Below are 71,124 nucleotides of genomic sequence, written 5' to 3'. Positions count from 1 at the left end.
GGCTTTTCCCAAAGTGGTCTATATCCTCCAGGTGACCTTCTAGTGTTCAGAGAGCTGGTAGCCCAGAGGCCTCTGTTCTCACACTCAGTCCAGGGGCTTAGGAACTGCATCCTCACAGCTCTTGGATTACATGTCCAAGAGAAGCAGGCCTAAGCTGAGGTTACAGGGATGGGAGAGCGGACGGCTCTCCAGTAAGTTCACATCACCACTTCCAGTTCCTCCGTGCACATCTCGGCAGTGTCTGCATTGCTCGCCCTTGTCGGGGGAAGGAAGATTGATTTCCGATGACGGGCATGGAACAGGTTCTTTGTTTGTGGGCCTGGCTTGCTCTGACTTTTCCCCCCTCTCCTTCAATAGGGCAAATTCACCACGGCAAGTGATGTGTGGGCCTTTGGGGTGACTCTGTGGGAGACTTTCACCTTTTGCCAGGAGCAGCCCTATTCCCAGCTGTCGGACGAGCAGGTTATTGAGAATACTGGAGAGTTCTTCCGAGACCAAGGGAGGCAGGTACGGACTGTGGGGAATACGGTCTTGGGTGCTCTCTCTCAAGGGAAGGAGAAAGGACGGTCCTGACTATGTCGGAAGGCCCCAGCTCAAGGATGGCAACCAAATTCTCCATCTTAGGTTCAGTCTATTTGTAAATCTAGATCATCCAGGAAGTCTACTTGGTGGTAAAAAGAGGAGTGAGGGGAGTCAATGATGTTTGCTTAAAAAAATTAGAATAAGATATGATGGGGGGTTTGGGCTGGTGAACAATGTTTCTGGACTTGGACATCCACAAAAGGACTGGTGTGCCCTGGTCCTTCTCTGGGGACGTGCCTCTGGGCCTGCAAATTGATCCTCTTGGGGGCATTGGACAGCTGAGCCCTCAAACTCATGCAGAGTCCTGACTCCCTGAGATACCAAGCTTTCTTTGGTTGGCTAAGTTTTTAATGCTCTTGTACAGCATTTATTTGGTTTATGCTTCCATATTGATTTAGAGGTTGTGGAGGAGGCTGATTACTGGCCTAACCCTTATAGCTTGCTCAGTCTGCTTTCTTATAGAATCCAGGACCACATACCAAGGGATGACTCTACCCACAGTAGACTGGGTCATCCCTAATCAATCACTAATCAAGAAAATGCCCTATAGGCTTGCATACAGACAGATCTTATGGAGATCTTATCTTAATTGAGGTCCCCTAGATTTCATAATTAAGGTCCTTAGCTTGTGTCAGGTTGACGGAAAACTATCCAGCACAGGAGATAACTGCTCTCTTATTGTGATAAAGCAAAGATTTGCTCTTGTCTTTATGAAATATGCAGTGGACTAAGAAGAAAGCTTTTCTTTCCTAGATTAATGCATTTAAACCACACAGGTCAAGTTAAAAGTTGTGTGCTCAATTAGGAAATGGATCCCACTCATTGAAATAATAGTCTTAGCTCGAGTAATTCCTAGAATCATAGGCAAAAGTGGGGTCATTGTGAGCCTCTTGGTTTTCTTCAAATGATTATCAACAGAAATCCCGCAGAGTCAGTTTTTAAACAAGACCGTCACCCATGCCACAAGAGGAAGGCCAAGTCCTTTCCTGCATTCTGTTAGTTTTATATTAGTGTTCACCATATTAAAAATGTTCACTAAGCCATCAAATGGTATTTCAACTCTGTTATGCAGCTTTATAAGAACATGGCAATTTTAACCAATTGAAAATGATAGCAATTCTCATTTTTATAATAACTTTTAGAACTTTACTTTTCTTATTTAGTTTTAGGCAGTGTATGTAAAAAGGACCACTAATTTTTACCTACAGGGTACTAGCACTGTACCACACACACATCTGACCATCTCCCCGGGATCCGGGGCTAGAGTCAGGGATTTGACTGGATTCAGGCCAAAAGCAAATATGACAGTCACGTGCTGGGTCACGTCTCAGTTACAACTCTAAGTTTTGAGGAGGATATTTCTGAATTTGGCATGTCAAATGTAAATAGCTGGTTAAATACAAATTTGTTAGATTTGGTAAAATTTGATTACTATTGTGTTTATAGTTGAAATTCCAGTACTTGCGTTCTAGAATTTGATCTGAGCGGATTTAGACAGTGTTGTCTTTATCAGTCTTCTTCAAGGTTTCCTTAGTCCCTGAGCTACACAAATGTGATACGGTCATTTCCTTAGTTCATCCAACCTCCTGGGCACAGGAGATACCCGGAAGGAGGAGGACAGTGTGGCTGATAGGAATTCTAAATTTCAAATGCTTAAATGTCCACAGCAAAAACTCCAACCCTTAAAAGTGGGGGGAAAAAAGAAATTAAAAAAAAGTGCATCTGGTATTTGTGTTCAATTTATAATCACAAGGTGCGAAGAAATTCCAGATGGCATTTTCTTGACTGCTCACAGTATGAACAGAACTTAGTTACTAAAATTAAATTGCTTTAAATTTTACTTTGGTGTTACAAGAGGTCACAAAAGGATATGTGTGATATGAGGTCTTATGAAATGTAACTGGAACTTCTCAAGTGAAATTGTTATTGCTGTTGTTGCCTTTGAGGTTGAGTCTTGCACATTTCCAGGGTGATTTTGAACTCAGATCCTCCTGTCTGAGCCTCCCAAGTACTAGGACTCTGGGCCTGTCTCTACCACACTAGAACTTAAAGTGACTATAATACTTTTTTTTCTAAAGTTCTCAGAAAGAGCCCAGCAATTTTATGTTTATCAGTAATATCTGAGAATGCCAATTATCAGTAATGGTTACTTCCTAATGCCTGGTATTTCGTAGCCATTGCTTTGTAATTCTGACTTCAACTTTGTTGTATCTGATTTAATAGTCATCTAATTTGCTATTTTAGCAGAAGTCAAATATTTTTGCCTATTGGTCTTTTTTACTGTCAGTGAAGAGTTGATGGGCATACATGATTATAAGACTCCGAGTAAAGCCCAGCTCCTATGATACAGAATACAGGCTGGTGTTGTATGAGATAAGACAGGGCAATGGGAACTAACTAGGTACAGAGATTGGGTTCAGCAAAGGCAATGATACTTTGATGGTTCAGGGATCATGGAAAGGTTAAGTATGGTTTAGTAATCTGTCAATATAGCATGGTATTAAAAAGTACAGTTAAGGAGCTGATAGTAAAAAATTATAAAATGCAGAAGGTGGATTGGGAGCCAGCAGAGTAGAATCTTGCTTGTGGAGATGGTAACTGGCAACTTCAGAGTAGCATCCTAGGCTGGAATTAGGGCATCGCGAATACGCCTGTTAGTGCAATCTAATCTCATCTAAATGAGAACACTACAGAGGAGGGGAAACACAGAGAGCAATGGTGGGCATTGCTAGGGTACAGCCTGCCTCCCAACTTCTACATCTGGCTGAAATATTGTTCTGATCAAAATTGCAATAAAACCTCAAATTCTTTATGGAGCTGAAGCTACAAATGTACTTTATTTCTGTCATATTGGCTCAGCCAAGAGTTGCCCTCATTGATGGCAGAGCAGAGTCCCTTTTGCATTGGTGTAACCTTTGGCAGGAAGGCAGGGCCCACAGGATGGCCCATCACGAAATACTGCTTGAGAGGGCTAGAGCAGAAGAAGGTGATAAGATAGAGCTCTTGTGCTGGGAGAATAAACACAGCACCCATGTCTGTCTCTAAGTTCCATAAAGTGCCGAGGGTACACATCAAGTTATGCTATAGCCCATTCTCCTCCTGCCTCCTAATACGTAATGTTCTCTCTTTTCAAATTTGTGTTCCCAAAGATCTATCTCCCTCAACCAGCCGTTTGCCCCGACTCTGTGTATAAGCTGATGCTCAGTTGCTGGAGAAGAGAAACCAAGCACCGACCCTCCTTCCAAGAAATACACCTTCTGCTTCTTCAACAAGGAGCTGAGTGATGCCATCGGTACCTGGCAGTGTTCCTGTGGCCCAGATCCTCCCCACAAGACCTACCGCTCACCCACATCTAAGCCACTCCAGCTGGACAGTCAATGGACCCGAGAGACAGAGAATTAGTCACTCTGCCCTCTCTGTTCCTCACCTCCTCCACTGCACTTCCCTGTTCCCTACCATTGACTCATATATACTTTTTTTTACATGAAATAACTAAAAAAGAAAAAAAATATAGAGCAGATATTAGTAAAAGAAGTGTTACTTGATATACCAAAGGGTTAGATAATGAAGACTAGAAACTCAAGATAATTTATAAAAGTTATGCTTATGTTTATAAGTGTGCAGATCCTACAATATTTTTCCATGTCACTTTCTGTAAAAATACCTTTAGAAAGAAAAAACTTGAAGAATATGAATGTCTTGGGAACCATGAGATTAGGCTTAAGGAAAATACTTAGTAGTCATGAAGAATTGCAGGACTTGGCATTCCACAACTAATGGGTGATTTTCTGATTTGGACATGACTCTCAGATTTCTCTGTCTCTGTCTGTCTATCTGTCTATCCATCTATCTGTCTATCTAGCTATCTAGCTATCTCCTCAAAGTGAGTGCCATGTACTTAAAAATCTCTACCTTGTTTCTTGGAATGAAAGTTTTCTTCAATCATGGCCAGAGGTCGTGGCCTACCTATGAAACAGGGCATATGGGTAGAAAGAAATGTCTGTTGTAAAGCTGGAAGGACAGAAGGACACAGAAGGGAAAGATTGCACAAGATTCCCAGTAGACTGTGGTTATAGGAAAGGAGGTCCTTGGAGGATGACTAGTAAGTGTACTATTTGTTGGTAACATGTGAAGGTCTTCATCTGTGTTTTAGTGACAACTTGACTTTAATCAGTAAAGCCTAGCATTTTGATATTTTAATGGTTGCTTCTTTGGTTCCTCTTGTCCAATTCTATTTCTTTCAATTACGTGATGCCTTTGTGGGACTCTTTAGGCTAGGTTTTCAACTTCTCAAACATAAGTATCCAAAGTCATGTCAACATACAAGAGACATGTTTGGAGTGTTCTCAAAAGTTTAGCCAAGACCCCTGAAAGGAGTTGTAGGAAGACTGATTTCCACTCTTTACTTGGGAAATTATAGAAATAGAACATACACAGGTGAATGGGCTTCCCCAGAGATGGGGAGTCTCTCATCTCTGAAAAGTTTCTGATACTAGCTGAAGAACTATGCAAGGAAGAGGTTCTTGACTACTGGCTACATATGGGATAATAAAAGGATGACCATTCGGTGTTACTGACAGTGGTTTTGCCAAAGAGAGGTTGGCCAGGGGCAAAGCATGAAGCTCTGGCTTCAGGATTCATGAGAACTGATACACAATCAAGCAGGAGTCATCTTAGAGCAGATCCTAAGTTTTCATCCTCCACAGACTCTAAGATTCAGCAGAAATCTAGGTTACAAACCCCTTAAATCCTAAAGAGGGAAACCAAAAAAAGATTATCAAATAAGCTTCCCAAGCCAAGGTATAATAATGGTGGCTTGCTTATGCCTGTCCTTTCAGCTTGCTCCACGGTCTCTTAGAAACCCGAGTGCTTCTTGGTTCAGCATGGCTACAGGACACAGCATAGGTATAACCCTAAGTCTTAATTTGTGGATCCCATTCACTCATAGCAAATTTATCTCTCCTTTTCTGCCATTCTCAGCTTTCGTCTTTCCCAAGGCTAACTTTGATCAGAGAGGTAAGAGACAGCATTGGGTTGGGAACTCTGGCCCTCTTTCTGCCTCAAGCCAAGTATGCCATCTTCCCAAGTCTTGCTGTCTCTCTGAATTTGTTTCCTTATCTGTCTCACAAGAAAAATTGACTTAGGTGATCTAGTAATCTCTTGGAGTTCTGCTATGGTTTGTGCTTGCTGGAGAACAGACTTGTGGTTGATGTAGGTTCAGTTTCGGCACAGAGAATTGAGGCCGGTAATAGTAATCCTCAGAGACATCATTTAAGTAACACCGATGCCTGCCTTATATCTACTTTAGAGTGAACAGGTACGCCTTCATGTTATCTCATTTGATAGTTCTATGGTCAGACATGCTTCTTTCACAACTCTTGTCTATATTCTCTTCAAGATCCTGCCCCCAGCTCACTGTACCCCTTTAAAAATGAAATTTCCAGGTCTTTGCTTTATGGAATTAATCTATTCCAGATGGCTATCAAATATGTATCATCATGTACAGGCACTTTTTTTTTTTGGTATGAAGAAGGCTCCACCTTCTGGCACTGAAACCTTTGTATTATAGACACAGTTTTAGTTTCTATTTACACTAGTAGACTTTAGCAGTACAGGTCTGAGTGGCCGACCACGGTAGATGGTGAGGGCTTACTCAAAAGACTTACAGGTAGTTCAAATCTAAATCTAAAGAAAGCAGAAACGGATGAGAAACTGTGGGTGATTGTTATTTCCCCAAGTTATTTGTGATCACAATACATGTGGATCATTTGTGTCAAGATGTCCTTTTTAGACAGTCATATTTCAGTTCATAGCTTTGTTGACGAATGCATACATACAATAGCCAGGTCCATTTATTTTTCAGTGTTAGGGAATCATACCCAGAGCTCACATTTGCTAGGCATGGATCGATATCTCTCTCTACGTTATAGATCTATAGCCTAGTATCTATGTTCAAATCTTGATCTGTTGACCAGGCAAATATATAACTATGTCACATATGTGACCTGGAATGGAAACAAGTGTCCTGAGGACAGCATGCCTTGTTGGGGCTGTGGAAAGATTGTCTGTGAATGCTCCAAATTGTATAACAAAAGAGGACTGTACACAAGTCTGTGGGTAGTGTTTTTTAAAAGTGGTTACACGGATGTGTGTGTGTGCGGCTGGATGGAGAGGATGGGGGTGGAAAATAAAAAGGAAGGCGCCATATAGAGAGGCAAGGAGAGGTTATGGGGAGGACGCAGGGTGAGGCAAGTCAGACGTGGTTGAGACAGGGCTGGCTGGAGGCTATGAAGTCAATGCTGATACCTGAAAAGAGATCTGAGCGAGGCTAGAATAAGTGACTTGGAAAGAATGGAGGGTAAGGAAGTAAAGGAGAAATGCTGGGTGAGGGGGCCTGAATCTATTACACCGATAGTGGGTACATGATAGGCAGTGCAAGGGATTTTTGCAGAATTGAGGAAGCACATGGTCTTCACAGATATAGAAACATGTACCCACCGAGCCATCAGGGAGTGAGCTCCTCGTCTCAGGGGAAGTGGGTACAGAAGGCAGTTTGCTCTCCTGTGAGTTCTAGACCACATCTAGGGCCGGTGACAGTGCTGTCTGTGCACGGGACTTGGTGTTCCATGTGCTGTTTGGGCATGAAGGACTGAATCCACTTTCAATAATGCTCAGCATAGCTTGGTCTAAAGCGGCCACAGCGAACATGGGAACAATAGGTGTAAGTTAGACAACACTAACTTTTGTCCGATCTTTGATCGAGCCGTGTGTCGTATTGGAAACAAGTTCATCAATCTGCCACCCAGGCATCCCATGAGAAAAGCGTGATGTGGTCCTAGGCCATATGTTTTAAGTAAAGAGGAGATGGGGGGCGTGTCAGGATGAAGGAAATGTGGGAAGATGTTCTAAAGACATGCACTAGAAAACTGAACAGTGTCTGGTTTCATCCAGGACAAAAAGAAAAGAATTGCAACCCACTGGTTTTTGCAACTTTGATGCTAAGTTGAATTCGTGGGCCTGTGCTTGCAGTATAGTCTTTTTGTTTTGTTTTGTTTTGAAGCCTATGCCCTTGGGCACTATATGGGGTAAGCCCCTAATGTTTTTGCAAGATGCACATTCTGGTCTACTCTGGGAAATCCTTTTTGAAGTTTCCTATTCTGGCAACAGATGAATGTCATTGGTGCTTGGTGAATTAATTGGGATCCTGAGTTAAGAAGAAAGGAAACCGGATAGTTACTCAGGACTTGAGTAGGCTGGCCGGAAAAGACTAGGGAAGGACCATTTAGTTGTCCCTAGTTTTTCAGAAAATTTTTAATTTGCAATTATCTGAGACTTGAAATAAGTTACAAAAGAATCAGTGCAGAATAGCCTTAGCCTGAATCTAGTCCTCCCCCCCCCAACCACTGAAAATATTTTAGTCTATTTTCCTCCACTGAAACCATGGTCTGTTTTGACCCATTTTCAAAACTGAACTCTAGGCCTGACTTGGCTTGTGCCAGTTTTCCTACCTTGTACCCATTTGCTCACTGGCTATTATGACCCTTTCTTGGTTTATAACCTGGCTTTGGTGGCATACAGGATAAAGAGTCCGTCTAGGTATTACTCTACACCTGAGAGAGAACATCAAACTGATATACATGAGAGAGAACATCAAACAGACAAGCTCTTTTATCAGTGAACAATACTCCACCTTTTTGCTGAATCCACTTTCAAATAAAGCTCTTCCTTGCTTGTTGCAGAAGGGCCACAGCATCACAAAGGAGTCACGTGCAGCGTTTAGCTCTCTGTTTGGTATCCCAAACACTCCAAGAACAACTTAAGAAGAGTAACAATATAAGGGCTTTTAAGTAGAAGGGGATTCCAAACAGAAGAACAGGACACTTGTTGGTGAGAGGGGTCTAGGAGAAAGCAGTACTTTGGTCAAGAATTAAATGGGACAGAATGGAAGCACTTAATGGGGCTAGAATAAGACACAGACGACACAAATATAAGCCCCTAATGTGAGGTTAAATGCTGTCTTCGGAGTACCAGAGAGGCTTTGTTTGCTTAACTGTTTGTCCTTGCTTAGCTGTTAAACTAAATACAAGCACAACAGCTTCCTGGGGAACATTTGAAACTGTAATTTCCTAGACCTTGGGTTTTCTGTTCGACACTTTTACCCTGACTTTCTTAAGGAGTACAGGAAACTAACTGTCTGTGGCTTATGAAGTTCCTAGCTCACAAGTGAATATTTTGTGAATTTTATGTTTTTAATGAATAAAGTATGGAGAAAGTATGTATCACTTGTGTTAATTTGGGGGAGAAGTGCTTTATAACATAGAGGGCTTATTCTCAATTAAAAAGAGAAAGAAAAAAGTGCCCTCAGGCAGTGTATACCCTTGTAGCCTTTGTAATAGTGAAAGCAATTCAGGCAGCCATGCAGGGTAGTTTTTACATGGCACTAGACCAAAGGCAGAGAGAGAAGGGGGGACGGAAAGGGAGGGAGGGAGAGAAGAAGGAAGGGATGGAGGGAGAGAGAGAGAGAGAGAGAGAGAGAGAGAGAGAGAGAGAGAGAGAGAGAGAGAGAGAGAGAGAGAGAAGACTCTGGCTCCAAACTCAGCCCTCTGAAGAAGGCTATATAGTTTCTCCTACAGACACCTTGCCAGTAACCTTACAGGTCTTATAGGAGGGCAGACCTAAGTTCCAAGGCTGATCTACAACCACAGCTGTCCATCAAGAAATCATTCCTTTCAGTGCAAAATTGTTCTTTGCTGTTTATGGACTCCCTTCTTCTTGCCCCATGTCCTGTTCCTGAGGAGCTACTTCCTGTAGTAATACGGTGGACTCTTCTATGAGGAGACAACCTCTAGGTGTTTTTCAAAAGCCTGTGGTGGGTAATGTGTTTTGTCAAGGGCTAAATAGCAGATGGATTTAATTTCTGCTTAAAATGGTCACAGTCATTCTGAAACGGACACATAAAAATCCTCTGTATTAGAAAACGGAATGGAGCGTGGTGCCAATTGTATTTTTCTTTATTTATTCCCTGTAAGTCTGTCAGATGATAAATTGTAAATACCAGTGATTAAAGAGTCATGCTACTGATGCAGTCTTCTTTCTGTCTCCGGGACAACAGTTCTGGTCGCTGCTATCTTTCTCCTTCACACGATTTGTGGAGTGGTGAGAGGCACCGGGAAAGAGCTGTAGTGGGTGCGTTCAGTGAGGACGTGCTGGTCAGGGCTGTCTGACAGAGGGCCGCGTGAAAAGGCTTCTGTTAGATATCAGTTGACAGCTAACTCACATGGCTGTGTGTCCCCGACGGAGTAGAAACCTTGTTTCATATCTTCACCTTATTGGGCCACTTCTGGGAGCCTGAGTTTCCAGGGTTGTTTTGAGAGCCTTCATTGTCATTACTGAGGTATTGGTTTGTTTCGTTGGTTTGTTTATTTATCCATTTATTTATATTTATTTTTAACATTCCAGATTTTATTCCCCTCCAGGTCCACCCTCTGACTGTTCCACATCCCATACCTCCTTCCCACTTCCCCCATCTTCACAAGGATGTCCCTACTCCACCCACCCCACCAGACCTCTAACCTTCCTGAGGCCTCCAGTCTCTCGAGGGTTAGGTTCATCTTCTCTGACTGAACCCAGACCCAGCAGTCCTCTGCTGTATATGTGTTGGGGGCCTCATCTCAGCTGGTGTATGATCCTGGTTGGTGATCCAGTGTCTGAGAGATCTCTGGGGTCTAGATTAATAGAGACTGCTGGTCCTCCTACAGGGCTGTTTTTTCTTTTTTCTTTTTTTTAAAGGAACAGAAACCCTTGCTAAATCCAAATATGGTCTGTCTCAGGCAGCTGGTCACGCAAGCATAAATTAACAAGACTGTATACACCTGGGATCCAGATGCAAACTTCGCAACAGAGATTAGGGAGGAAGGATCTCAACCGCATTTTACTTTAACCTGCAGAATTTCTGAGTGACATGAGCACTCTTCTTCCAGCAGTGTCACCGTGGAAAGAGACTAGGTATGAATTCTCAACGAAGAAACATGTTCATGAGTGCACTTCCTGTCTCAGGACCCAAGACCAGGAACTTATACACCTGAGTGGCGGAAGTGGGATGGAGGGAAAGGGAACAGGGGGATTGGAGATGTTTGGAGAGATAATTCCGCTGTCAACACATAGTGCCAAGGCAGACATGAGTGACGCCTTGCATCTGTGCACACTCAGACACAAACACACAGATGAGTTATTTGTATGTAGGTCATTACTGAGGATGGAAATTATGTCCATTCAGTTTTTCATTAGCAGCTTGCATGGGATTGGTTAAGTTGTAGAGAACAAGAAAACTGTTTCCCATTTATAGTTTTATATTCATTTCCTATTTGAAGGATTCACATCTGTAAATCCTTCTCTTCCACAGTCCTTGGATCCTACACAGGGCAACACGTGACCCTTTACCATCAATGAGTTGGGTAAAATTCTGAGTTAGTTTTGAGCCAGACTGAATGTGGGTTTTTTTTTTTTTTTTGAGGGAAGAGGGTTGAAAAATATGAACAAGAAAAACTCCACAGCCCCAACTGACAGTTATTCATCAGTCCCGTTTGCAAATTAGAGGCCGTCAATTCTGGGAACATTTCTAAGAACCAAGAGTAGAGTTTTATTATCAGAGCAAAGGACACATCCTTACCTACTGTACCATAAAAGGAAGAGATCAGTGTCCAAATTTAGTGTAGAGACAGATTTATTTTATATATATATATATATATATATATATATATATATATATATATATATATATAGAGAGAGAGAGAGAGAGAGAGAGAGTTGCTGACACCTGCTCAACTCATACCAAGATACCAAGGCTTGCCAGTGATGGGTAGACTCACTGTGTACCATACTTTTCTGGTACCCAACAGCAGAAGCCCTCAAACAACACAAACCCAAGATGAGTAGTTTGGAGTGATGTAAAAACAGAAAAACCAAAACCCAACACTCAATTGTGAATTAAAATATATTTCGATTGTTCTAGGTTGTGACTCTTCTATGACAAATTACTTTAAAAAGAAAGCATTCTAGATTAACAGTCCAGCCCATCAAGGGTCAAGCTTTGGAAGCAGCAACTTAGAGTACAACCAAACGAGGAAGACACCCGGTTCCTCACCGGGCTAGGTGGAAGTGGTGGAGGAGGAGAGACTTTCTCTGAAGTCTTCCGGGCCTCATCTAACTCAGAGCGGGTCGGTCCTGCACCGGTTCTCATCCGAGACTGTGGTGAACCCCTCGCCGACACACACAGCCTCCTGAGGGTCTTCAAGCACGGCATCCATGCAAACAGTTGCACGACACAGCTTTCAAAAACATCTCTAATAGACCTTGTAATACGTCCACTGAGTTTACAGTTGGGCGGTGGGCCACTTTGATAGCCGCCCTAGAGTGCAGTGGATATACCTGTCCCACCCTAGACTCCCCACTCTCCCGTTTCTTTTAAAAAGCGAGCTTTCTTCCCCTGCTCTTTTACATGCCACTTCTGAACTCCAGGGCTTAAAAGGATCATCTGGGCATGGAATCTCAAGGTCGAGGATCTTTATTTTTCACTCCAAGGCTTTAGGAAATGTGTTGCTCCCATCTTTGACGAACAGCTGAAATGATCAGTTTTCTTAAGTTTTAGCAGTTCGTTGGTGTCATTAATCGAAACATATCTTTTAAAGTCCAGAAAAGGTGTTATCAGTCATTTAGGATCACAGCTATTCATCGTTAAGTACAGCTTTGAAAGAGGCATAAAGTTTGTTCAGTCACCCTATGTATTAGTTCGTTCACTCAAGGTTAACTGTAAGTAGCGAAAGCTGGAATAACGATTAACAGCTGTGCGGGATACTTTTATGTGAAGTGAATTTAATGAAAATTGGGAGTTATGTATGCACTTGCCCTTCCCTCTCTCAATACCTAGCTTCACCCCCTCCGAAGTCCTCATCTGGGATAGTTTGGCGTCCCGCCCCCCCCCCCCACCAAACCAAACCAAACCAAAACTTAAAAAAAAAAACAAAAAGCAACCAACCAAACAAAAAACATTACAGCAGCCTGAAGGCACTGAAGGAGATGACAGTTCCCATTCCTTTTAGAGTTTTGAGACTCTGGTTTTCATTCCACACTCAGAGACTGAAATTGCTAATTTACCCGTGATTCGACATAAATAAAAGTCAATGAAATTCACGATCTCTTTCTCAAAGACGAAGCTTTAGAAAAGGATAGGAAGGTGGATCTACACGCCCTAAGAAGCCACCTTTGACTTGGACTCCTGCAGCCCAGCCTCTCCCTGGGAAACCTCCGGCTGCGCCCTCACTCAGAACAAAGACTCCGCCCTACAGTGACACCCACTGCTCGCTGGCTTGAGCAGACTTGGGGCGGGGACTTCCTGGATTGGCTAGGGCTCCTGGGTCGCGTGGCTCCGCCCCTCGGCCTATCTCACCTCACCCGGTGTGGGCGTGGAGAGAAGACGCCGAGTTGCGATTGGCTGGCCTAGCGCGGGGAACGGATGACGCAGGAGAGGTGGGGCCTGGTTGACCCTTGATTGGTCGGGGTGCGCGTGGTCAGGGATCCTGGTTCTGGCTGAGAGCTGCTGAGAACCGTGGAAGGCGTGGAGCTCCGCTGCAAGGCTTGAATGATGCGGAAGGTGGTTTTGATTACCGGGGCGAGCAGGTGAGGTCTCCCGTGGAACCCTGGAGGCTAAGTTCCGGGGTGTGGAGAAGCGTAGGTCGGAGACTCACCTCGGTAGGGTCCACAGAGACACCATCCCTCCCTTCTCTGACTTTTTCAAGAGGTGTGGTCATGCCTGCCTCACTGGGTGCTCGGTGACAGGCGCTTTGAATTAAACATGACAATGGAAAGTGACTGATCAGCCCGGCAGTGATGCGGACCCTATGCTCTCAAGGGACCGTCAGTCTCCGGAGAGTAGTTAATTGTAGGTGCCCACCGTTCACTTTTAATCCTAGGCGCAGTGGCGCGTCGTACACTCCGGGTGTTTAAATGTCAGCGCCCATGAACTTTAGGGCAATTGGGAAATTTCATTACTGCAACACATTTCACATACTATCCCCAGGAACATACAGAACGATCAGTATCTTGTGGCTATGACTTGTGCTAATCCAGGTGTCAGTTCAGTCACTCCAGGCTTGCCCACTTGACCCTTGATCCGCTTTATTGCCTAGTAGGCTTGTCATTTGTTTACAAAGAATGGAGGATTCCCCCAGCTGGTTGCACTGATATTTTTGAGGAGTTAATACAGGATTTGCTAAATGCCACCTAAGCCTGTTTCAGTGATCCAATCACATCTACGTTAACTAAACCAGTGTAGGAAGGGGTCTGCCATGGGCTTTTTGTTAGTGTGCATTCTCCTTTAGGTCAACTGGTGTTTGGTGGTTCTTACAAGGAAAGTGCCTATAAAGTCGGGCCCGATTTTGTGTGATTTCGATATACCATGCTGTGTGCAACTTATACTAAAGGTCTGATATTTGAAGTAAGGATGACTAGGCCCATACTATGTTTGACACTTTGCTAGCAGGCCACCAGATTATGTGTGTTCTAGACTCACATTGGGGCTCCCTTTGCTGGCAGTCTGCATGAGAACTTGTAACCCGGGATGGCATTGCTGCCAGCAGTGGGCCCCATCTGCTGGGCACTTTGATATTACTCGGACCCAGTGTATCTAAAGCCTCTGGGCTCTGCTTCTCTTGTCTTTGGCGCCATCTGATTGCTATTTCTGCTCTCTGTCTACTTGCATTGAGGGCCTTTTTCTTACTGTTGGTTATTCTGCTGTGCTACTGTGTAGTCTCTTGAATAACAAAAGAAACACAAAAAACAACCCAAACCCCAAATCAAAACCTCACTAGTTCACTTACTGGGATTTACAGCCCTCCTAATAGCAACAGTGAGAACCCTTGGCAGCATAAGAATATGGGAGCACAATAAACAGTTGCTAAAACCCTCTGGGGATATGTTAAATCACACTCCAACAGGTACCCCAAACCTCACGTACTGTGTCGTTGAACTGTATTAGAGGGGAACAACTGGATGTTAACTTATCAACCTGACTTATCAGGAGGGATTCCTCCTTCATATAACGTTTGGGTATTTTCTCTCTGCCTGGGCTTCTCATTGCAGCTCAAATCAACACAGTCAATTTTCTGAACCAGAGACAACTGCCTTCATTTAACACCATTTCAAGGAACTCACGCTTGTGCCTGAATTGTCCTTTCAGTGGCATTGGGCTGGCCCTTTGCGGTCGGCTGTTGGCAGAAGACGATGACCTTCACCTGTGTTTGGCGTGTAGGAACCTGAGCAAAGCAGGAGCTGTCCGTGATGCCCTGCTGGCCTCTCACCCCTCTGCTGAGGTCAGCATTGTGCAGATGGATGTCAGCAACCTGCAGTCGGTGGTCCGGGGAGCAGAGGAAGTCAGGCGAAGGTGAGTCTCTTTTTGATGGATTGCTGCCTATCGTAAAATCAGTCAAATCAGAAAGGGCAGGAAAGTATGGAAAGTTAATGGCTATTGTGTAAAACGAGTGTGCTTTCTTATGTGGTACCATAGCATGGCTTTCAATCAAACTGGAGAGGACAGGGAAATATGAAAAGGTAATGGGTATAATGTATATAAAACGAGTCATGCTGAGGGAGTCCGCACAGAATGGCGTTAAAGCCCTGAGAACTTGGAAATATCCTTTCCAGTTGGCAAAAGCACCATTCTGTCTGACACGAGGTCTGTGTTCTGCTGTATTCTGTCCCGTTAGAACATGTATGAAATTGTGATGTTATTTTATCCGGAGAGAGACACACACTACAGCAATCCTTTTGATTTTGAATATACTAATTATGCCGTTTGATTGAAGCTAGAACTTAATTTCCACGCTTTACCAAGCATTGCTTCTTCGTACCTAGCAAAATAAGCTGCTATTGCTAAAGTTCGTAAAGTAGATAATGGGTTAATTAATCTGAGGTCCCACTGGCTTCACTTGCGTGACAAATGACAGCTCATTACTTAAAGTAGCCATTTTAGTAATTTGAACCATGTGATTTTTGTATGATCAAGAAATACTGACGTACAGTCTCTGTTGTCAATCAAGTATATATCTCAAAGTCTGGTGTTATTAGCTATGGCTCCTGGGTCACATAGAAGACACGATATAGTGCCTAGGATTCTAGGAGACACTGAGCATGAGTGTTGGCCATGAGTGTCATGGGAGCAGGTACTGCCTGCCTTGATCCCATTCCAGAGGGGTGCACATACATTCAGGCTTATGAACTCATTTCTTGGCTCCTCCATGACACGTATTCTGGGGCAAGCCCACCGAGACTACCTAATCCCCCTAGAACATTTACAGTTTTAGGGCATGAGCTCAACCTTTCATCAGTTTATGGTACATAGCTCCCGGCCATGAGCTCTGAGTGGTTTCCACTTGGGTCTTCTGTTTTGGTAGCTTCCTGGCCATCCAGATCACAGCACTGATTGGTCAGGGCAGAACTGCTGGATATTATGTGACTTTAATTTGCCGAGTTGGGAGGGTGTGAACTGGTTAAAAAAGAGATCAGGAGGAAGATGGGTTTGATTGAGGGTACTCCAGTGCTTGATTGGTGGGCTGCAGTTAGATTTCCGGCTAGAGATTTAACATCAAAGCCCATGGAAACCACCCCGAGCAAAGGATACTCAGGTCCCCACTGTGGCTAGAGACACTGCCAAGAAAGAGCCATTGTAACCCCGATGTTACATTGTGGTCATCTTCGTTGGTTTGGAAAGGGTTTCTCTGTCCTTGGCCCTTCTGTGTACTAGAGGTGGAGTGCAGTTTTGTCCCATCTTTCCTAACAAGGCCATTTTTGGTATCTTACTTGCAGGTTTCAAAGATTAGACTACTTATACCTGAACGCCGGAATCATGCCTAACCCCCAGCTAAACCTCAAAGCGTTTTTCTGTGGTATCTTTTCAAGGTAATTTTCACAGTCTAGATCAGTGGTTCTAAACCTGTGGGTGGAGACTCCTTGTGGGGAGGGGCGCATGACCCTTTCAGAAGGGGTCACCTATCAGATATCCCGAGTATCAGATATTTACATTACGATTCATAACAGAGGAAAATTACATTTACGAAGTAGCAATGAAATAATTTTATGGTTGGGGAATCACCACAACATGAGGAGCTATAGTAAAGGGTTACAGCATTAGAAAGGATGAGAACCACTAACTGAATACAAAGAAGGTATTCACTTTGTTGCTACCATTTTGCCTTTGGTGTGTATGTTGAGTTGGGAAATGCTGAAAAGGATGGAGATGAACGGAAAGGGGGAGTTGGTACCACAGCAGGCAAGTCAAGTACTCGTTTTTGTGGGGAGTACTGCATGTGGTCATGGTTTTCATAATGGTCTAGGTTTCTGGAACGTTCCATGTGGTCAGATGGTTCATGTTGATGTGGCTGAATGTGCTGGTCTCAGAACTCTTCTTGATAAGGCGGCATTCCTAGAGAGCATCCAGCATCTAGGATGGCCGGCTCTGTGTCAGGAACTCTGGCTAGTGAGTTGAGGGAATACAGGAAATGAATGTCTGCCTGAGAGATTCTCAGCACACACATAAAGTGGCTTTCAAAGCTATCTAACCACAAGCCAGACGCAGAAATACCCGTGTTTGCACCCAGTGCATTAATTCATAGAGGTTTTTGATGCAGGCGACCTGCTCACTTTCTCTTTACTTTTCTTCCAGGAAAACAAAACACACATCCATCCCACTATTAAACCGATCTCACAGCAACACACTCTGCTAATGTGTTCAATGCTCTTAGGATTCCTAGTGAGAGAGACAATCTGGTTAACTTTTTTCAGTAGTTAAACGCACTCAACCTGGGCGAAGACATTTTCATGAGCACAGCTGTGATTGCCTAAGAACAGTTTCCCTCTAATCTGACTGGGTAGTGGGTGCGGGAAAGTAGGTTAAGTACACCTGGGAATTTGGGGGAGAGGAGTATTTGATATCTCATTTAATACAAATGTCCAAGGAATTGGTGCTTTGTCATTATAGAATCAAAGAAGGTGTGTGTAACGTCTTTGGTGTTTTCAGTTTCAGGAGCTTTAAAAAGTCACTACTGTCTTCTGTTGTTTCAGAAATGTGATTCATATGTTCTCCACAGCGGAAGGACTTTTGACCCAGAATGACAAGATTACTGCTGATGGGTTCCAGGAGGTGTTTGAAACCAATCTCTTTGGCCACTTTATCCTGGTATAAATACTAATACTAATTCCATACTGACTGCTGTGATCATGAGGGTATGCGTGGACATATTTCTGTTCTGTGAAGCTCATTAGTTTGTGCTTAGCATTTAATCTTTGAGCATTGACATCTGATCACTGGCCTTAGAAAATGCTGCTTCCTCAGAGAATGGAGGAGGTAGATTGGCAGACACACAGTCTGATATTAAAACAACGTACACAGCAGCAGAAAAAGCATGTTAGTTCTGTTCTAAGTAGTTCTACAAACTAGGCTTGGTATCACCTAGCCTGGGATAAAGTGTGCTGCCATTAAACACTGACACATAGTTGACTTTTCCTTATCATGGCTTCTTCTTAAGCCTCCATATTTGGATGTACAGTCCTAGGCATATATGAAGGAATCATCATGAGGCTGTGTGGCTTGTCTAGTGTGTCCTGTGGTATCGCCTCTGGATCACTCTCATGGTCCGGCCTGAATATCGGCCAGCCATGATAGCTCATTGGTGCTGGGAGAAATTTGATGCTGTTTTTCTGGGTAGAACATGTATCTCTTATTTCTGACCTCTTTTCTTTGATCCCAAGTCTCTTAATTAGACCTCATTTAAGGCCTAGCATGTGTTTATTAGAAATTGGTATGTGGAACACTAGTATGGACTAATCATTAAAGGAAGTGAGTGAGATAAATATTTGGGGCCTGTGTGGTAGCCTTGGGTATTTTCTTAAGAAAACATAGAAAGGTATAATATGAATAGTGTACCCTCATTTGTATTAACAAGAAAAGATGAAACGGAGAACTGGTTGCCATTGATGAACTTGGGTACCAGGATGCTAGGAATGAGTGGAAGATGCATATTTTATTCTCTGAATTTTAGTACTGTTTGGGTTTTAGGGCTGTGGAGTGTCACATCCTTAATGACAATGATGTACTAAAATACAAGGTTAGAATAGGATTCTTATCTGATCTTTTCTTAAATAACTTTATAAGGGCCGTCATCTAATGTGTCCTTGATCTCCTTAGAATCTTCTCCTGTTCCTTTGCTGTCTTTTTGAATTATTAAGTAAGACAGTCATTGAGAAGTGGTGGCTCACACCTTTCTCCCAACACAGCCTGAGATAGGAGGATTGCTGCAAGGCCAAACCCATCCAGGGCTACCGTGTGAGGAGCTCCTTTCTCAAAACAAACAAATGAATGATATTAAAATAAAATAAACTGGTAATGATAGAGAATTAATTCATTAATAATATTGTAATCTTGTGTTTTGATGAATCTGCTGTTTACAAAGTTAAGTTGTTTGGAACATAAATGAGAACTGTGGTTGTGGGGCAGATAACACAGGTATCGTAGCATGTCTTTGTCTAGGCAGACCGTGTCATCAGGGGGTTCAGAACCCACTTACCAGATAAAAGGATGCCAAAACTATGACGCAATGCCTTCTACGTCAGTTATGTTTAGGAATCTGACCAGATTTCATAAAATACAAACTTGAGTTCATGGTTCATGTGTAAATGAAGAAATGGATCCCCTTCTAGTTTGGCTACCATATAAAAATAATGACCAGGTGAGTTGTTATAAAGAGTGGGGATCCTTTCGGTGAGTTACACGTTCCTTGAAGTGGTACCCGTTAGGAGTGGGTAACTGACTCAGTCTCATGTCTATGGGGTTACTTGTTTGGGTTGTCTTAGTAAACACTGCAGCATGGGCCACACCTGGAAGCCTCATTGGTCGAGCTCTTTTTAATGAACTAGTGGTTTTCGGTTGTGGTATATTTACAGAGCTTTTGAAAGGATGGTACAGAGAGTTCTGCATTCTATATCAGTCTCTTCTCTAATTTCCATTTTATATCAGTACTGCGCAGTTGTGAAGATAAGCGATACGGTACTGATAAGTTATTAATAAGGCGTATACTAAGGTTGCCAGTTTTATTACATCTCGGTTTCCGCTCTGGGGTTCTATCCAGGGCATCACATTGCATTTAGTTGTCAAGGCTCCTTGGGTCCTTCGTTGTGGAAGTTTCACAGACCCACTTTGGTTTTGGTGACCCTGACCGTTCAGGTTTGCTGCCCAGGCGTTTCATAGATGGTCTCTCAGTTAATTTCTCTGATGTTCGTCTCATGGCGAGACTGGGAATTTTTTTTTTTTTTTCAGAAAGACAGTAGATACAAAGTCCCCGTGTCATCACCTCACATCAAGATTGCATATTCCAAGGCCAGGCATGTTTGACAGGCGCTTATAATCCCAGCACTTGGGGTATGGAGGCAGGGAGACAGAGTCCAGAGCTAGCCTGTGCTATGCTCACTGAGATGCAGAGTGAGAGCCTGGCTCGATGATAAGGACTGCAGCCCGTGACCTTTCCATGTTGACCTTGGTCACCTGGTTGAGGTGGTTTGCCAGGCTTCTCCACTCTGAAGTCATGCTTCTGTCTCCGTAGTGTGGTGTTCAGAAGACTCTTACTCTGTCTAACCCACACCAAGGGGTTGAACTTCACCTTTTAAAGGATGGATTTCCTTCAGAAATTGGTTGGAATTTTTCCAACGGGAAAATTTCTCTCTCCCATTTTTAAAATTCAATTCATTTGGTAGTCATGTGGAATCATGCTTATATATTTATGTATCAGAGTCTCTTATTTAAAAATGATATTTCTCCTTTTAGTCTCTGTCACATATCCTACTTATTCCTGATAAGTTTTTTCCTGATTTTATTTTTTTTATTTTAGGATGGAAACCAAGATAAACTGTTACTAGAATCGACAATCTGGGTTCTTGTTTCTTCCTAGATGTTAATAGCTCCAGGCCCTCTCAGCGAATAAACCATGGAGATAAATGGGTGTATACTAACTCATGACCACATACATATTTATACATACAAGTAGTCGCTCTAAGATGAGACAACACTAATGTCTGTAACTTTTACCCACTGCTGCCTGTAGCCCCTCTAGCTTCTTGCTCTCGCAACAGTAAAACACCTGCTCCTTGCTACCATAGCCCCATGCATTTACTTGTTAGATTTTGGTATACGTAGACAGAAGTTTTAACTTCTTAGCACATACCCCTAGCAGATCGTGACACCTTTTGTTCTGTGTCGTCCTCATTCAGATTCGGGAACTGGAACCACTTCTCTGCCACAGTGACAACCCCTCTCAGCTCATCTGGACGTCTTCTCGAAATGCAAAGAAGTCTAACTTCAGTCTTGAGGACATCCAGCACGCCAAAGGCCAGGAACCTTACAGCTCTTCCAAATACGCTACTGACCTCCTGAATGTGGCTTTGAACAGGAATTTCAATCAGAAGGCAAGGCCCGTCTCGGAGGTGCAGATGTTATCAGTCAGGGTTGCCCTTTCCTTAGGGCAGAGATAAGCAACACCCACCCTTTTAGAAAAATGGCATTTATTTCCTGTTCTGTACTCTTCAAGAACTCTGGTCCTCTGCTAATAGAATGACACGTGTTTACTCCAGTACAGCTACTAAGTACTTCTAGTGCTGTCTGTGCTTCTGTAAGCCTGCAGCTAGGTGGCTCACACCGTCCGGGTTTTCAGGTGAGAACACTGACGTGTTGCGTACTCAATGGTCACGTGTCCCTTGGACTTTGTGTTCTGAGCCTCCCGCCTCCAAGCCTCTGTCATGCTGATGACTAAAAGGCGGTCAGTCATTGTAAACCTTGTGGAAGGGGACGATGAGGCTCTGTAGCTCTGTCTCTGAGCTTACAGAGTGCGAGGGTTTTATATAAACGAGAAGATACCCCTTACCAGTCACAGTCACCTGAAGTCACTGCCGCTTTGAGTGAGCGGTTGGCCAGGTCCAAAATCTTCACCAGACTCCTTGGCTTCCCCGTTGGCGTGTTCTGGTTGTCATTACAGCTTAGATTCAGAGTGTCGGTCCAACTCTTGAGTTTTCCTCCTAACATCTTGAGGTCTTTAGAATTTGTCATGGCTGCTTCAAATGTCCCCTTAACATTCCTTTCAGAGGGCAGGGTCAAGCTGAATTAGTTCCGTGTTTCATAGAAAGCTCTGGGATTTCTTTTACATTTTAGTTGTCAAGTAAAACATGGGAGTTGTTTTTAGCTCATGATTCCTCTTTCTCAGTGTCCCAGGAAAGACAGTTTTAGAATTAAATTGGGGGATTCCATCTTTCCAAATTTTTGGTTTACTTTTTTAACAATATTATTATTATTATTTTAGTATTTTTGATGCTGGTGATCAAGCCCTGGCCTTTGTACTCGGTGCAGTACCATTTGAGTTAGAGCCTCAGTTCTTGTTAACTTTTGCACCCTCACCCCTGTAAGTGATTTTAGACTTAAGTGGTCCTACTAAGCATCAAGGACAACTGAGAGTCCAAACGCTGCCATTCCCTAAGTTCATCCTTGAACTAAGTCAATTTGCATCAAATCAGAATCTCACTGTGACTCTGCTCTGTGCCCCCAGGGTCTGTATTCCAGTGTGATGTGTCCAGGGGTCGTAATGACCAATCTGACGTACGGGATTCTGCCCCCCTTTATTTGGACCTTGCTTCTCCCGGTGATATGGCTCGTAAGTGGCAAACACTTATTTTATTTTTAATGCGGAGTTAGGAAATTGAAGAATTCAAGTCGAGACAGACTGCCACTTGACTTGAGGTTTTTGATGTGCTGCGATCATAAATTTGAATTTTCCCTCTTAAATTGAAATTTGTTGTTGTCATTACTGCTCTAAACGGCCACATAATAATACTGTTTTTTTTTTTTTCCATCAGCTTCGCTTTTTTGCACATGCGTTCACTGTGACACCGTACAATGGTGCAGAGGCATTGGTACGTTACCAGTTCATTGTCTGTATAGTAGCGTTGTGATGGGAGGGTAAGCTCACTGATGGCAGTGAATGGTTGGGGGGGCGTGTAAGGTAACAGCCTATGGGTCGAACAGCCCTTTTACAGGGGGTCACCTAAACCACTGGAGAATACAAATATTTACATCACAATTCACAACCGTGGCAAAACCACACTTAAGTAACAATGAGTTAATTTTATGGTCATGGGTCACCACAACAGGAGAGTATATATATTAGAGGGTCTCAGCACTAAGAAAGTTGAGAATCGGTGCTATAATGGAACAAGGTCCATGGACAAGCAAATTCCATTTGAGACTAAAGTAAGTATCATGTTACAAACAATGTTAGAAGCTTGGCATTTGACACCTGCTAGCATGCTGGTCGATACGACTATATAGAGAACACGCTTCTGTAGAAGCAAGATGCACCAGGAGCTGCAGGAGAAGGGATAGGCCACTACAAAAGTCAGTCAAAGTAGGGGCAACAAGACCTGGTGTCTTATGTAAAGATTTTTCTTCCTGCGAGAAAGTGAGCGAGAGAGGTAGCTCACTTGTTCTCGTACATGACCCAGTTTGATTCTCAGCCCCCATGTGGCAGCCCACAAGTATGCATAACTCTGGTTTCAGGAGATCCAACACCCTCTCCTGCCCTCCACAGGCACTCGGAATGCTTGTGGTACACTGACATCCATGCAAGCAAAACCCTTAGGTACATAAAATAAATCTAAAGAAAAAATGTAAAGATTCTTCTTCCTCTCTTGGTGTTAGAGGATCAAGCTGCTGTATTAGGAAACCAAGCACAAGTTTGCACTCCTGCCAACAGTGGAGGGGTGGTCCATTTGCTCCACATCCTCACCAGTAGGATTTCCTTAAAGGATGCCTGACAGTTGGGCTGCGTGTGTTTCCTCATCTGTGACAGGCCTTACTCAGGAGCTGAACTTCTGTTCTCTTCTGTCTGTTAGTAATGCCTTTGCACATTTCTTAGCTTAGCCCCGAAGCTCTGAAGGGTCAGAATCTCACCCGAGAAGAGAGCTGCCATTGGATTGGAATCCGTTGTCTTAGTTTCGAAGGGTGTGCTCCATCCACCGAGACAGGACTTTTATCCTAGAAACTTGACGGCCAGTACTCTAGTGTCCAGGCCTGGCTATTTCTTAAATCTTGACCAAATTGAGTTTTGGGGGAAACATGAAGGGAATAATATTAAAGAATCTAATCGTTCTTTTGGGAGGGCACAAACTGATTGTGGAAACATGTTGTTAGACTGTATTGGTATAGTGGCCAAGATATGAGACATTCATGTGGTGCCTTAGGCATTCCTCATTCTGCACATCTGTGGTGTGGAAGTCTTGTCCAGGCATAAGTGTATATTGAGCACCAATGGTGTGGGGTGTATTTAAAAGAGAAAAACCCCTTGTTATGAAGCAGCTTAGAGGTATGTTTGGGAAAGTAACGAATCCATAAAATAGGTAAGGAAACAAGACATCTTGTCAATAGCTAGGGACTGTTCTTTGCACAGGGAAGCTAGGACCCACCGGGGCTGGGTAGTTAGAGCTGACTTCGTTGAGAGTGAAACTAGACTCGACTCCGAGGGGCCGGGTGATTTGGATAGGGTGAGCCCCATGATCCTAGTGTCCCAGGTTGAACTTCATCGTGAAGGGCTAGAGAAACAGCTCAGGCCTTCATAGTACTTGCTGCCCTCGTTGAGAACCCCAGCTCAGTCCCCAGCACCCACGTGGCAGCTCACAGCAGTCTGTAGCTCTGCTTCCAAAGGAGTCCAATGCCTTTTTAAGGTGCACACGTTCAGCAGGCAGAACCCATAGAACAAAAATAAAAGTTAAAACAACCCGTCGTGACACTCCAGTTTTCTAAACGTACATGCGTAAACGGCCGTCACCCCAGACCTTTGACTCACTGATGTCTGGAGAGGCTGATGGGAGGATGAAGGGTGGTACTCGTCACATGAGCAGAGGATCTCTTTCAATTCCTCTGTACACTTTGTCTCCTTATGAGGGAAGCATGAACTTGAGCTGAGGCATAGGCCCACTGTGAGCGTGTCAGAATTACAGTAAGCATTCACATCCGAGTTCTATGGTTCCTGCCTTGGAACCCTTGAGCATGGCTCCATGCATCTAGGCTTTTATCATATGTATATAAAGTAAGAGGGAGAGCAGTGAGCAGAGGCAGGGCATGGTGGTGGACTCTGTAGCAGGTCAGATTTTTCAACAATGACTTTAATCATAACAAATACAATGTGACAACTCAGTGGGACAGAATAGAAAGTTTAGAAGGCCCAAACGCAGAGGTTTAGTTTATGAGAATGACCAGCAGTAGAGGGAAAAGATGGGCTTTTCAAGCGAGGTTGTTGCCAAAAGGACATATATAATGTTCTAGTTAATTGAAGAGGTCTGTATGTCAAAATTAAAATATAAAAGTATTAGAAGAAAATATAGGGGAATTAAATGAAGTTTCAGAATGTGAAGGATTGCTTGTCAGAATGTGGGATCTCTAAGTGAGTGAAAATTAAAATAAAGTTGACATGATCCCAAACTCCACTACAAAGAAAGCACAGAGTAGAATACAAACACCTACCTTACACAATAGGTAAATATTTCCTTAGTAAATCAAGACTCCAGCAAGGGAAAACAGCATTTGTTGGAATCACGGGCAAAAGCCAGAGTCACAAAGACTCTGAAGAGGTTCAACCATGTATAAAGATGCCTGGCCTCTGATACTAAGAGAGGAGCAAACTAAATCTATAATTCAGAGCCCAGCTCCGATTAGCAAAGACTCGGACATTTGGTGCAAGGCTCTGATGACTAGTGATAAGGACAGGAGACCTCGCCCGAGTTACGCAGCTTCTGTGAGGCTCTTGTGAAATGTTGCACTCACCACCCCCATGGTTTAGTTTGTAATCACAAAGGCTGCAGTCTACTGCATGTGTTTTTTTCATTAAAAGCTGAAAGTACCAGTTACAGCTGCCCGGGATGAGATCCTGTGCTTTCAAAAGCAAATGAAGCAGATCAGTATACACAGGTTTGAGAAATCGAAGGTATGATGTTAAAGTGAGAACTTCCGTGTGTCATGCATACTCTGGTTTAAGAGAGAAGGGTATGTGTTAACTGAATGAAGAGAGAGTTCTTTGCATGGCCACACGATAGAACAGTGGGTTACTCTCAGAGACGGCAGCTGTGTGGCTGCAAAATTGGAACGAGAGGACGACTTCCTTTGTGTATCGTGTAAATCTTTTGGTCATAAGCATCTTCTCACTGGTAAAATATTGGCCTAGTGACCTGTGCTCTGCTGTGGCATGTGCTAAGAATGACATTGACTAAGCCCTTGGATGAGACATGGATTCATATGGGAATGAGGGAGAAGATGGCCAAAGAGAGGACTTTTTTTTTTTTTTGTTCTGTTTTGTTATTTTGCTTAGATTAGCTCTCAAAGTCGACTTTGGAGCAGGCTGACTTAAATATGATAGTGGTTTCCTAAAGCACTGAGATTGGCTAGTGCTTTTTGAGAAGACTTTGACGAGTCTTCATTGAGTACTGATAGCAAATCTCACCTGCTTGGGGCAGGAGCAATGTCACCGCTGTCACTGACATGCTCTTCTCTTCCAGGTATGGCTTTTCCACCAAAAACCGGAGTCTCTCAATCCTCTGACCAAATACCTGAGCGGCACCACGGGATTAGGGACTAATTATGTCAAGGGCCAAAAGGTAAATTCTTTGATGCTGTCACGTGTGAGATGCGGCCCGGCCGATGACGCTCTGGGCCTGTGGTGTGGCCTGTCGCGAGGCTCCTGCGCCTGAGTCTTCACTCTCGTGTTACCATGGTCCATTTCACTGCTTTCTCCTGTCTCATTGCTCTGGGCATATCTTCTTTCTGCTAAGCCTCTCTCACCCATGTTCTCGTTCATGCCCGTCATCCTTCAGAACTCCGCTTCTTCCCCACCTTCTCTGTCTCTTTAGAACAGGGCCTATGACCTGTGGTGGGGTCTCCTGTACCTGTTCTGTGAAACACTCACCCTCACGTGGCCCTGCCAGGATAAGCTTTGCAGGGAGGGAATGTACCTGTTTCCCTTGTGTGCCGTCTCCTAATGAATAAATAGAGTTGTATGGAACACAGAATACTTCTGTGTGAAGTCAACTCCTCTCTGAATGTACACTCTGTGTGAGATAATTGTCAGCTCTGTCAGACAGCTATTTTGAAGAGTCAGGGAATAGAATAGAGAAAATCAAATTGGTATTGAGTCTTTCAGAGTCTCATCTAAAAAGAAATCAAGTAGAATTGCACGGGAGTGGGGTGGGGTGAGGCGGGGGGATGAGAACACGTTCTCGGGACTACAGGAACATGCTGTAGCTTTGTCACAAGCAAGCTCTGTTGTAGCCTCCTGCTTTTCTCCGCCCAGCCTACTGAGGATGCAAAGTGAGGTAAAAATCAGCCTTTCCTAGATTTTGAAATATGTCGTATTGGTTACTAGCGACTGGAAAACATTTTCGAGAAACAGCTCCTCAAGCAGGTAGAGTCGTGTGGTGCTTCCTGGCTGTCTACCCCTTGCTGGGCTAGCTCACCGCGGTGTATTAACCCAGGATCGCTTTGAAAATTTCAGTTAAACAGAAACAACATGGTTGATCTGGGTGTTTACAGATTGTTCTTTCCTGCATGAATTGTTTTGTTTTAAGGCAAGGTCTCACTAAAACCTGGCTGGCCTGAATGTCTTAGCGAGAGAGTTTCTGCTACTGTGGTGAAACAGCATGATAGAAGCATGGGTGGAAAAGACTTATTCATCTTATACTTCCACACCATAGTCTGTCGTGAGGGGAGTCAGGGCAGGAGCTCAAGGCCGGAGCCTGGGGTCGGGAACTGAAGCGGAGGCCACAGAGCAGTGCTGCTGGGTATTGGCTAGCACCAGGACCATCATCCCAGGGATGGTGCTGCCCACCGTGAGCTGAGCACTCCCACATCATTCATCAACCAAGAAAATGAGCCACAGGCTTGCCTACAAGCCAACGTGGGGGGAGCATTTTCCTCAGCTCATGTCACCTCTTCACAAATGACAGCTGTGTCAAGATGGCATGAAATTAGGCAGCACAGACCAGTTATAAACCAGGTTCCCCTGCAGAGGCAGATCACAGAGATCCGCCTGCCTCTGCCTCCTGAGTACTGGGATTGAAGACGCCCACTACCATGCATCTCTCTCTCTCTTCTCTCTCTCTCCTCTTTTTAATAACTCAAGTTTGTATTAATTTATAATCCTTAATATACAAAATGATATACTTTTAGAAAACTGTGATGCAACTTACTAAGCTCACTTTGGGGCTTTTAGAGTTTATTTAACCTGATAACCTTACAGGGAACAATTTACTTATCAAGGGGAGAAAATGTTTAATTCCACAAACCCAAGTATTTCATTAATGTTCTGTGAGATACATTGAAGAGAAGACTTTAGCTTTGGATTCACTTGGGGAAATCATCCTTCCTCTCTGTTAAGGGGTCAGGGGAGCTAGTGGCTGCTCAAAGATCTTGGGGGTGGGGAGGTGGGGGTCACTGCCTTCAGTTCCATTGCTGAACCTGCCATGCTGCAGTCGAATGCCACACCCATACACATTTGGACCACCTTGGATAAACCCAGTGTGTCACAACACAAACCAAAATGATCTGAAAGTGGGACAGGCGGGGAGGAATAGGGTGGGAGGATGAATATAATCAGAATGCAGGTTTGTCATGGGATACATTTAAATAAAGGTGAGTTTGAACCAGAGAGATCTGTAGCGTTTGCAGATTCAATCCGAATAATGAAAAAGATCAAATGAGGATAAATGTCATTTCCAAAATGTCAAAAGGTTTCCTTGATCCCTAGCGTTTAAGAGGAGCCTGGCTTTTTTGAGGTTTAGGCCCCTTGTTGGCTAGGACACAAAGAGATCCTGTTTTCAGGAGCTGAAAGGTGGTTCTTGTGTTCAGTTAAAGTAAGAGTTTCTGCAGGAAAACAAGAATACAAAATAAAAGTGATATAAGAATGAATCTCCAATTTCTTGCACATAGAAGCACTTAGGAAGGGGGTGAGCGTCTATAGGAATTCAGATGTGAAACCCCCACCCCCCTCACCCCTCACTCCCCCCACTGCCCTCCCGTTCCCTTAGCAGTTGATTGGATGAAAGGGGTCAGAATAGGAAATAATGCTTACATTGTGTCTCTCTGCCTAAAGCCAGCAGCGGGAGGTTTGGCAGGTACCATTTGCTTGAGCATTTATGTCCTCAGGTGTTTCCCAGCAGCCCCTGGATGGCCCCTTCCCGTCCCTTCTTATCGTCCCTGCGGGGACGCCACCCTTTGCTCGCCTGTAGTGTGTTTTATTTTTCTTTTGCAGCCATCTCTATCTGTGCTTGTTTTCCAGATGGACATAGATGAAGACACTGCAGAAAAGTTCTACAAGACCTTACTGGAGCTGGAAAAGCAAGTCAGGATCACCATTCAGAAATCAGATCACCACGGCTGACGACGACGTTCCCCAGAGCATCCGGTCCACGTACGCCCTGGTGCACACGGCTTTCTATCGTGCTGGGTGATACATGTTTGTAGTAAACCATAAGCCATGATGATCTCTCCTCCTACTTTTTAGAATGGTCTCCAAGGCTGCGTGGGTGCACTTGTGAGAAAGGCGTGGCAAAGCAGAGGGGCCAGCTGAATACCCTCCAGAGTAGTGTCCTGTCAGAATTGCTAGAGGCTTCCCGCAGAGCATCCTCGGATAGCGTTCTGCCACCCGGAGCCCAGTAGTTTAGACTTGCGTGATGGGGACACAGTACAGCCTGAATCTTCTTTTAGTCCCAGCGAGGAGAGGCAATGCTACTGACTAGGACTTCTACTTCCTTTGCTTTTCTCCATGATCCCTTTTATTTAACTCTCTTTACATTCTTCTTCATATGCTGCTTTGGATAATCTTATACGTTGTCTGAGCACGTGGCCCCACGTGACCGCCCACGCAGTCATTTTCAGGAACAAAGTATGTTTGTGTTTGGGCCACAAGCATGGTTTCTGATCTTTAATAACATCTGCAGATGTATTCATTATGAACAGCTTATCGACAGGATAGTTCACTGGAATTAAACTTATAGCAAAAATCTATTTCTTTGTGTTTCAATAAAATTAAAAAAAAATTGGGAAAATGCTAGGAAGCACAGTGGGAGCAGAAGAAAAGCGTTTGTTTTTATGTGTAAGATGATGGAGTTTTTCAAACCTTTTCTCCATAAATCTTAAAGAGCCACACATGAGCATCCTTTGTTATGAACCAAAATGCTAGAGATGGCCAGGCATTTTTATCATAAAGGCATCCCGGCACTCGGGATACAATCAAGTCAGTAAAAGTCTGAATGGAAGTGAGAGAAAAGTGATACGTAACTATAATCTCCCTGCAGCTCGTGGGTATGAAAACCTTCAGTTTGAGTTTCTTTAATTTTGTTGACCAAGAGGTTTTTTTGTAAAGATACAGGTGAGGATGAGCCCACGCCCTCAGGCTCCTCCTTTCTCTCTGGGACACAGGAGATGGTTCATCCTGAGATTCTTCATCCTGAGTGAGCTCCCATTTGGAAAAGGCTCCAGGGGAACTCATGTGTCTCATCTGCAAAGCAAAGCAGTCCCCTCTTTGCTCCGTTCCTCGCGGGCAGCGTGCTTGAGGACCGGTCCTCCTCGCAGGCAGCGTGCTTGAGGACTGGATCCGTGCTGAGTGAACCGTGAGAATTCCTCATTTTGGTTGAGAATGATGAGGTTTCTTAGAGATCAGGAAGCCAGCGTGCCGAGGCCCAGGCACCGCCCACTGCCCTTCTGAAGGAGGGTCTGCTCTGTCCCCCATGTGTTTCTAGGAGACAGCACAGAGCTCTGCAGGATGGTGTGGGGAGCGCTAGGGGGCCTGCGGCTGGGTAGTCAGAGTGGATTTAGAGAAAGCTTGGGTTTTGCTCATTTGTGAGTTTGGGGAAAACGTCCTTTTCTGGGGTTGTCAACTTATAAACATCAAGTTATTCATAGAATGTCTTTATTCTTTTGCTGGCTACATTAGGGATTCCCTCCCTTTTAGCCCTGATCCTGCTGTCTTCCCACTGTCAAGGCAGGAGTTTCCCATGTTGGTGATGTTTGCAGAGAACCATGTTTCTGCCTCTTTGTTTTTTGTTTTTTGTTTTTTTTTTTTTGTCCTTCCTCATTACTTACACTTTATCCATACAGAGCTTTATCTCTGCTTGTTTTAAGTATCTTCCTTTTGTTTTCTTTGGTTTAAAGTAAGCCTTTTCTAGTTCCTTGAGTGAAAACTTAGGTTCCTTATTTGGAAATTTTTCTTGATTGCCACTGGAAGCATTTAACTATAAGCATTTAATTACGTACATGCCATTCTTAGCCCTACTTAACTGCACCCCACATTTGCTGACATGCTGTCCTGCTCTCTCTTCTTTGAACCACAGATTATTTTATTAATTTCTGTTGGGGTTTCCTTTTATGAGTTATTAAGCGATATTTAACGTTCATATCTTTAGAGATAGAAAATAGATAGAGATTGATATTTGGCTGGGAAGATGGCTTAGTGGTTGAGATCACTGGCTACTCTTTCAGAGGACCCACGTTGTAATCCTAGCACCTTGTTCTGGTGGCTCACAAGATCTCTAACTCCAGTTCTAGGGGGTGTGATGCCCTCTTCTGGCCTGTATGGGTACCACATATGCTTGAATGATTAGTCTGTGGGTTTTTCTCCACACCATGCCAGCTCATATTTCCTCCTTGGAACGCTCTGGATTGTTCTCTGCATTTGTGCAGAGTTCACAGTTGCTCTGCAGGCAAGCCTTGTGTGGAAGGGCCACACTGCTCTGTTGGAAACAGTAGTTCACCTTTACGTCATCTCCGTTTCTGTGGCGGTTTTACTCTTCCGACACTTTCCTGTGTTCAGTCAGCTTTTAATTATTCTATGGCCATTTCTGGTTTTAGTTTTGAAATGTTGATTCTTTTTATTCTTAATTTATTTTGATGTATTTATTTTGCATGCTCAGGCATGTTGAATTCAGGGCCTTGGAGCTGTCTTCCTTCTCTCTGTAGTTGATTCTCTAGGGAGGAACATGTATCGCACCTGTCAACTAAAGCTTTTGTTTGGCTGGTTCGTTTTTTCGAATTTTGTTTTCTTCAGTCCTCAATAAGGTCTTTGATAGTTACTGAATCTAAAATTTCATCATGTCCCTTGGGTTTTATGATCCTTATCTAGCTTGTAAAAACAAAACAAAATACTTATTTGAGGGCTGAAGAGATGGCTCAGGCTTTAAGAGCGCTGTCTGCTCCTCCAGAGGACCCAGCTCTCTTACAGTCATCTGTACCTCTTGTTCCAGGGGACCCAGTGTTCTTGTCTCGTGGGCACCGGGCACACAAGTGGCGCATAGATGTATGTTCAGGCAAAACACCCATACACACAAAAGTGAAAGTTGAGTCTTAAGCCCATACTAAAACCCATTAATGGGGTTGGGGGTAAAGTTTCGATGAAGCTAAAATCTGTGCATATCACCAGATCTTGCCTCCTTGCCCTGAATGCTTCCTGATAAACATTAGAAGCGGGCTACTGCCCCACCCTCACCCCGTTCCTTTTCTTGCCCTGTTCCAAGCTAACCTGGAGTGTACCCCTCCATCCCTCCTGCAGGATCCTAGCCACGTCTGAAGCCATGAACATAATTCTCATTCTTACAGACACATACCAGCCTTGAACAACTTATTTTCCTTGTATCGATAGAGGGTGCTTAAAAAAAATTACCTATTTTTGTGTCAAACTGTGTGTTCACATCTTTCACCATTTCTTATTTGATTTTCCACCTTTGATAATGGGCGAATCTATATAATAGAGAACGAAGCTCTTGTCTGAAATATCATTTACTTATCTGACATTCGTGCTCACCTCACTTGTTTATTGTCCTTTAATATTCCAAGGGATCAGCACCAAGACCTTTTACTGTTGTTCCTCCTTGTGTTTCTAATCTTTGATCAATGATTGCCACTTCCTTGATGAATATATGAACAGTTGATTGAGCAAGCATTTATTTGAATAAAAGTATCATGCTACTTGGTCTAGGCTCAGTTGTCTTAGACCCGGTTGATTTTTCTTATGCCACATTTCAAAAAGCTACACTGTATCTTTCTCTGGAATAACGTTCAGAATACCAAGCTGGAGTTTACCGAGACTCTGTCATTATTTTCCAATCTTAGAACGTTATGTCATCCTAATAAATATACTTCCTTCTCACGTCATTGTTGTCTGTATTTTGTAAGTTAACGCTTGGACAAATTGACAGCCATCACTCACAAGTTAAAAGCACATGGGCCTTCAGCAATTCAGCGGTTCTAAATTTAACCTAAAGATAGACCTCGAATACATACAAAGTGTCAGGGTTACTGTCACCTGTTGGAAACTCTTGGTGCTGAATAGGCTTCGAAAATTAAAATTGCTTGTTCTTTGGAAAGATACGTCAGTGCACACAACACAGTATGTTTTATAACAGCCCTAGAGGGATTTGGGGTAACAGCCTATAATCAGAGTCAGTTGTGTGTCAGCGAAAAAGATACATGGATTCACATTAAAGCAGGATAAGAACTATGAATAGCCTCTTAGCAGCTTGGATGGGCTTAGCTGCCAAGGAGTATGCTAAACCTTTTGAAAAGATGTTCAGATTTCTAAGCGGTTTGGACTTTGAAACTGCAGGTAAGGGATTTTAGACCAGTGTAACAATGTTCACTGTAGCATCTTTTTCCATTAACAGCAGGAGAATATAAAGAATGTAAGCATGTGTATCCGGTCTTTAGGGTATTGGACACAGAATGATGTCGTTTCTGTAAAACACACTAAAGGTAGAAGTATTAAAAAGTAAAAAGGGATGAAGTAGGTCTGTCTGGGTTAAATGAGTAAAACCAGATGCTGCAGAAGGCAGGGAGGGCTTTGTGTGCTCACAGACAAGCCCCAGGGCAGTGGGTCTCAACCTTCCAAACCCCTTCCACTCTTTACTACAGTTCCTTATTGTGATGACCCTGACCATAAAATTATTTTTGTTGTTATGTGTGATTTTGCTACTGTTATGAATCATAATGTAAATGTCTAATATGCAGATGTCATAAGGGGGCCCTTATGAAAGAGTCAATGTAGTCCCTACAGGTTGAGGACCATTGCACTAGGGGACCCTGGAATGGTGAGCACACAGGGCTGTTCCTTCATAAGGAGGGTGCATAACTTCCCAGAAGACTGGGAGTGGACCTGCCGAACAGCCTGGTGACCCTCACATTGTCTGTGTGGTGGAGACTGCACTGGTGTATCCCCCAGACCCTTATCATACATTTTTTCCCTCACTTCATCTGTAGAACCTGTCTTTCTGGACGGTCTCACGTGTATTTATAAAGAGTCTTGATTAGTTACACCTAATCTTCCATTGAGCTTACTTGGTTCCTCGGAGACATTTATAATGGGATTGAGTTAATTATGAGCAGGAAATATATTCCTAACATGAACAACCCAGGGTCAGAAAAACAACAACAGGGACCAGGGAGGACTGTTTGCACAGCTCCCTGCTCAGCGTAAAGGCGGAAAAAGCAAAGGAGATGATATTGGAAATTGATTAACTCGTGACCTCCAGATTTTTATATTCAGAAGGAAGAGGATGATTAAATGCAGATGATTTTAAATCTAGCCCACCAAAACAGACGGACAGACAGAGAGACAGACTGACAACTCGGAAAGCGGATCCTCATGTGATACCAGACCTGTGTACATGGTTAAGCGGTGGTAGGGCTTGTAGAACAGTCCAGGATAGCGGGTGGCAGGCAGGTTTCTGTGATACCTCTCAGCCAGCAGAGGTCACCCTGGCTCTGTGGCTTCTGGGTCAGGTAGTCGTCTTTGGGTGATTGCAGGACCGGACCTAGACTACTTACTGTTCTGAGGTACTACTGAGGGATGGATGGCTGAGCTGTGGTTAAGGGCTTATGGTCAGTTGCCCATGGATTCTTACTTGGGAAACTTCTGCTGGTGTTCTAGGCTGAGTAGTCGATTTTCCAGTGCACTATGCTGATGACACTTATTGGGGTGACGAAGGCAAGACTGGAGGATCCACCCAGCTGAACTCCTTCCCACCATGCCCGCCTTGGGGCAACTCAGAATTCTACCTGGTGTATCTCCAGATTAAAGTCCTAGTCAGGACTCTGGAGTGATGACCACGTGCTTGGCCATTTTACCTTCCATGTCTCAGTCTGCTGGTCAAGTAGATCTCAGCTAAGTGGGGTCCTCCTGGTGTCCCCTAATCTTACTCTCTACTGTCTTGGCCTGTGGCTTTGGGCCGTACCTTCAGCTGCCTGGGGACACTCTCTACAGCATCTAAGCTGTCCCCTCACTGCCACTGCACCAGTGTTGCCCCTTGGGAATCTGGGTGAGTTGATCCAACTCCAGTTCTCTTGGGATCTGTTCTATAAAGAACTTATAGGATGAGCGGGCTACAGACTTGGTACCCCAAGTCTATAAAAACTCCAAACCATGGATCCTTATAGCAATTGTTAAATGCAAACTTCAGTCTCCACTCCTTAAATAAAAAACCTACACGGGGATGACTTTGCAGTAACCAGAAAGAAGAGAGTGGGTCTAATAGGAGATAAAAGAATAGATCGTAAAGGGGGAGGGAAGAAAGAAAACCTTGGGTTTTCAGCTTAGCTGGCATTTTTGGCCCACCCCAGGGGGCTGTTTAACATACAGAAAACATACAGAAGCAATCAAATGTTGTGAGTAAGGTGCTTTGTTCATTTGGAGGAAGATTCTTCTAAACCCATTTTCTGTCAGAAAGTATCAAATGAGGCATTCCATTTTGTCCCTTTATAGTCTACAATCTTGCCTTTGCCAATGGAACTCCCTTCATTGCCCCGAGGCCTATTCGAAAAGTTTTAATTTCTTTCTTCTGTGATGGTGCCCCATGTCCATACCTAGCTCTGTCTAATGACGTGTGGGAGAAACAGGCTGTCCCAAGCACAGAACTCATGGCCTGGCCTGCCCTACGCCCAGACTTCTGAGGGACCATAATGGCCCAGGGTTATGGAGGAAGGGTCAAGGGAGGAAGCTTCAACCTCAGAGACCTCAAATATGATGGCAGGAGCCTTTCCCACTTAAAACCTGGCACTAGAAAGTCCCCTCTGCTCCTGCAACCAACTGTAGCAAGAATCTATTACCCTGATGGTTACAAGGCTTCAAACCTTGTTTGCACATCACTACCACACTCCAGCTCCTGAGTTTGTAGATGAAGCATCTTGCAACACCCCTGCCATGGCCAATAGTACACAGCTACACAAACCTTGCCCCAGAGACTCTGGCATAAATACCCTCTTCCTCCTAATAAACTGAGCTCACACTCATCTTCGACTGAAAACCTGCACTGCACCTGCTTGTACCCCAGTAAGCCTCCCTTCCTCCACCCCAGCTTGACACGTAACTGGCTTGGCTATTGTGAGCAGGGGAAGTAAACCTAGGGCAGCAGACCTCTTGATGCTTGGGTGGAATTCTTCCTAATCGGGCTAAAGTTGCTGTGTTTGTATTCACCTCCCTAGTGTGGTTTGAAAAAAAAAAAAAGTGAAGCCTGGCTAAACCTACATCAGGAGATTCTCCCATTGTTCCCAGATTATCTTAGAGTCAATGTTAATAGGCCTAGTCTTGAGCTGGTCTTCAGCCTACCATGTGATGAGGCCCAATCCTTGTATATGTGTGTGCTGGATAGTTTTACATCAACTCGACACAAACAAAAGTCATTTGAGAGGAGGGACCCTCAACTGGAAAAGTACCTCTACGAGATCAGGCTGCGGGCAAATCTGTAGGGCATTTTCTTAATTGATGACTGATGGGGGGGCAGTCCATTGTGGTGGGGGCACTCCTAAGCTGGTGGTCCTGGGTTCTATAAGAAAACAGGCTGAGCAAGCCATGGCAAGCAAGCCAGTAAGCAGCACCCTCCATGGCCTCTGCTTCAGTGGCTGTCTCCAGATCCCTGTCCTGCCTGAGTCCCTGTCCTAGTTTCCTGAGATGAGGAACAATGATATGGAAGCAAAAGCTGGATAAACCCCTTCCTCCTCAAGGTTCTGGTGCTTCATCACAGCAATACTGATCCTAACTAAGACAATATGTCTGTCGGATTTCCCCTTTTAACCTCTCCTTTGTGTGTGGAAGTTTTCTGTTGGCACTTCTGGCTAATCTCTTGGCTTCTGTGTCATTCCCATATATTTTATTCTCCTGGTGATTTTCTAAGAATACTCCTTCATGCATGTACTGTTCTGGGGCTGGGGGCTGGCATGGCTCTTAGAAGGGACAGTGTGACATGGTTTCCTGCCCCTGGAGCAGAGCCAGCAGGGCGTGGGCCTTCACGAGTGTTGACAGTTGTTGGGGCATAAGGCTCGTTTGTATAATAATGTACATATTTTCATGTTCCAACTTCAAGGAATGTTCTCCGTTAATGTTAATGACTCCATGATAATCAGAGTAGCATGAGTCCAGGATTCAAAGAGGTGACTAATATCTTAGCAAAGTGGTAAATGCTGAAACCTTCAAGACAACCCAGAAGGCTGTGGAAAAGAACTCTAAAAACATGGGTTCAAAAATATATAATCTCTCAAGTATGCCAAAAATAAGAATGCAATATGAATTATACGAAGGGGCTTCACAGATCTGGAATAGCAGAGGCAGCTGCATTAATAAGCCCACTTGTCAGAAAGATCAAAGGCAGGTGGATTCCTGAGTTCAAGGTTAGACTGGAACACAGTGAGTCCAGGCCCTGGCATGGTGGAAATGGTAATTTCCAGGTCAGGGTCCTACCCAGCTAGCTTATTGTCTGTGCTTAATAAAGGCAGACAGATCTCTGTATTCTTTTGCAATAAAAAAAAGTGTGCTTGCTGCCTCTTAAGAATTGGGGGAAGGGGGAGGGCTGAGATCAAGAGATGCTGATTCACAGGATAATCAAAAGGGAACCTGGAGTCAATGAGTGGATTGATAAGTAAAAGACTGGGCTTAGGGTCTGCAAGAGTTGAGCTATCCAGAGAAGTTTTTAGAATAGCAGGGGAGAACTGTCTTGAGCAGAGGAGAGAGAGAGAGAGAGAGAGAGAGAGAGAGAGAGAGAGAGAGAGAGAGAGAGAGAGAGAGAGAGAGATCACAGAACAGGGGCAGAGCAGTCTGGAAAGCTGTCTTGAGCAGAACACAGGCTGCCAGATCGGACCCATGATTTGACTTCGAGTCATTTGTTTTTGCCCCTTCTTTCATACACCCTTCTTTTACACACCCCTCTCCAAGCTGAGGCTGTTCCTTGACATTCTGGCTAGTGCTTCGGGGCACTGTCTAGCTTAAGCATCTGTTACTGAGCCCTGTATCTGATCCCGGTCCCTCTTTCATGCCCTTCGGCTCCTGTAGTCATTTAACACAGCTGGCCCCCATGCTGTCTGCAGATGTAACTGGCGCTCTGGTGGGGGGAGTAATTTCAGCTGGTCCCTTTCACTCTTCTTTGAATATAGTTTGCCCTGGTTTGTTCTGTACACATTTAGCTGGAATTGGGCAGGGTCATAATATGTTACTTGTCCTTGGAGGGAATCTTGTGTTTGATTTGAGTCTTAATCCTCAAGGGAGAATGGAGACCCTTTTTATATGTGTTTGTTACTTTTTACGTCTCTCTGACCACATTTCTGTAAGAAGCATCTTGGATGAGAAAGAATGTCTTTTGGCTAATGCTTTGTGGGGAATGCAGTCTAGCACTGCTCCGGCCACTGGGTAGAGACCCTGGGCAGATCAAGAGGTAGAGATGGATGCTGACAGATTGAAGGCTTTCTTTGTTTATTTGGTCTGGGACCCCAGCCCATGGGATGGGACCACTTATATTCAAAGTGGAGCTTTTCCTTCAGTGAACCCTCTCTGACACACCCAAGAGTGCCCCATGGCTGCCTACATGTTTCCTCAGCTAACGTAGCTGGCAGTGGAAATTAATTGTCATGTCAGGAATGAGGTCCTGTGAGGACACTCCTTTCTGAAGAGTCTGTTGATAAAGGCCCAGATAGAGAGTGGAACTAGAAAACTCCTGTAGAGGGGTTTACCTTATCAGTAGTTGTTGGGGTTCACAGAGGCTGAATATTAGACCTACGCAACGCAAGGTGCCCCTCACGGAACGTCTCAGGATCGTTTGGCTCTCTTCTGAATTAAACTCATGGTGTGACTATAGTGCGTGGCCCAGCAAGATTTGGCTGCCCGTTCAGTTACTTTGTATCCAACACTGACTTACATGACCTTACTTAGTTCATAATTTCCTCAACTAGGTTAGTTCTAAAAATAAAATGGAAACACAGCTCTCTCAGCTCTTCTGAGCATTCCCCAAGACAAGGCTCATTCTGCTTCTGAGACGTGAGTCCTGGATTGGTATTTATGGAACGCTGAGCACAGGATCTGGTATATGGCCGTTACGATTTTGTTCTTAGTGCTTATTAAAATAAATTAAAAATTAATAAATAATGAGTCTCCAAGAGCTGTGATATTGAGTCCAAGGTGAGTCACCTGATCCTCTCTGGAGGTCATGAAATTCTTGCTTAGCTATGTAAAAACTTAAAGGGAAGGCACTTTGCATGATGCACTGTTGAGCAGGGCCACAAAGGCCTTTAATCTGGGACATTGGCTACACATAGACTCTCCTTTGCAGCACCTTTCCTACTCTTCACTTAAATGGCTACAACTAAGATTAAAATAAAACTAAGGGTAACATTAAAATGAATTAGTGCAAAATAACATGTAATCACATGTATTATTGCATATAATTACATGCAATATTATATGTAGTTTCTATTATGGTTATACCTAATTATTAATTTTAAATTAATAAGTTAAAATGAAGGTGTAAAATAAGTGCTCTTAAGTGATCAATAACTAAAGTAAGTCATCAAAATTAAACTGAATTTTAACCTCATTCCTTATGTGAGCCGGAGAAACGGCTCAGCCAGTAAAGTCTCTTCCAACCAAACTTGAGAACCTGAGGGCGAGCTCCAGAATCCACATAAAGGTGGAAGGAGAAAACAGAGTCTACCAAGCAGTCCTGTGGCCTCTACACGCGTGGCATGGCATATGAGAATCCCTACACACACACACACACACACACACACACACACACACACACACACACACACATGCCACGTGTGTGCACATACCCCACATATGATAATAACAAATAATTGAAAATTAAACCATTATAAAACACAGAAGCAACTCTTCATGGCTAGCAAATCACTTCAGATCTAGTAGTGCCATGATTTTATATATTCTTGAGACAGGGGCTCAGAATAAATAAATACCATTGATCCTACTTGAGAAGTTATCCAGTGATATGCAAGGCCTTGTGTACAAGCCTCAATCACACACACACACACACACACACACACGCACACACACACACACACACACACACGCCTATCCTATCCTCCAGGTATTATGACTTGTACCAAGAATGTCAGCACTGGGGAGGTCTACCAGAATACCATGGTGGTCTCAAATTTACTACACAGCTGTGGATAGCTTTGAACTTCTGACCTTCCTGGCTCTACCTCGTGAGTGTTGGGATTATAGATGTGTGCCACCATGTCCGGATCAGATAATGCTTGGCTGGGACCCAGGGCTTTTTGCATACAAGGTGAGCACCCTAGAAAACTGACTCACACTTCAGTTGCTAAAAGCACCCTTACGTGGGGGCGAGTAGCTGAAAGTCATCTCTGTAAGTTTTGTGCAGGTTGAGAATTTCCATGTAGGGCAGATCTTTCTGGACAGAGGGGATCCAAGAAAAGCGTTTCATGCCGAACACTGAGTCTCAGTTTTCTTTCAGGCCTCAAGCGTTTATCTGAAGCCAGTGCTTCACGTTCCCCCATCTTCGGCCATCCTCCCCTGGTCATCATAAAGGCAAGCTTAGAGTAGCAGACTGCAGTGCTCCTCTCATGGGTCTAATCACAGACCTCCCCAGTGCTGACATTCTTGGTACAAGTCATAATACCTGGAGGATAGGATAGGCGTGTGTGTGTGTGTGTGTGTGTGTGTGTGTGTGTGTGTGTGTGTGTGTGATTGAGGCTTGTACACAAGGCCTTGCATATCACTGGATAACTTCTCAAGTAGGATCAATGGATTTATTTATTTATTTTTTTACCAGTGAGACAATTACCACAGTGTGATAAATAAAACATAGCCCCTCTAGATATATTAAAGCTGATAAGAAGGAAAGTGGGGTAATAGAGATTATTTCCTGGAAGAACTATTTGAAGAAACACAAAGTATAAGTGAGGTATTGAATCCCGGGGTGGGGGGCATGCTCTTAATAACAGGAGCAGGATTTTTATCTCCTCCACACATCCTGGGCCTCACATATGTTAACCCCAATCTCTCTGTGATCACAGCATCTCTTGGGCTCCTGGGCACCAATTGGATTCTTTTATTGTTGATCTCATCTGGACAGAGCCACTCCTCATTTCCAGGTTCCTTCCTACATCAAGATGGCTTTTTTTTTTTAGATTTATTTATTTATTTTATGCATGTGACTATACTGTCACTGTCTTCAGACACACCAGAAGAGGGCATCAGATCCCATTACAGATGGTTGTGAGCCACCATGTGGTCGCTGGGATTTGAACTCAGGACCTCTGGAAGAGCAGTCAGTGCTCTTAACCGCTGAGCCATCTCTCCAGCCCCTCAGGATGGTTTCTTATATCTGTGCCCACTGAGCAGGCTCAGGCACTGCACCTCTCATTCTGTCCAGAGACTTTGCTGCCTTGAAGATCCCAGAGTCAGGTGACGTTCATGAGCTCCCAGTCCCAGAAATGGACCCAGGTGCCATCTATTGATTTCATCCTTTCAGACCTAAGCAGTCATCTGGAAATTAAGAGTGTTATTTTATTCTAATTATATTTAACAATAACTTAATAATCCCAACTATTATTTATATCATTATTATGTAGAGGGCTTTTATTATTTTGCTCTTAACCATTGTTGTAATCTGCCTCCCTTCACTGTACCTCTCTACATTCAGGCTCAGTTAAGAGTTAATGTCTCATTTCGACCGCACCTGCAGCTTTGCCCTGATTCCAGCCCTGGCCTTGGCTTCCTAGGCCTCGTGACATCATGTGTAGCCGGGTTCATCCATTTTCTGTCTTCTGGATTAACTTATTTTTAGTAGCATCTTTCCCATTCTCAGAAGCCTTCCAGTTCGTGTGAGCGATCACAGGACAGCCTTAATAGGAATCCTTTTGTTAGCTGACTTCTGCCAGGGTCTCAGCTTTGTCTTCTGCTGGATGCTTTCTGTGTCTCCTCCTCAGCCTGGAACAAGATGACCTCACCACGACAGGAAGTCCTGTCCTACTCTCTCTGCTTCTTTTTCTTTGGAATTGGGGAACTTTTCTCAGAAGCATTCGGCAGATATCTCCTGTCCAACTGGAAAGGACCAAGCCACACACCCCACTTGGAGTGAATTACAGAATGACCGTGGTGGGCTTTGGTTAATCACTTTCAGTAGAAAAGAGGTTGGGGAATGGGTTAAAAACAGTGACTCCTGAGTCAGTGCCTGAGTGGAATTTCTTCTGTGAACTATTTACGTCACTAGATATCAGGATCCTCAGACCAGAGACTGCTTCTTTCTTTAGTTTTCCTGTGGAAGGAAGCAAGGTGGTGTCAATGTCCAACATGGGCCTTGGAGATGACAGAAATAGATTGGATTCCCAGTTTTATTTGCTGTTTATTCAGAATCTACCCAGGATCCTGTATTTCAGATCTCTCCCTTCAGATTTCTCAGCTGTCAAATGAAGTGAAGTGGTGACCCTTGACACCAGTCGGATGGGCAAACTATCTGTTTATGTCCTGACCACATCATTTATGTCTCTTTTATGCTAAGATTTCTAAACAGGGTTATTGCTGCATTTGCATGAGTATATGCATATATGTAGGAGGTGCTCCTGGGAATACTCATAGGATAACAAAGGAAAACATCCCCTCAAAAATGCCCTTTCCTGTCATTACCTTCTGAAATGTATGAGATTTTTGTTGATTATTTGATCCTTATGTCATAAAAAGCTTTTATTCCAAGATAATGTTTCTAAAATGTGCTTAGTGGGTCACCATAGTTCCTGAAGATTATGTGTGGACAAAGTTTCCTTGGTCATATCATTTGGGGAAATTTAGCTTCTTTTAATTTCCCCTTTGGATGCTCATCCTGAAATTAACATATTAAAGACTTAAGAGAAGTCCCATCTAGAGAAATCGATTCCAATTATCTAACTCAGATTTCTCCAGACTTATTTCAACTCTAGGTCTTTCCCTAATAGCACTTTGTACGATTTCTTGGAAAAACCCTTTGAGAAATTATGTTAGCATTCTTGACTCTCAAGGTAATTCTTCCTGAATGGGCGGTCTTTACCACTAGGGGGCAGCATTGAAACGTATACTGTGAACAAATTTCCATTCTAAACCAAAATTCACTGACTAAAATTACACCCAAATAAGCACTTTCATAGCCTACTTTTAAGAGGCCGTTTCACATATTTGAACTGGGGTTGAACTGACTAATCTCTGTATCCCCTACCCACTCTGGGACCCTCGGTAAACTTCCAGGAGGATAATAAGATATTCCTTCTGTCCTTGATATTCTTCTGTCCTTGTTATTCTTATCTGTGTGCTATTCAGGATTAAACGGCAGAGCAAGGATGAGCTGTGAGCTTGTGCACCTAGGCATCTGATTGCTGACACAGGGCACATTTTCCTGTGAGTGAACACTTTTCGGCCTCAGAAGAGTTGTTTCCAGGTAAAAGGGAAGTAGGTATCTGTCTTGTATAGTGAAAGGGTGTCTACTGAGAATCAGTCCTTATGATGAAGAGATAATCACCTTACTGCAGTGAATACAATCATAGAACAGACTTGACTTTATGGTTGGGGCACCTGCTGTTCTATCCAGCAGGGTTTTTGTTCACTGTTGAATAGGACCCCATTAGGTAATGCTGCTGCTCCAGACACAAGCTATTGGGGGGCAGCCAGCTCAGACCTGCAGGTTGCGTGCACACTGGCTCAGTTTGCTAGGGATGGGTCAGCAGTGAGGCAGTCTATCCCGTGTCCTTAGAGATCCCCAGAGAAGCTGCCAGCCTGGGCTCTGCCCAGTTCTCTTTCTGTGTACCTTTCTTTCTAGTTCAAATCTTATCGGACTCATTTTCCTTTACAGTTAGGACCCAGCTTACACTGAGTTTGTTATTCTTAAGATGAACGTGGATGAAAACACGGGCAAAATCTGTACCAAGTTTTCTGGAACTTGAAAAAAAATCTAGTTGCCATATTAATGGGACACACCTTTAACTCAAGGACTCGGGGGGCTGGAGAGCAGGACTGGGAGTTTGAGACCAGCTTCAGTTGTAGAGCAAGAGTAATCAAACCCACTGTGTTAGGATCGCCATTCACCAACATATCCAACACATTCGCCTCCCACTAGCGCAACATTGCCGCTGTGCACTTTTATAGTGAGCCATTGTGAAACTCTGGGGGCACTTCTCTTTACTTTTATTCCGAAAGAAAGTGCTGAATGTGTGCATGTGTGTGTGTGTGTGTGTGTGTGTGTGTGTGTGTGTGTGTGTGCGTGTGTGTGTGCATGATCCTATTCATATTCCCTAAGATAATTGAGCATAAGGAAATCATGCAGGTGTGAGCTCTTATAGATAGCCTGTAAAACTATTTTTTTTTAACTTTTGCTTTATGTGTGTGGATATTTTGCCTGCATGCATGTCTGTTGCCCCATATGCGTGCAGTGCATAAAGGCCAGAGGAGGAGAGAGTTGGATCCCCTGGAACTGGAATGACAGATAGTAGTTTGCTGCCCTGTGACTGTTAGGAATAGAGACCAGGTCCTCTGGTGGCCAGCACTCTTATACCTCTTGGGCCTTCTCTGTAGCCCTCACATATATTTTCTAACCCTTTTCTACTTCTTTAAGTCCAAGCCTTCTCCCTTTCTTTGATGGATCTGCTCAATAACCATAGCTTCTGCTGCTGTTGTCTGGTACCCCACAAAACCTCTGTATTTGAGGAGGCCCCTGGGCTGGCTGGCTACAGGCTTTCAGAGCCTGCTGGGGTAGCTGAATGTGGTGAGGTGATGCTGATGCAGGCTTGGGTCCCTGCTTGCATCCTGCTTCTGAGGCCTACTACCTCTGAGATTCTGAACACATACGCTGGCCTTTCTGAAGTAAAGAAAGGTGAAAGCTCTCTTTTCACCAGGGAGAGGAGATGGAGAAACCCCCCGCCCCCAGCCCTCAGTCCTTGGGTCCTTAACCTCTGATCCATCACCAGCCTCATGTTGAACTAAATTTAAAAGCGACAGACCCATTAACAGACTCGCTGGACCTTCTCATTATTAGCATCCTATTTTCTGGAGTTGGAGAAAAGAATACACTTGTTTTCTGTCTGTTCCTTCACACACACACACACACACACACACACACACACACACACACACACACACCCCACTATGAGGTGAGTCCATTTGGTCAACCTACTTAACATTCTTTGTCTCCTCCCACTCGAACACAGGCAGAGTCCTCGACAAAAATACAAAAAAAGGTTCTCATTGCCAATTGGGCGATGAACTATCTCTCTACATAGCTCACATACATTTTTCTGGTTTTCATGGGTTAAATTTTGAATTAAGAGTTTCTTTCAGTGATCATGTCAGTGTGGGTCAAATGCATGTGTGTCACTTAGAGTCTGATGAGATTTCCCTATGGCTCAATTCCATAGAACAATTTTTATACAATTAAACTCAAGCCATTCAAAATAGCATGGCTAATGATATTGAAGTTAATTTATACTGTAATTGATGGGTGGCTATTATTAGGGGATGTAACGGGAACCTGTTCACAGTAGTTGTGGGAAAGTGGAGACATTTGGGGTGTGTTTCACATTATGCCTGATCAGGTGAAACCTTTTTTTTCCTAGCAATCTCAAGCGATCCATATTCCAAGCCACAGGTGAGGTGAAGACTCTGTACTAAAGACATGTAATTTTTTAAAATTTTGAGCAAGGGACTTTCTTGGGACAGGGCCTCACAGGTTGCCCTCATCCTTGATCTGCTGATAAGTCTTGTAATCTTGATAGTGGCTGTGGCTTGGCGCGTGCCTCTCTACCTCAGGAAGTGAACAGTCTCAGCCTGGTGACGGGGAAGCATAATGGTTCCCATTTTCTCCCACAGTAACTGTCACCAGTTTCACTCACGATTGTCCTGGTATTCCTTACTCCTTTGCTGTAAATGTTTTAATTTAATGCAGCTGTCACCTGTGTGCAGATTTGCTTACTCATGCGGAAGGGTGTGGAAGTCAGTGCCTTCCCCGATTCGAGTCTCACCGAGCCTTGCTATTTCTGGTAGACCAGATGACCAGTGAGCCCCTGAGATATCTGTCTCTGCCCTCCCACCCCGTTCCCCACAGTGCTAGGACTACAGGTATATTTGGTCACACTGGGCTTTTATGTAGATGGCAGGGACCTGCTTCCCTGTCTTCCGTGCTTGGACAGCAAGCTTCTTACTGAGCCATCTTCCCTTTAGATGTCACCTTTTGTTGTTCTTGATCAGTTTTAAGATTCCCTTGCAGAACTGATGGAGTTTTTGTGTCACAGCTTAGGGCAAGTTGAGAGGGGCTCAGTCACTACCCTGTCTCCAGGCGAAGAGTAGACGTCCTCCACATAGAAGGCATTTGGGTCATATAGTGAAGGAGAAAGCTCCTTTTTCATCAGGGAGTGGAGACGGAACAGATCTCTCCCCAGTAGTTGGGCATTTTGCAAAGGTAGTTCTCTGATCTGGGAGTCCCTGCCTCATGACCAGTGTAAATTGTTTGTGAACCATTGAGTTTTGCCCCTGACCTGCCTTCCCCATTAAAGAACACATTAGGACTGGAGAGATGGCTCACAGGTTAAGAGCACTGGCTGCTCTTCCAAAGGTCATGAGTTCAATTCCCAGCAACTACATGGTGGCTCACAACCATCTGTAATGGGATCTGGTGCCCTCTTCTGGTGTGTCAAGGACAGTGCAGTCATATACATAAAAGAAATCATTTTTTTAAAGAACACATTAAAAAGGAAAACTTTATGTTATTTCTACTATAAACTATAAACTACTGCCTTGTCATTGAAGACCAAAGACTGGGCTAAAACTGATTTTTGCAAGACCAAGGCAATCTTTTGTCTTCAACTAGAAGGTAGCAAGGTAGATAGAGCGAGTGTGACAGAGCACAGAGTGTAGACCTGTCAGAGGACATTTTCTGCTTGGCATTGTTTATCTGTGAAATGAGGACCAAAAGGAAACTATTTGCAGAGTTCTGAGGAGCAATTGAGATGCCCTGTGGAAAACTCGGGACAGCAGGAGATGCTGGAAAATGGGAGCTATTATGAGTTATGAATTTAAACACCAGGCATCGCAAATGGGAATTAAATAGTGTTATTAAGCTAAATGCAATTAATTTCTACTTTGTCATTAAATTCAAATTAATTTAACCCCTAGGAGATTTAGTATTAGACGACTGGGTCCTTCATCATTTTTGATATAAATAGTTTTTATTTCTTCAAGATGTCCTCAAGCTAGACTGCAACAAATATGTTTGCCTAATTGTAAATAGGTTCTGGGGGTAAGAGTCTCCAATCCCAGGTTCTCAGAAGGGTGAGGCAGGAGGATCACTGAACCTGGGAGTTCATGGCTGACCCAAGTCAGCACAGTTTAACTGATGTCTCAAAAAAAAAACAAAAACAAAAAGAAAAAAAAAACTAATCCAAAGCAAATACGTAGGTGCAAAGCAGATATATAAGTCCTGAATTTATTCTTTTGCTGTCCGAGTTTGCTATAGGGTTGAAAGCATGAATTTATCAGTTGCTATTTGATCTTGGACTTAAAAGTAAAAGCTAGCTTTTCTAATGAAGTCGATATTAATAATAATTAAATGATAAAAGTGAAATTTTTTATTTGGTGTGTATTAGGTAAGCAATAGGATTTAAATGTATTAGCCGTGAGCTGCTGTTTTCTGATGACAGATGAAGCCATTTGTTTTAAGTGTGAAATTCAGGCCATCTGGGTAGGGAACAAATTTTACTTAATTCATTTACAGTGGGACCCAGGTTATGCTGAGCTACTTTCTAAGAGAGTTTTTCTTGACAGGGTTTTGCTATGTACCTCTCATTGGTCTCTGTTAATCCTCCTGCATCAGCTTCCCAAATACTGGGATACTGGGGTTGTAAACACATGGCATCACAACTAGCTTAAAGCAATGATTTTTTTTTTTTTGGTTCTTTTTTTTGTCGGAGCTGGGGACCGAACCCAGGGCCTTGCGCTTCCTAGGCAAGCGCTCTAACCACTGAGCTAAATCCCCAACCCCTGCAATGATTTTTTTAAATGGAAATTATTCTTATTTTACTGTGAGATGGTTAGTTATCGACCGAACCTCGAATAGACCTGAAAGTGTGCTGGGGGTCGTAAGATACTTTGATTAGGGAGAAGAGAAAAGGACACAGATTAGTTTCTTTTATTAGGAAAGAGAAACCCAACTGAAAAGAAGAAAATGAGGGAAGAGAAGGGGAGAGGAGGGGAGGGAGGATAGAGAGAGGGAAGGAAAGAGAAACAAAGGGGAGGAGAGAGGAGATGCTTCAAAAAGAGAAGAGAACTGTGGCAAGAACAGGTTTTATTTGGAAACCTCCTTGTCACTCACTGTACAGGATTTCAGTTGGGTTCCCATGCAAAACCTCGAAGAAAGGAAAACCAGGCAAATAGCTATGCCATTTGGCCAGCAGGTGGCACTGTAAGGTGTCCCCCCCCCCACAGGACCGACCTTCCTGCAAACGAGATTTTCATCTCCTTCCAAGTAAGCCCAAGTTCACGACTTAAAATATTTTCACAATATTTTCCCTCTCCTTTCTTTTCCTTGTTTATTAAGAGAAAGACCATATAAAAGGGCAGGGGCCCCTGAGGTTGCCAAAGAAGTTTGTCATGCATTTCTGTTTATTATCGCTATGACAGCTATTTGAAGGGTCACATTTCCATAGTGATTACAGATTATCTTCTGGCCAGGCGACATTACACAGCCAGAGAGGAAGGAACTTGGCACCATTCTTACAGTTTTCCCCCTGCTCTGGGTAGTGAGTAGTCTCTGTGGCCAAATATCTCCCCGATGCTAAGTAATCTCTCAGACTCGGGCGGCACCCTGTGGCGGAGGTAGTGGGCCTCTTTGGCCTTTTCGAACAGCTCTAGGAAGGTTGGTTTTGCGCGCTCTTCTTTGACGCTTCCTGCATAGTCCACGGAGCTGGGGGGATTTTGTACCCCAGCATCGCCCTGTGGCTTTCGATTGGCATTTTCGGATCTGATCTCATCAGCCGATGCTGATCCTCTCTCGCTGTCTGAGCTGGACATGCAGCTGGCTTCTGCCTTGTCGGTGGAAACCTCTTGGTCATGACATGGGACAGAGACGTCCTTGCTGAGCTCCGTGTCCTTGAGTGGATTTGCAGCCTCTCCCTTCCGGGCTTGTGAGTTCCCTTCCTTGCAGCGTCTGGTTCTCTCGTCTTGAGATGGAAGGCGCTCTTGGCTTCTCGGGGCATCTTTGAGGGCAGGGTCATGTGAAGAGGGCACCCGAATCTTATTTCTAACTTCTTGGGTAATATTGGTTTTCAGTACTCTGGGAGTTGGGGGGTGGAGATGAAAAGGCAGAATAAATGTCTTTGAAAAATTAAGAGGCTCCTCCTTAGATCTTTCTGGTTATTAGACTGTGGTTCCCGTCAGTAAAGTGGACGGGAAGGGGCAGAGGGGGAGGACGGAAGTCTATTTATCTAGGAAGGAGCAGAAAGGACCTTCTCAGACGGAAGGGGATGTTAGAGAGATGGGCTGGGAAGAGGGATTCAGTGTGATACCCAAGCGCGTCATCATATTCTTACCTAATTTTAGGCTCCAGGACTGTGTGCCTCCGTCCTGTTTGTGGCGAGAATGTGGTGACATCTTCCGATCTCTTCTGAATTTCACGCCCCACATAAGAAGAGAAACTTTTCTTGATGATATCTGCTAAGAAACAACCAACAAACAGTAGACTGGAGGGATGGCTCCTCTGTCGAGAGCGTTCCATGCTCTATCACGAGGAGCAAGAGTCCGGATCCCAGCATCCACATCCACCGCTCACAGACATCTCTAACTCCAGCTCCAAGGGACCCGATGCTCTCTTTTGGCCTCTGTCAGTATTCACAGGCACACGCGCTCATACACTCAATCAGATGACCATATAGACATAGGTGTACATAAATAAAATAAACCTTAAAATAGGTTAATGTGGAATTATGTAAAATTTCATTTTGGGGGGGTCCTGGTCCTTAGTACTTGAGATTATGACGTTGCTTGCTCTTTGTAGAGATGATCAATTTAAAACGAAGTCATGGTAGGTTCTGACCCATTGTGATGGGGTCCTTATGACAACAGCAATTTGAGCAGACACGCATATGAAGGGACCTGTCATCTACACATCAAAGAGAAAGCCTTCTCCTGCCTCACATCACAGGGAACCAACCCCACTCACACACCCATGCTGACGTCTGTGTTTCTGAGGTGGACGCAATGAAGGTGCCTGGGTTGAGGTGGGTGGCTTAGGTACTTTGCTGTGCAGCCCTAGAAAACGAGTGTAATAGGAGAGGAAAAATGGAAGCTGGGTCTGGGCTTTCAGAGCCGGTACATGAGGATGCCGGGTTCCCTTCTCATGTTGCAATACTCGGACACAGTGGACGGAAACAGCAAGGTTCCACAGGCCGGACTGTTTGCCTAGAACATGTCAGGAGGATTTAGACACCAAGATCAGATGTTGCAACTGCCTCAGGCCTGGTGGGCTTTGTTCTAATGTTTCACTTGGCAGACACAAGTGTTTAAAAAAGAAAGTAACCGGGTGTGAGCATTTTGTCTGTTTACCACAGTTGCGTGCCTGCCTGCCTTCTACCCAGGGCAAGGGCTTGCAGCTGTCAGAGGCCAGGAGTCAGTGAACTTTCCATTTCTCCAGGTGATGTTCTGGGTTCTAAAGTCACAGCTGAAGAGAACACACCGACCCTCTTAGTTTTCAAGGCATTTAAGACTGAATCATTCGGAATGGAAAAATCTCGCATTGGTTTGTGTTTTAATGGGAATCACTTAAGGTTACAGTGGATAAGGCTGGGGGCGTTGTTTAGTGGCAGACTGCTTGCTTGCTAAACATGCAGAAGGCCCTGGATTCAAACCTAAGCACTACGCCAACTGCCTCCCTACTAAACCCAAACCAGAAATCCCAGTCAAGAATATCAACCAAACACACATCAAACCACCGTCACCAAACAAAAACCAGGCCACAGCCCTCCCGAGAAGCACCCAACTGTGGTTAGAATGTATTGGGCAGCAGGAATAAGGGCTCCCAACCATTCAAGGGGCATGAATGTCACATAAAACTCTTGGGGTTACCTCTTTGAGTCCTTTGCTTTATTGTCTCTTTGGGGCTACATTGAGGTATTTTTTATGTTTTGACCCACTTTCAATAAAGTAAAGGGATTTGCTAGTTCTCCGCCCACTCATTTACAGCTGAGTCAGCAGAGTCAATAGGTTCAGAAAAGAACATCTTTCCTCTGTGGCCTCAGCCTTCTCAGCTGTCTTCACCAACGGCATGGCATTGTACCTTCCCGATTATCTCCGTACATTGGATGGACTACCTTGAACTGGGCAATATGCTCTGTTTTCCTTTATGCTTGGACATCTTACGTCACGGAACCCTGACCATTCTACTTTCCCAATCTCTTGAAAGACCGGTCTCCCTGTTCTCTCCTGTCAATGTTCTAGTGTAAGCCTGTTACATAAAGCCCTGCCTTTGGAATTCTATCAGGTCTGCTCTGGCTGTGTCCCAAGCTTTATTTTTTCTTAGGCACTGTAGTCAGAATCGTGTCTCTAAACCGTGAACGCCGAACGCTCTGCACCTGGTCCCTGTAAGGCGGGCTCCGCCCTTGAGGGGCGCTGGCTGGATCAACTTGCCTGGTTAGCATGGGCTCTGAAAGCACGAGCACTTGAGCCATAGGGAACTGTTTGTGGCAAGCCGTACTCTTTCTATCCCTTTGCACATACTCTTCCTTTCTTTCCGAGGATGGTTGGTTGGTACCCTGCTACGCGCGCAGCACTCACTCGGCGACTTCCCCTTTCCTGCATCACCTGTGCTCCTAGGGTTCTGGTCACACAACCCTTCTTTGGGGGTGGGGGAGATGCTCATCAGAGCCTTTCTGTAGGGACCGGATGCTTCCCATTCTCCCTCCTTCCTGTGGAAGTAACTCCATTTTAGCCTTGAGAATTTTTTTTTTTTGAGATTTACAAAAGCACAGGTTATTTCTTTTTATATCAATCTTATAAACACTCAGCTACCCGACGACGTAAATAAGCATCTCAGGCTTAGAGTGACCCATAGCCAGGGGTGAGGGCCCATATTTGTAATCCCAGAGTTGAGGAGACTTGTAGGTGGATGTCAATATGCAGGTGAGGGCTGGCACCAGTTAGGTCAAGGCCATGATTGGACAGTAAAAATTTAAGGCAGGGACAGAGTTTCTGTAAGGCAGGAGAGACGGAGAAGGAAGGAGAATCAAGATGGGAATGGAGAAAGATGAACCAGATCCTGGTGGTCTTGAATTGCCAAGGTAGTTAGGATGAATTTCTGTAGACAAATTTACCTTATCTAGGTGGGCGGTTTATATCCTTATTAATTGGTTGTAAGTTTATTGTGTGGATGTATTGTGGATTGAGAATTTAACATATAAATCTGATTGTTGGGTTACAGTTTATTGAGTCTTGATTTTAATGGGCTGTTGGGAGTTTCTACCATAACTATTAGGGGGCAGATGTTGGAAATGTAAACAGAGTCCACAGTAAGAGAGCTGCGAGATAGGCAGTCTCCGTAGGAAACTGTCGTGGCAATGACCCATCTGGCTCAGAGAGTACTTCGGGCAGCGTGGAGCCTCTGAGATAGATTAGCGTTAGTCCCAGTGGCTGGCTGGAACGAGAACTAGTGGGAACCAGACTGCAAGAGTACAAGAGGGAATCGGTTCTGCCCCCTTTTCTCGTTTTAACGCAACAAAGACTGAAGCAGGGAGTACCTGACCTTGAAGCCAATCTGGGTTCTGTAGTGAGACTCAATTTCAAAACCAAACCAAACCAGACAACCAACCAATCCTTGAGCAAAGCAAGTGAACCTAAAGAACTCATCTGAACATCAGTGAAAAGAACGTTGAATTTCAATCCTAAGCCTACATTATTCCTACAGACTCATCCTACTCTCCAAGATGAGGGCAGGCAATGTGCCCACGAAGCAACCCACTAGTGGGCAGACAGTTGCTCTTTGGGATAGCAGTCCCACAGAATAAATCATTGACGGCTCTTGCTGGATACTGTGTTTTGAGACCCCCCAGAGGACACACAGTTTTTCCTTCTCTGTTCTTGACATGACCCTCGAGGGATACAGAACTGGGAGACCTTGACCTCTCATGTCCCTTGCTCCAGGCCCTTTCCACACGCCTGGGACCGAGACATCCTCTCTACACAGCAGAGGCAGCTGCAGCCCTCGGGCACATGGGTGCCTGCTCCCAGCTGAGAGAGAATTTCTTTCTGAGAATTAACTTGAGAACCAACCAGCTGGTTTCTAAGCCTTGTTCTTACTCCAAGTTGGCTCCAACCCTTGTTGTAGACAGGGAAACGGAAAACAGAGTTTAGTTCAGACAGGGTCCTGGTTCAAGTTCAAGGAAGCGAGAGACCATTACGTAATTAGGAATAGTTGAGAATTAGAGTTTCCAGGCCGGCGTTTGGACACTACGTTTGGTTTGTGTGCCTGTGATTGAAATTGTGTAGACATGGAGGGTCCTGCACTTGGACACGTCAGCTGGCTTTCCTCCTGAACAGGCCACACCCTATCCAGAAGAGGATCCCGAGTTCTCGAACCTGGCTTATGTCTGGAATGTCCTGAAAAAGTGTAATTCTGAAGTAATGTCGAAACCCAATTATTGAACAGAAAAGAAAGAGGAGTGCTGGTTTCTACAAACCACACGACAGAAATGTCCCCGACAGGGCAGCGGGAGTGGTTTCATTCTGAAATAGCTCTGCATTTCTGATCTGAGTAGATTAAAGTTGTCAAGTCCTAACCAAATGCCTTGGGCTTACGTTTGTGCCAGATCCTCACTGAAAGCTCAGATAATTTCACCAGATGGTCATGGTCAGGACTATTCCTCATCAGAGGAAACTGAGGTCAACATCCCAGAGAAAGGCGTTCTGGTTTTCTTTTTTACTTTCCTTTCGCAAAATGGGCGAGGGCAGTGCCTTATACTTTAGTAGTCAGATAAGTGGCCAACCGATCCTACAGAGAGAGATGGCTTGGATAGAGGGAAGAGATCACGGTGTGAAGAATCAAACAGTTGAAAGCTGGAAGCTTTCTTCAAGGAAAGCCGAAAGCTAGAAAGAAAACAAACTGGAAAGATGACTACCGTGGAAACTAAGGAAAGTCAGCTCAAGGAAACTGGGGACCGGGCGGCAGGGGAAGCAGTGGGGTTTGGGGACAGCATGGAGGACCAGGAGGGTTGAGCCTGCTTAAATCCACAGAGAGATGGAGACGGTTGTCATGCTGGCCACCCAGGACTCTGAAGGACCCTGGCATGAGACAACCCTTCACGTCCCACTGTGGGGCGAGGGCTGCTGCCCTCCCCCACCTCTCCCTGTAAATTGTTCCTTAGGAACGGAAGTGGGGGCCTCATCGCTCCTCAACACGGAGCCTCACCTTGCTGCAGGCGCTGCAGTTCTCTCTGAAGCTGCCTCTGCTCCCTGGCGAGCGACTTCACGTGATAGAGGCAGATGACCTCGAGCCTTTGCAGTCTAAGGCTGAGTCTGGCTTCGGCTTGCCTGGCACCCTTTCTCTCTAAGTCGAACTGCTTATACAGAGGTCCCCTCACCATGTTTCTCTCCATCTTCCTCGCAGGTTGGAGACAGTAAAGGAAGGGTCTTCCGGGTACCACAGACAACCTGAAAGAGCAAGGCCAAGATGGCGGCCTCTGGTCATTGGTCTGCGATTAGTTTGAAATCTAATTTTATTAACTCTTAAAATGCCTAGTCAGATGAAGTCCCCATATCCAAAACCACACTTCTACCTTCTTAATCCCACCCAATAACACTCCCAGGGTGGGACACATCTTTGAGATGTTAAGTTTGAGACCTAAGGTGACTCCCTGACAATACTCACCTTCAGGGCGACTACATAGAATGTGTACAGGGTAGCGGTCAGCACTCATGGTAGTAATTCAGGAAAAGATTACCAAAAAAGAAGACAGACACCCACAACCAAACAGTGGATGCAGCTTGGGGACTCTTATGGAAGAATAGGAGGAAGGATTACAGCCCCCAAGGTGATAGGAACTCCACAGGAAGACTATGAACAGAGTCAACTATTAGGGCTCTCAGAGACTGACGTGCCAACCAAAGAACATAAAGGGGCTGGACCTAGGCCTCTACACACAGGTAACAGATGTGCAGCTTGGTCTTTATGTGGATCACGAACAACTGGAGCAGGGACTATCCCAAGAGTTGTTGCCTGTACATGGAATATGTTCTTCTAGCTGGGCTGCCTTGTCTGGCCTCAGTGGGAGAGGACGCATCTAGCCTCACAGAGACTTGAAGTGTCAGGGTAGGAGGATTGGGGGGGGGGAGTCAGAGAGAAGGGGTGAAGGGAGGAAGGATTGTGGGAGAGGTGAGAGGGACGGATGGGGGTCAGGGGGTACAGAAGAATATAAAGCGAATAAGTAAAAACAAAAAAGAATTGAAATGTCCATAAAGGGTGTGGGGGTGGGAGGGCCAGACACAAGTCAGCTCTAATTTAAGAGCCTATTTCAAGTCAACTTGATTTAGATTCTAAAGTACAGACTAAAGCTTCACGGAAGAACAAGGTGGGTAGCACTTACCTGCAAACCCAGCCTCTCACCAGGAAAAACCTGTTTCTTGGCTACAGCAGGCAAAGTCTGCTTTGCTGAACTTGTTTCCTTCATTAAACTTGTGAGCCTGTGTAAAGCGGGGGAGGAGGGCTTTTGGAGGGGGATGCTAGGAGAAGGCTGATTACACTGGAAAGCTCTGCCCTTTCCTCCTGGGTCCCCTGGTTAGGAATGCCGCCTCCTTGGTACTCCATGGGTACCAATCCCTCTGGAAGAGGCCACATCTCTAAGGTGTTTTGAGAATAAAGGAAGCTTGCCAACTTTCAGCCCTCCCCAGAGAGGCCTGCTGTGCTCTGAGACTGTGTCCATGGGAGCCAAGAATGAAAGCAAAGAGTCCCTCACTGTTTGTAACCAGTCTCTTCCACCTCCCCCTGCTTCTCTTGTACCTCCCCCTTAACCCCTTTTCCCACCCACTTCGCTTCTTGGAAACGAAAAGAAAAGCACCCTGACCTTCCCATTCACGACGGAGCACATTTTGCACAGAAGGACATTTAAGTTGCTTATTCGATGTTATTGTACTCCATGCCGAGTGTTTCCAGTCTACCAGCCTCGCTTGGTGCATTTCGACGTTTATTTAGATTTTCAAAGGATTGGCCATAGCACGAGATGAAGCGATATATTTTTTGAATCAACTTTTGTCTTCATGTTTGGATAGCTGCGGCGAAGAGTAGAGTTGAACCATTGGTTATAGAAGAAGACATTGGACGGGACTCTTACTGTTTCCTTGGGGATCCTTCTGAAAATAAGAGGCAGTAATACCCCACAGTCTAAAGACACTGGGGCCCAGTAATCCCCTCGGAGTTTATGAAAGGCAGCTAAGCAGCCCCTGCTACCCACAGTCACCACCAGGCAAACAAACTATTCTAAAGAGATTACTGGGGAGAGGAGAGAGGGAGGGTGAGTCATTGTTCTCTAAGTAGGAAATGCTGCCTTCCCAGAGCTTCTCCCATGGGCAAGTTCATCTCCCGGATGTAAACAAATAGGGTGTAGGCTCCAAGACAATTACTACAGAAAATGGGGTACCACATAAAGGAAACTGGCATTCCATTCCCCATCTGGAGACCCCGTGAAGTGAAGTACACAGCAACAGAGCTTTGCTCCTCCCATGGCTGACGACATCCTGGCACTTCTCATCTTGACAAAGCGCTGATGGGGAGAAGCTTGCAGAACTAGCCACATGAAGGGCCCTTAGTGTAGCATGTACCATGATCCTCTGGTCCTCTTGAGAGTGCCTTGGAGGCACCGACTCCATACGAGGGAGTGAAAACCATGACGTACCCATGGCATGTCTGTCTGTTGGAGGAGAAATGCTTCAACAGAGACAACACAGAAGCAGGAGCAGGGCCTGAGCAGAATTTGGGTGAAGATGAACTTCCTCCAGAGAACCACACATCTTTTTTTTTTTTTTTATTAACTTGAGTATTTCTTATGTACATTTCAAGTGTTATTCCCTTTCCCGGTTTCCGGGCAAACATCCCCTTCCCCCCTCCCCTTCCTTATGGGTGTTCCCCTCCCCACCCTCCCCCCATTGCCGCCCTCCCCCCAACAGTCTAGTTCACTGGGGGTTCAGTCTTAGCAGGACCCAGGGCTTCCCCTTCCACTGGTGCTCTTACTAGGATATTCATTGCTACCTAGGAGGTCAGAGTCCAGGGTCAGTCCATGTCTTCTTTAGGTAGTGGCTTAGTCCCTGGAAGCTCTGGTTGCTTGGCATTGTTGTACATATGGGGTCTCAAGCCCTTCAAGCTCTTCCAGTTCTTTTCTCTGATTCCTTCAACGGGGGTCCTGTTCTCAGTTCAGTGGTTTGCTGCTGGCATTCGCCTCTGTATTTGCTGTATTCTGGCTGTGTCTCTCAGGATCGATCTACATCCGCTCCTGTCGGTCTGCACTTCTTTGCTTCATCCTTCTTGTCTAATTGGGTGGCTGTATATGTATGGGCCACATGTGGGGCAGGCTCTGAATGGGTGTTCCTTCAGTCTCTGTTTTAATCTTTTCCTCTCTCTTCCCTGCCAAGGGTATTCTTGTTCCCCTTTTAAAGAAGGAGTGAAGCCTTCACATTTTGATCATCCGTCTTGAGTTTCATTTGTTCTAGGCATCTAGGGTAATTCAAGCATTTGGGCTAATAGCCACTTATCAATGAGTGCATACCATGTATGTCTTTCTGTGATTGGGTTAGCTCACTCAGGATGATATTTTCCAGTTCCAACCATTTGCCTCTGAATTTCATAAAAAGTCGTTGTTTTTGATAGCTGAGTAATATTCCATTGTGTAGATGTACCACATTTTCTGTATCCATTCCTCTGTTGAAGGGCATCTGGGTTCTTTCCAGCTTCTGGCTATTATAAATAAGGCTGCGATGAACATAGTGGAGCACGTGTCTTTTTATATGCTGGGGCATCTTTTGGGTATATGCCCAAGAGAGGTATAGCTGGATCCTCAGGCAGTTCAATGTCCAATTTTCTGAGGAACCTCCAGACTGATTTCCAGAATGGTTGTACCAGTCTGCAACCCCACCAACAATGGAGGAGTGTTCTCTTTCTCCGCATCCTCGCCAGCATTTGCTGTCACCTGAGTTTTTGATCTTAGCCATTCTCACTGGTGTGAGGTGAAATCTCAGGGTTGTTTTGATTTGCATTTCCCTGATGACTAAAGATGTTGAACATTTCTTTAGGTGTTTCTCAGCCATTCTTGCATTCTCAGCTGTGAATTCTTTGTTTAGCTCTGAACCCCATTTTTTAATAGGGTTATTTGTCTCCCCTGCGTCTAACTTTTTTTGAGTTCTTTGTATATTTTGGATATAAGGCCTCTATCTGTTGTAGGATTGGTAAAGATCTTTCCCAATCTGTTGGTTGCCGTTTGTCCTAACCACAGTGTCCTTTGCCTTACAGAAGCTTTGCAGTTTTATGAGATCCCATTTGTCGATTCTTGATCTTAGAGCATAAGCCATTGGTGTTTTGTTCAGGAAATTTTTCCAGTGCCCATGTGTTCCAGATGCTTCCTAGTTTTTCTTCTATTAGTTTGAGGTGTCTGGTTTGATGTGGAGGTCCTTGATCCACTTGGACTTAAGCTTTGTACAGGGTGATAAGCATGGATCGATCTGCATTCTTCTACATGTTGACCTCCAGTTGAACCAGCACCATTTGCTGAAAATGCTATCTTTTTTCCATTGGATGGTTTTGGCTCCTTTGTCAAAAATCAAGTGACCATAGGTGTGTGGGTTCATTTCTGGGTCTTCAATTCTATTCCATTGGTCTATCTGTCTGTCTCTGTACCAATACCATGCAGTTTTATCACTATTGCTCTGTAATACTGCTTGAGTTCAGGGGATAGCGATTCCCCTGAAGTCCTTTTTTGTTGAGGGATAGTTTTAGCTATCCTGGGTTTTTTGTTATTCCAGATGAATTTGCAAATTGTTCTGTCTAACTCTTTGAAGAATTGATTGGTATTTTGATGGGGATTGCATTGAATCTGTAGATCGCTTTTGGTAGAATGGCCATTTTTTACTATATTAATCCTGCCAATCCATGAGCATGGGAGATCTTTCCATCTTCTGAGGTCTTCTTCAATTTCTTTCTTCAGAGTCTTGAAGTTCTTATTGTACAAATCTTTTACTTGCTTGGTTAAAGTCACACTGAGGTACTTTATATTATTTGGGTCTATTATGAAGGGTGTCGTTTCCCTAATTTCTTTCTCGGCTTGTTTCTCTTTTGTGTAGAGGAAGGCTACTGATTTATTTGAGTTAATTTTATACCCAGCCACTTTGCTGAAGTTGTTTATCAGCTTTAGTAGTTCTCTGGTGGAACTTTTGGGATCACTTAAATATACTATCATATCATCTGCAAATAGTGATATTTTGACTTCTTCTTTTCCGATCTGTATCCCCTTGACCTCCTTTTGTTGTCTGATTGCTCTCGCTAGAACTTCAAGAACTATATTGAATAAGTAGGGAGAGAGTGGGCAGCCTTGTCTAGTCCCTGATTTTAGTGGGATTGCTTCAAGTTTCTCTCCATTTAGTTTAATGTTAGCCACTGGTTTGCTGTATATGGCTTTTACTATGTTTAGGTATGGGCCTTGGATTCCTATTCTTTCCAGAACTTTTATCATGAAGGGGTGTTGAATTTTGTCAAATGCTTTCTCAGCATCTAATGAAATGATCATGTGGTTTTGTTCTTTCAGTTTGTTTATATAATGGATCACGTTGATGGTTTTCCAGATATTAAACCATCCCTGCATGCCTGGGATGAAGCCTACTTGATCATGGTGGATGATTGTTTTGATGTGCTCTTGGATTTGGTTTGCCAGAATTTTATTGAGTATTTTTGCGTTGATATTCATAAGGGAAATTGGTCTGAAGTTCTCTTTCTTTGTTGGGTCTTTGTGTGGTTTAGGTATAAGAGTAATTGTGGCTTCATAGAAGGAGTTCGGTAGTGCTCCATCTGTTTAAATTTTGTGGAATAGTTTGGATAATATTGTATGAGGGGTCTTCTATGAAGGTCTGATAGAATTCTGCACTAAACCCGTCTGGACCTGGGCTCTTTTTGGTTGGGAGACCTTTAATGACTGCTTCTATTTCCTTAGGAGTTATGGGGTTGTTTAACTGGTTTATCTGTTCCTGATTTAACTTCGTACCTGGTATCTGTCTGAAATTGTCCATTTCCTGCAGATTTTCAAGTTTTGTTGAATATAGGCTTTTGTAGTAGGATCTGATGATTTTTTGAATTTCCTCTGATTCTGTAGTTATGTCTCCCTTTCATTTTCTGATTTTGTTAATTTGGACACACTCTCTGTGTCCTCTCGTTAGTCTGGCTAAGGGTTTATCTATCTTGTTGATTTTCTCAAAGAACCAACTTTTGGTTCTGTTGATTCTTTCTATGGTCCTTTTTGTTTCTACTTGGTTGATTTCAGCTCTGAGTTTGATTATTTCCTGCCTTCTACTCCTCCTGGGTGTATTTGCTTCTTTTTGTTCTAGAGCTTTTAGGTGTGCTGTCAAGCTGCTGACATATGCTCTTTCCTGTTTCTTTCTGCAGGCACTCAGCGCTATGAGTTTTCCTCTTAGCACAGCTTTCATTGTGTCCCATAAGTTTGGGTATGTTTGTACCTTCATTTTCATTAAATTCTAAAAGTTTTTAATTTCTTTCTTTATTTCTTCCTTGACCAGGTTATCATTGAGTAGAGCATTGTTCAATTTCCACGTATATGTGGGCATTCTTCCCTTATTGTTATTGAAGACCAGCTTTAGGCCGTGGTGGTCCGATAGCACACATGGGATTATTTCTATCTTTCTGTACCTGTTGAGGCCCGTTTTTTGACCAATTATATGGTCAATTTTGGAGAAAGTACCATGAGGAGCTGAGAAGAAGGTATATCCTTTTGCATTAGGGTAGAACGTTCTATAAATATCCGTTAAGTCCATTTGGCTCATGACTTCTCTTAGTCTGTCTACGTCTCTGTTTAATTTCTGTTTCCATGATCTGTCCATTGATGAGAGTGGGGTGTTGAAGTCTCCTACTATTATTGTGTGAGGTGCAATGTGTGTTTTGAGCTTTAGTAAGGTTTCTTTTACGTATGTAGGTGCCCTTGTATTTGGGGCATAGATATTTAGGATTGAGAGTTCATCTTGGTGGATTTTTCCTTTGATAAATATAACGTGTCCTTCCTTATCTTTTTTGATGACTTTTAGTTGAAAATTGATTTTATTTGATATTAGAATGGCTACTCCAGCTTGCTTCTTCCGACCATTTGCTTGGAAAGTTGTTTTCCAGCCTTTCACTCTGAGGTAGTGTCTGTCTTTGTCTCTGAGGTGTGTTTCCTGTAGGCAGCAGAATGCAGGGTCCTTGTTGCGTATCCAGTTTGTTAATCTATGTCTTTTTATTGGGGAGTTGAGGCCATTGATGTTGAGAGATATTAAGGAATAGTGATTATTGCTTCCTGTTATATTCATATTTGGATGTGAGGTTATGTTTGTGTGCTTTTCTTCTCTTTGTTTTGTTGCCAAGACGATTAGTTTCTTGCCTCTTCTAGGGTATAGCTTGCCTCCTTATGTTGGGCTTTACCATTTATTATCCTTTGTAGTGCTGGATTTGTAGAAAGATATTGTGTAAATTTGGTTTTGTCATGGAATATCTTGGTTTCTCCATCTATGTTAATTGAGAGTTTTGCAGGATACAGTAGCCTGGGCTGGCATTTGTGAGAACCACACATCTTAAAGCAGAGGTGGCCAGGAGCACACAGAACAGAAGAGGGGCAGAGGAAGAGTTGTGAAGCCCAAGCAATCAAATGCAGCAGGAACGCCAGAAACAAGCCTTGCACTTGTATTCCGATTCTTCTCCTATTTCCATAGACTGGCTAGGATCAGAAAGACAGAGGAACGGGGGCATCAAAAAGAGCATCTTGGGGCTGGGGAGGGGGCTCAGTCATGTGTTTACCACACAAGCATGAGGACACGAGTTTGAACCTCCAGTACCATTTGAAAAGGCTAGGCATGGTGGTGCATGGCTCTAACTTCACTGCAGGAAGAGGAAGGACCAGACAGACCCAAAGCTCAGTGGCCATCTTGCCTCGCTGAATAAATGTAGTCTAGGTTGTATGAGAGAGTCTGCCCCAAACAATAAGGTACAAAGTTGCTGAAGAAGCCACCTCATGCCATCTCTGGCCACTACATACATGTAGGTGAACATATATGCCCCCATACACACATGCACACATGCATGAGCCCATTCCCACTCTACCCCACCAATGGGAGAAGAAGGATGACAGGCCATCACTCTCCACCCTCTTCCCCACATACCTAGACTACAGGGAGGGAAGGTCTGACCTGCAGATGAGACTGGATCTTTCAAGCAGGCTGAGGCTTCTTATAGACAGCAACATGGGCTCAATCCCTGGGACTCACATGATGGAAGGAGAAAACTGACTCCCACAAATTGTCCTCTGACCTACACACACACACACACACACACACAGACACACACACACACACACACAGACACACAGACACACACACATACACTGTGGCATCGGTGCATGCACAAATGCTAATAAACAATAAACAAATAAAATGAAAACACCCAAAACATATAGTTAAAGGGTTGTAGCTTAGTGATCCAGCGCCTCCCTAGTGTATGGCAAATCCTTGCTTCATCCCCAGTATTGCAGAGACTCAGGCATCGTTATGAAAAGCCACCACAGGCTGGCTACCTTTGGACTGCTTGGGCAACAGTTCAGGGTCTGAGCATCTGCCTTGTGTTCCCTCATGAACTGTGTTTTTAAGTTAAAGGATTGGTGAGGGGAAGACTATGGAACCTGTAGCTCATGGGTGCAGAGGCAAGCCCGTAAATGCCAAACCTACAGGAGGTAATGGGGCTAGGCAACAGTTCTAGCCCATCCCTATCATGAAAGCTTCAGGGGAAGATTCATAGTGAAGCTTCAGCTGACATCACTTGAACCCACTGGCTAATTGTGTCACGAAGACAAGGGTTGAGAAATGTACTTACATAAAGCACCCCCACTCCAAATGTGTAGCCCAGGCTGGCCTTGAACTTGTGATCCTCCTGCCTCTGACTCCTTCAGCAATTCTACCAGTGTGTGACACCATAGCCAACTCATGAAGCACTCTTACACTGAATTAATGCTAAGCCTGGGTTCTGACTACCATTCAGAGACTTACAATGAAATTAATAAACAATGTGAGAAGGCCTGTTAAAAACACACAGATCATCTTAGAGAACTGATTCTGTTGACAAATCAATAGCTAACTATTAAAAGCCTTAAGAATTATACAGAAGCTGCTTATACTGACAACCAAACAGTATGTGGACTTGTGTGTGTGTGTGTGTGTGTGTGTGTGTGTGTGTGTGTTTTGTTGTTGTTGTTGATGATGATGATGCCTGTAAACTTAAGAAAGATTGAAGGTGCTGGCAGATTGGGAGTCCTAGTTTACAGATGGCCATATGGTGTCCTCTCTTGTGGGAAGAACAAGACAGTTCAGTGGGCCATTTCTCCTAAGGGCACCTGCCTCATTCATGATGTCCCCTGTGCCATGATGCAGTCGATTTTGGAAAGCTTCACCTTCTAAGACTAAGACATCGGTGACAAAAGTTTTCAGTGTCTGAACTGTTAGGATAGAGATTCCCATCTCACAGCTTTGTTTGTGGTCATGCCAACATGGTCCTTCACAGCTGGATATACACATTAATCAACACAACCTTTAATGTACTCTAAAACACTCCATTAAAAAAATACCCAAACAAGTATATACGTGACTTTGTACGCAGGAATACATGACACAAAAGTTGTAAAATAGTGATCATTATTGAAGCTGGACTATGAGAACAAATGCGTGTAATAATTAATGCTTTCTAATTTTGAGTGTGCTTCAAATTACCTATATTTAAAAAAGGCTTAGGTGGCAGGATAGAGGCAAATATTAGTGTTTAAAGGAGTGACAGCCTTTTAGCTGACTTGTCCATAGTGATAATGTAGGGTGAGGAGCAGAATAGTTGCAACGTTCTGAACACAACCAAGCCAAAATTCAACCTAAAATTCTACACCTGGGTAACAAAGACAGTTTCAGACAAGTCTAAAGAGGAAGAAAAATATCATGTCTTTGCTAAATTAACTTCTACAGGGGTGTGTGAAGTGGAAACTTCTGGTTTCTTTGGAAAGTCAGTTATGCCCAATGATGCTCTGCTGGGGCACACAGGTGAGGATGTTTTGCTGAAGCAGACGTGTGAAAGGATGCATGATGTTTAGAAGGAATATAAATATGACCCTGCAGACTGTGGGAGCAAAAGCATTGGTTCGCCTTGTTCCACCTCAGTAGTCTTTGCTAAACACATACTGTATTGGTTCACCTTATATTACGTTGCTGAGCTTTGCTTGTGGTGATGTCATAGAGAGAAACTTGCCAGCGAAGTTCTCTCGAGGTTCCCGTGACTCCTCACTGTTTCCACAGCCTCAGGCTGGTTGGCAAGCCTTGAGGTTTCTTCTGGATTGAACTGCCCTTGCTGATTCGTGTGTGGTGTCCACCAGATGGACAGGACTGCAAGTGCTGATTCATGTTTGGTGTTTGCTAGTGGACTAGACTGAGAACAATGAAGATTGGATTCACTCCAAAGAACTGTTTCTAAACAGATCCAATTCCCCTGCATCCTAATAACCTTACTTTCACATTACCTCTGGTGGGTGCTAGAGGGGAGATTGAATGCTTATTAAAGTAGGTTGAGAAAAACTTATGCCCTACAGATGTGTCTGAGGCAGAAGAACGTTTCTGGTGAAAGGCTGGGGTGCAGAGGGATGGTGGGTGCGGGAGCTGCACCTATGCTGATGTGTAAATGAAGACTGGATTAATGAAGTTGGGACTTGGGAAAGTAAAACATCCAATACGTGGACGTTTTAAAACGGCGGTTTAAAAAAGTAGATCAGAAATGTTTGCCAGATTTTGCTTTTATTTTCCAAGAGAAACCGAAGGACCATTCATAAACATTTTACTTTTATAAATTGTGATTCATGCTATAATTTCTTGGGTGACAACTCAAAGTTTAAATTCAAGAAAAAGGATTGGCGAAAGAGAATCAAAACACACCCACAAAGCAATGAATCTGAGGTGGAGAGACAGGGAAAACAGTGTAGAAGATGGAATGGAAATTTAAGTTCAAATATCTCTATAGTTACTCATGCAAATGAGTAATTGTTTTGCTGAACAATCAAACTGCCAGTTTGAGTTAAAAATGTGAGGCAACAGTACAGGAAACAAATGGTTATAAATACAAATTCAAATGGAAGTAGTAAGAGTGTGTGAGGTTTTTTTTTCCCAGATAAATGGTGGCTGTTGAGGTAATACAGAATATTCTGGTATTGCTACCTCCAAGTACAGAAACTGAAACTTGAAATAACTGCAAGAAAAAAAAATGTACTTCCAGAATCATAATGGAAGTTTACTACAGCAGTAATGACAAAGTCAGTTGGGAGCCTGAAAATTAGTGAGGATATGGGACACTTGAAGGTTAAAAACACACACACACACACACACACACACACACACACACACCTTTAAAGACAGGTTATCAGGAGCTACCAAGATATTTGTGTATAGTTTATAGATGCTTGGTCACATCTAGCTGCAAGGGAGTCTGAACAATGTGATTTTTTTTTATTTGAAGAAAAATTTCTGCCAGACAGACTGATGTATGCATATAACAATTAGATTGTTGTCTGCGCACCACTTTAATATGTGATAGACACAAGCACTCTTAAAAACATGAATGCAAAGTCTAAAATTAAGTGTCAGTGCTAACATATAAGATGGGTAAGCAAATGGTCAGATTGTGCTGCTTTTTAAGATTACATTTGAAATGAAGCAAATATGCATTCACATAAATATTCTTGTAAAGACGAAATTTACAAAGTAGCCTCATTTGGCTTTTGGGTACCAGCCTAAAAAAAAAAGAGTGAGAGAGTAACACATTTTTAGGAGATGATCTCTGTCTTATTTTCCCCTGAAATATTTGCATTTTCCTAAGACCATGTGGACCCCAATACTCTTGGTCATGGCACAGGCTAGCTTATTTCCCTCTTCTGATTATCCTGTCTATTTTGGCTTTTGGGATTACTCATAGTCTTTTCTCTGTGCTGCATTTATAATGCCTGAAGTACAGAACACATTTGACATTGATATCCACACTAAGTCTTCCAACAATTAAAAAACAATTAAAAAACAAAAATCCAGACCTTCACACTCATTCTACTGTTGTTGCCAACTCATTTAAGGAAGGAATTTATTTATTTTTCTTCACAGAGCAGTGTCTCACTCATAATAATGTTCAATAAACATTTGCTGAATGAAGTATTCGAAGAAAAGCAATTTAAATAAACTCCACTGGAAACTTATGCAACAGCCTTTGGATTTTCTATTAACTGCTAGGCAAAGCAAAGCAAAACAAACAAACAAACAAACAAACAAAAAAACCCCCACTAGTGCTTATGTAAATGAAACCAGAAAGATAAGCATGCTTTTAAAATAATGCCAATTAGCAATAAGGATTTCAAACCATAGTAGCTTAGATTTTCATAGGCTCATTGTGAATCAGTTCACACTGGCTGCAGGTTGGTTCATTTCCCAAATTTCACAAGCCCCCAATTTGCTCATCCTGGATACACAGCCCAGCTTCTCTGCTGGTGGCCTTAGTGCTCAGGGACCTTGCTGAGTTTGGGAGACCAGCTGTTTTCCCTCAGGGTGCAGCAAGGAGTCAGGATACCTTGGTTCTTTCCCGGGGATAGCTATGCCAGGAAAGTCACCAGGCAGGCCTCCGTTTCTGGTAACAACTTTCAACCTGTAGTCAATAGTGATCAGATAACAGCAGTGGCCACCCTTATTGCAGACAAAGTACACACATTTATTAAACTAACAAACTCCTAATCTCTTCGTGGGTTTAATGAGTAACTTTAGATAATGTGTCGTCTCCATAGTGATAACAGTCCTGTTCTACCCACCTCACCTAGAACTGAGCAGCCACCTTTCACCCCTGCTCTACGTGCTGAGCAGAAAGGGTATGAATTTTCTGTGGCTGCCATATCAAGTTACCCTAACTGGCTGGTTTGAAACAGTGAAAATGATTTGTTTCTTAGTGGTGGAGGCCACAGACTGAAACCCAGACGCCCTAGCGGCTACGCCACCTGCAGTCTTTCAAGAGAATTACACCCATCTTTCCCAGTTTCTGGTAGCTCTAGAGCACCGGTCGCAAACTGTGGGTCCTGATCCCCCAAAGAGGGTATCAGATAGCCTTCATAGTAGCAACATTTACAGTTATGAAACACAACTAAATAAATTTTTGTTGGGGTGGGGGTCACTGCAACATGAAGAACTAAACTGTATTAAGGGTTGCAGCATTCAGAAGTTTGAGATCGTCTGGGTTAGAGGCTGGCTTTGTGGGAACACAATTCTAAGTTCTACTTGGAACTTTTCACGGCCTTCTCCCTCTCGTGTCTGTTTTTCTGTCTCTTGTTACCTTGTAAAATCCCCCGGCATGTTTGGCTAGCCACTGCTTTGTGCAGTCGTCTCGATTAGATCACAGTCACAAAGACCCTATTTCTTTTTTTTTTGTTATTTTTCTCTTTTATTAAAGATAGATTCTTTTCTCATACAAATACTGTGAATATTGTTTTCCCTCCCTCTACTCTTTTTTTTTTTTTTAATTAACTTGAGTATTTCTTATATACATTTCGAGTGTTATTCCCTTTCCCGGTTTCCGGGCAAACATCCCCCTCCCCCCCTTCCTTATGGGTGTTCCCCTCCCCACCCTCCCTCCATTGCTGCCCTCCCCCCGACAGTCTAGTTCACTGGGGGTTCATTCTTAGCAGGACCCAGGGCTTCCCCTTCCACTGGTGCTCTTACTAGGATATTCATTGCTACCTAGGAGGTCAGAGTCCAGGGTCAGTCCATGTATAGTCTTTAGGTAGTGGCTTAGTCCCTGGAAGCTCTGGTTGCTTGGCATTGTTGTACATATGGGGTCTCGAGCCCCTTCAAGCTCTTCCAGTCCTTTCTCTGGTTCCTTCAACGGGGGTCCTATTCTCAGTTCAGTGGTTTGCTGCTGCATTCGCCTCTGTATTTGCTGTATTCTGGCTGTGTCTCTCAGGAGCGATCTACATCCGGCTCCTGTCGGTCTGCACTTCTTTGCTTCATCCATCTTGTCTAATTGGGTGGCTGTACATGTATGGGCCACATGTGGGGCAGGCTCTGAATGGGTGTTCCTTCAGTCTCTGTTTTAATCTTTGCCTCTCTCTTCCCTGCCAAGGGTATTCTTGTTCCCCTTTTAAAGAAAAAGACCCTATTTCTAAACATCGTCTTTTCATTTTTCTCTTGTAATAAAGTACTCCAGCCAAAGCGACTTAAGGGAGAAAGAGTTTACTTCAGCGCAGTTTGTGGTTACAGCACCGTATGCTAAGGAAGTCAAGGCGATGGGAACAGGAAGCAGTTAGTCACATGACCACATCCGGAAGTAATGATGCCCGCAGGATCGTGCTCAGCTCGCATTTAATATTTTACAGTCAGTAGGGCAGAGCGTTTACTAGTGGGATTAGAGCTCTACTATAGCAGACCCGGAGAGCTTTTCTCACCCCTTTTATCAAATGAGAACACAAGGAGAAGGTGATTTGTGGACCAGAAAAGGAGTCCCCACCCACCTGGCACCAAATCCGCTCATACTGTGATCTCAGTCCCCAGCACTATAAGAAATAAGATTTTATTGTTTGTAAGCTACCATGTCTGTGGAAGTCTGTGGAACGCGGTACAGAAGGACTAAGCCAAAAAGCTGAAATCTGGATTAGGGAAGACACCGTTGTTTGAAAAACTCGAGTGCTTTTTCAAGATTGATTGCTTCTTTTCGTAACTGTTCATTCTTTTAAAAGATTATATATTTTATTTTAAATTATGAGTATGTATGTGTGTCTGTTTATGGGTATGTGACCATGTGTGTAGGTGCCTATAGTGGCCAGAGGGTGTTGGATTTCCTGGAGCTAGTGTTCCAGGTGGTTATGAACTGCCTGATTGTAGGTGCTGGGGATTGAACTTGGCCTTCTGGAAGCAACCTCTCTAAACCACTGAGCCATTTTTATCCAGCCCCTACCTGTTCATGCTTAAGTCTTAGAGCCAAGGAAGGATTCATTCTCTCTCTCTCTCTCTTGAACATCCATTGAAGGACTGTTTCTGCCAAAATCAAGAAACATCCTTCAGACACAACTATCATCGTAACTGGGTTTGATTCCACACATAGGCCTTGAGCATTGCACTGCACTATCGAGAGAGAGAGAGAGAGAGAGAGAGAGAGAGAGAGAGAGAGAGATATGCAAATGACTCTTTCTGTGAGAAGTGAAGACCAGCCACTGGTGGTGGTGGTTGTGATGGCTGAGGCAGGCTACACGCCTTTAATCCTAGCACTTGGGAGGCAGAGGCAGGTGGATCTCTGTGAGTTCCAGCCCAGCCTGCTCTACAGAGCTAGTTCTAGGACAGCCAACGCTACACAGAGAAGCCCTGTCTCAAAGGATGAAATAAAACCAACAAAAAAGTGGCGCTCCAACAGGGACACAGCCAGTGGAAGGAAGAAGGTATTAGGGGTTTGTTTATCTCTGTCAAAGCTTCTGTGAATAAGGAACATGGTCAAAACAGGCCTCGTATTAACAAAATGATACTTAGGAACAAACGCCTTCACCCTAAATGGTGTTTATTCTGGAATTAGCAGTGGCGTCCTAGTCAGTGATGGTGCCATTGGTAATTAAAGCCAAGAAATAAAATGGACTTTGTAGCAATGAGGTCAAAGGGTATTGATTTACATACAGAATTGCAGACATTTAAAGGAAGAATTACATGAGTCTCTGTGGGCATTGAAGGTGAATTAAGAAGAAATAATAGAAATGGCACATTGATGTAAAATGCCTGCTGTTGCCTCTCTCCATCCTGGTCTACCCTAGCACAATTACTGGTTTAGTATCCCTGAGCCTAAAGCCACCGATTTCTTCTTCTCCGTCCTTATGGGCCAGAGGTTCAGCTTCCGCCTGAGGCATCAGAGTTCTCTAATACAGTAAGCTGCTCTTTGAAGCGTGGGGTTCAAGAGAGGATGGCAGAATTGTAAAGAGGAGTATCCTTAGGGAACGGAGTGCTTCTACTTTTTTAAAGCCAGCCCATTGAGGCTCCTTGTATTAGGTTGAGTTTGCCATAAGAAAGCTGCGGAGACCCAGCTCTTGGATTCGGTTGTGCTTCTTGACAGAGTTTGAAATCATTCAATTCAGAGCTGTTGAAGTTTGAACTTGTATTGGAATTTAGGTGCTCGGACTACAGAAGTAACCAAGGCTGGATTTTCAGGTGGATTCCTTTAATTCCTGCCTTGTGAAAGTTTGTTGTAGTTTCCGACGCTAGCACTGGGTGGCGCTCTAAAACCACGTACCCTGCTTAGCCGAGAGGAAACAGACCTTCAGAAACTGAATCCATTCAGAAACTCAAGAGACCATCTCTGGCCTAACAACTGATCCTTTCCAGTTCCCTTTACGACGATGATTTATTTCTTCTGAAAGCATAGCATACTGTTTCCCAGAGTTGAGTTTTCATGCTTTAAGACCTCTTATGTGGAAGCTTAATTGTACTCTGCTAGAAGTTTGGAAGCATTTAAACTCCCTTCTTTTTCAGTGCTGTCGATTGGCTTTTGAGACAGGGACTTGTAATACAGGCTGTCCTGGAACTTGTAATATTCCTTCTTCAACGTCCCAACTGCAGGGACATAAGCCTATGCGACTACACTTGGCAAAACACAGAATTAATTATGTGTCGAGAATCAATTTTCTTTTGTCAGAGTAGCAAATAAAATAAAGATTTTTTTTAGTGCCAATTTAAAAAAAAATTCTGTTTCTAGAGGGTCCTGCTAAAGTTCATGTCAATTTTTCCTTCTAAACTCCAGAAGTCATTTTGAGTGAAGCTCATACAATAAAAATGAGGTCATTAAAAATATCCACATGCGAAAAACAAAACA

General features: G+C 43.9%; 3 protein-coding genes across 3 annotated transcripts in view; 2 read left to right on the top strand and 1 right to left on the bottom strand.

Annotated features, from left to right (window-relative positions):
• Ddr2 (discoidin domain receptor tyrosine kinase 2) overlaps positions 1 to 8,857 on the top strand; it is a 102,598-nt gene extending 93,741 nt beyond the window's left edge. Inside the window, exons 16-17 of the mRNA XM_032915259.1 lie at positions 358 to 507; positions 3,732 to 8,857. Of these exons, the coding sequence (XP_032771150.1) occupies positions 358 to 507; positions 3,732 to 3,866 (285 nt within the window). The 3' untranslated portion in view covers positions 3,867 to 8,857. The remainder of the gene's footprint in view (positions 1 to 357; positions 508 to 3,731) is intronic.
• A 4,275-nt stretch (positions 8,858 to 13,132) lies between these two features.
• Hsd17b7 (hydroxysteroid 17-beta dehydrogenase 7) lies at positions 13,133 to 29,714 on the top strand. The gene is made up of 9 exons (XM_032915124.1): positions 13,133 to 13,257; positions 14,816 to 15,019; positions 16,441 to 16,533; positions 17,695 to 17,809; positions 20,893 to 21,087; positions 22,218 to 22,322; positions 22,525 to 22,581; positions 26,215 to 26,313; positions 28,989 to 29,714. The coding sequence occupies exons 1-9, from the start codon at positions 13,220 to 13,222 to the stop codon at positions 29,088 to 29,090; spliced, it is 1,008 nt and encodes a 335-aa protein (XP_032771015.1). The 5' UTR covers positions 13,133 to 13,219; the 3' UTR covers positions 29,091 to 29,714.
• Positions 29,715 to 48,607: 18,893 nt separating this feature from the next.
• Ccdc190 (coiled-coil domain containing 190) lies at positions 48,608 to 55,917 on the bottom strand. Its single transcript, XM_032915047.1, has 4 exons — positions 55,586 to 55,917; positions 54,412 to 54,653; positions 49,547 to 49,667; positions 48,608 to 49,290 (listed from the first exon to the last, which is right to left on the bottom strand). The coding sequence occupies exons 2-4, from the start codon at positions 54,596 to 54,598 to the stop codon at positions 48,732 to 48,734; spliced, it is 867 nt and encodes a 288-aa protein (XP_032770938.1). The 5' UTR covers positions 54,599 to 54,653; positions 55,586 to 55,917; the 3' UTR covers positions 48,608 to 48,731.
• Positions 55,918 to 71,124: the final 15,207 nt, after the last annotated feature.

The sequence above is a fragment of the Rattus rattus genome, chromosome 10, assembly GCF_011064425.1.
Source record: "Rattus rattus isolate New Zealand chromosome 10, Rrattus_CSIRO_v1, whole genome shotgun sequence".
Taxonomy (NCBI): domain Eukaryota; kingdom Metazoa; phylum Chordata; class Mammalia; order Rodentia; family Muridae; genus Rattus; species Rattus rattus.
The sequence above is the reverse complement of the archived record's forward strand: the minus strand, read 5'-3'. Positions and strand labels throughout refer to the sequence as shown.

Excerpts from the sequence above, each read along its gene's own strand:
- Hsd17b7 (XM_032915124.1), top strand. The coding sequence starts at position 13,220 with ATGATGCGGAAGGTGGTTTTGATTACCGGGGCGAGCAG. Across the intron at positions 17,810-20,892 it reads TCTTTGGCCACTTTATCCTG|ATTCGGGAACTGGAACCACT; the intron begins GTATAAATACTA and ends GTCCTCATTCAG. Across the intron at positions 22,323-22,524 it reads TTCTCCCGGTGATATGGCTC|CTTCGCTTTTTTGCACATGC; the intron begins GTAAGTGGCAAA and ends TTTTTCCATCAG.
- Ccdc190 (XM_032915047.1), bottom strand. The coding sequence starts at position 54,598 with ATGGAGAGAAACATGGTGAGGGGACCTCTGTATAAGCAGTTCGACTTA. Across the intron at positions 49,668-54,411 it reads ACTGCAGCGCCTGCAGCAAG|ATATCATCAAGAAAAGTTTC; the intron begins GTGAGGCTCCGT and ends GTTTCTTAGCAG. Across the intron at positions 49,291-49,546 it reads GTCCTGGAGCCTAAAATTAG|AGTACTGAAAACCAATATTA; the intron begins GTAAGAATATGA and ends CCCAACTCCCAG.